This window comes from Balaenoptera acutorostrata, chromosome 1, assembly GCF_949987535.1.
Source record: "Balaenoptera acutorostrata chromosome 1, mBalAcu1.1, whole genome shotgun sequence".
Classification (NCBI taxonomy): domain Eukaryota; kingdom Metazoa; phylum Chordata; class Mammalia; order Artiodactyla; family Balaenopteridae; genus Balaenoptera; species Balaenoptera acutorostrata.
The window spans coordinates 121025569-121097657 of NC_080064.1; the positions used below are offsets into that span (position 1 = coordinate 121025569).

The 72089-nt window shown below is 39.3% G+C and overlaps 1 non-coding gene and 1 pseudogene across 1 annotated transcript; both read right to left on the reverse strand.

Moving 5' to 3' along the window:
* Nucleotides 1-3071: 3071 nt before the first annotated feature.
* LOC103018448 (eukaryotic translation initiation factor 3 subunit J-like) lies at nucleotides 3072-3585 on the reverse strand (annotated as a pseudogene).
* A 24742-nt stretch (nucleotides 3586-28327) lies between these two features.
* On the reverse strand, nucleotides 28328-28400 carry TRNAK-UUU (transfer RNA lysine (anticodon UUU)). Its single transcript has one exon. It is a non-coding gene; the product is annotated as a tRNA-Lys (tRNA).
* Between the last annotated feature and the right edge of the window lie 43689 nt (nucleotides 28401-72089).

The following is a 72089-nucleotide window of genomic DNA, read 5'->3' on the forward strand; positions in this document are numbered from 1 at the left end:
TCCTCTGTAGGACTGAGCTTGGGACTTGCAAGTCCTCAGCATGGAGTAGTTGTAAAACCAAAACCAAAAGCCAAGAACAAAACTTTCTTCTGCTAATATTACTATCTCTGAGGGTATAACTTGCTACCAGAGGTAAGAGGGGAAAAGGAGTGAGGGGGCTAATAGGTCTTGCTTGGAGCACATTATTTGCTTTATTGTATACATGAGAAAGTACATTTCAAAATAGTTAAACTGGGGACTCATAAGTGGGGGAAATGTGTTTTGAATTTGGAGCTATTGGACTTAAAAGTTCAGAGATCATATGCCATGTACTTTCTCTTGGCTTCTATTTCCATTTTTCATCTCAGAGGTCTTTCAAAATTCTGTATGAATGAACCAGTCTGACCCTTCTACTACCAGTGTCTCTGCAGGTCCCAGATGCTTAAGTTGCTAAATGGATGTGGGAGGGGGGGTGAGGAAAGGCAGCTCTGTACGGGGTGAGGGGAACCACACTGAGCACAAGAGCCACAAGTCTATCTGTAACGTGGCGGGAAGACAAACAAGACCTATAAACTGAGAAGGTGACTGCATCAGCTCTTTCTAGCTAGAGCTAGGTTAGGTTTTCCCAGCAGAGACCTTAGGTCCCATTTCATGATTCCCAGCACCGCCCCAGCAAAGCATGTGGTTAGGCCACCACCTGGAGAAGACAGCAGACCTTGTCTCAGGCAATGGGCTGTCCTATGGGACCTGGGCTGTGTCCTCCTCTTCTTTGATCCTGGGAGACTGGGTGGCTGTCCTTACGGTAATGATCTTCTCACACCCACATCCCCTCCCTTCCAACTCATCCTCCCTTCCCTTCATTTGCCTCCAAATCCCCCTGCGCTGGAGTGGGAATTAATAAAAGACCCCAAACTTCTGGGCAAAGATACCTCACTCCACTCTTCTTCTGCTCCGCCACTAACATTCCATTACTGTGAACAGAAGGAAACCATCTGCATCTCACCACTCTATGGAATGAGGATTGGAGGCCAATTTTGAGATGATGTTGGAGCCCACAGGGAAAATATCCGTAAGCCTCAGGGCAATTGTGCATCAATTGTGTTCTTTTCATTGGGAACACATACATTCTTTATCCTCACTTGTGCTCCAGTTTTCCTCTTAAGTTGTCTTTTAATGAATGAAATTGCCATGACAAGGATACAGAGTGCATTGGATACTTCCAGGTCGGCTCTTTGGACAACTAACAGCTGATGCAAAGGCACAACTTATCAGTTACTAGGCTGCCTCAAGTTTGTAAAGGAAGGATATGAAACGAAGACACAAAACCAACCGAGACCCTTGAGAATTGTCAGGAGACAGAGGAAGAGGAGGAACTGAGTGCTTATAGTAAAAAATAAACTACGTACTGAAGAACTCAAATGAAAAATCAGTATCCAGCTGGTGATGTGGATAATGTGCGGGCTGCTTTTGTATTCACAGCCTTTTATAACAGAGTCCATATTAACTTATATTTACAGTCTAAGATCTATTGTGCTAATCAGGACAGTGGGTCAAAGGAAGAATCTTTAAAAGCCTGGAGGTTAAAATTCTTTACCTTATAAAACACTAAATCAGAGAAAAGAAAGAGGGAAGAAAATAGAATTAGTAAGGGAGGGCTGGAATAGTGCGAGGAAGTTTGGGGGGAAATTTAAGAGAAAAATTAGAGGGTGGGTAACAGTAGCAGAACAAGTTGCCCTAGATAACAGCCCTGCTGGATGCAAAGAAGAGAAAAGTGAGTGAAGAGAATCTTCAGGATGCTGGTCCAGAAGCACATAGTGGAATTGTCCCTTTGGGGCTTCATTAAGAATCTTAAAACCATTGCTTTTCAAGGTCCTTTTATTATTATTATTATCATCGTCGTTGTTGTTGTTATGTGACACTATGTGAAGATTGGCATGAGGGAATCGACTTTATTTGGCTATCTACAGTTAAGTAACTTCACAAGTGATAGACGGCTCATGTGATATTCAAAACCACAAATCCCTTTGGTTTCATTACCACGTATCTAGTTTTTAGAAAAAAAAAATCAAACATATATATTTTAAACTTTTTGTTTCAAAGTGTTCTTTGTAAGTCTTCACAATAGTGATTTCATTAAGATAGTTACTTTATAAAGCATTGCAGATGTCATAATTGTTAACATAATTCACCAGACTCCAGTTAATGGGTACAGTTCACTGAGCTCATTTTATATGGGAAAGGAAATGCCCAAACTGAGTAAAGTAATCCCATCACAGCCTAGCAGAACAAAGGAGATGCTGTTTTCCAGACACTTCAATCAGGCAAAAAAAGAGATACAGAGTTTCTCTCCTCCAGCTGAAGTGCTCCATCAGTAGAAATATTCTGATAAATAAAAATGAGACAGTCAAGACCTAGTGACACTCAAAAGATTCCACAACTGGTAATACAGTAATGCTTCACCTTCTTTAGCTTCGAAGTCAGAGGATTTTTGTTATCTAATTTTTAAGTATCAAACTTGTGTTTTTTCAGCAGCAGCATCTTCACTCTGAAATAAGCTGTCTTCTTCACAATGTGATTTTTTACGTCCTCAAGCTCAATTTTAATACTAGGTGCACACCACATGACCTTTCTGAAAACTGCTTTTCTTCACAAGTTATGAAGAAGTTCAAGGAGGCATGGTTAAGGCAGAACGGTGGTAGTAAATACTACACATTCTTTGGTCATATTGCAACCTTTGTTTCCAATTTAGTGATGTTCCTGCTATGGAATCAGATAGCGACAATGACAACTACCTTAGGATTTATTTTTAAACTGGGATTTAGAAACAACTGAGCTTCCAGATTTTAACTCCTTGGCAGCAAGATCCAACTTCCTCATTCTCACACTGGCCCCTACTTGTCAAAGGGTTAAAGAGTCAGCACAAATGGTACTGTACCATACTGCCCTTCTGATTGCAGCATTTGGCAGAACGGAGAGGAAAGGAAGTTGTGTTACACATTGAAGGGATTGCGCAAAACACAAGAAGTCACCAGGAGAAGATGAAAACGTCATGTGAGGGCTTCAGAGCTCTGTACGCATCTTCCGTCACATCATCATGGTACTCGCCAGGCTGGCTTGAATCCAGCTCCAGGAACCACATTTTGCTTCTTTCTCCTCCTCTTGCTTCTGTTTGTCATTGCAAGGCACAGTCAATGAATTGGTCATCTTTGTCAAGTCATCAATTTCCAAAGAAAAACACACCTCTCTATCTAAGGATTCCCCAAACCTGCATGATATAGTGGCTTTTCATATTGTGTAATTTTATCTTTTAGTAACTTTTCAAAACAATTGAAGTCATCTCTTGAAAATGGACTCAGAGCATGGATTCTATAAGCTCTATTTATTAACACCAAATGTTTCTTTGGCTAATTTGAGGTCTGACTCTTCCTGTCATTTGTTTAGCATAGCCCCGGTTTATCTTTTAATTGTTCTCTGGTGTTAGAGCTTTAGGTTCTTCTGAACTCTTTTAATTTTTTCCTGTTGCTGTCCTTTCTTTTTGATTTTTTCCTCTTTTTTCTTTTCTGAAAAGTTTATTTCTGGTTTTATTTCTTTTTCTTTCCTTTCCCATCGTCACTGTCACCCCGTTTATCCTTGATAGCCATACACCTGCCTTCCAAGCTGTCCCCACCAGGGTACTGCCGGCCCCCACCATCCACATAGGGCTCCACGTCAAGCATGTCTGCATCCAAATTGGAGGTTCCAACGACCCCCTCCAACGCAGGATGCCAACTGCGAGCCCATGTTTTTACCTGTACTTCTGATGGACTGGCTATAAATCAGAGGTTCCCATGACCCCTTCCCTGGGTTCGATTAATTTGCTAGAGTGACTCACAGAACTCAGAAGACTTGTTTACTCACTAAATTACCAATTTATTACAAAGGGTTTTTATAGTGGCTTCATTATGTAGGCACAACGGATGAAATCATTGGCCAGTGGTGATAGAACTTCATCTCCAGCCCCTCTCCCCTCCTCAGAGGTTGGGGTGTGGGTTGGGTGGATGGAATGGGTCTGAAAGTTCCAAACCTCTAATCACAAGTTTTGCTCCACTGGTGACCAGGCTGAATCCTCAGGCGCAGTCCAAAAGTCACCTCATTAACGTAACAAAAGACACCTTTAGCTCTCAACATTTAGGAGACTGCAGGTGTTTTAGGAGCTCTGTGCCAGAAATGAGGATGAAAACCAAATGCATATTTCTTATTATAAATCTATATCACAGGCTGAAACTGAAGAGGGTCTTGGCCAGCCAGGCCTCTTGGCACCTGTACCAATGGCAGGTCATGCTCAGGATCATTCATGTAGCAAAGTAGCTGGTAGAAAAGCAAGCAGGAGAGATAAGGCTGAACTATGCAATATATCTAATGTCACAGCGGGGTTTACATTTGGCAGAGCTCTAAGAGACATAAATCCCAAGGGAGAAGGAAAGAAGGTAGATGAAAGGATAGTCAGGAACAGAAGGGAGACTTGGGCAATAGAACATTCTGAGTGCCAGTACAGCAAGGCCTCTTGTTGAAGCAGAAACCCATCCCAGAGCCTGAAGATCCCTGGGTCCCTGGGAAAGAATAAGAATTTTTGATAAAGGATACCTGGTGATAAGATGAATGAGGGGGTGACTCATTTGAACTCCAATCAGCAGGCACTTATTGAGTTCTTCCCTGTTTGAAGACCACATTTAGGACTTTTGCATAACAAAATGACTCCTGTATGAGCCATGTTCTTAAAGAGGTTATAATATAGGAGGAGAACCAGAAACCCTGCAAGAATTAAGTCAGACTGCAATCAGTGTTGAAACAAAAGTGACACACATGACAAAGTACTAGGTGATAACAAAGAAATGTGTTATTTCTTAGGAAAGCACAGACTTCTGGTTGACAGGTAAAGATCAAATGACTATGCTTTCACAATAGCCATCACTCTGGCAAACCCCATTTTGAAGGAAAGGTCAAGACTTAAGAAAAGGCAGTATTCACTGATCGTGGAAACAGATGTAATTCCTTCCCAATGGCTGCTACCCTTGCTGGTTGCCTCTGCCACACACACACACACACACACACACACACACACACACACACACACACACACGCAGCTCTCTTAATCTATCATACGGGTTTACAAAATCTGCCAGGCAATTTTCTGAGTGCCTAGTACGTGTAGGCATATGATGGGGAGGAAGAGCAGTGGAAGGAGGGCAAAGAATAAATGCCCCCGAGTCTGACCACAATCCAAAAGAAGCAGATGCCTGAGAGATAGAGAGAGACAGAGACCAGGTCGAGGGGTCTAAGCTACAGAGGCAGCATAGATAGAGAGAGACAGAGACCAGGTCGAGGGGTCTAAGCTACAGAGGCAGCATATGTGCTGTGACTGACTGCGTACGCCTGTAAAATGTGCCACGACCACCCTTCTGGGTTTAGAGCTGAATGTCTTGTTTGAAAATGGGAAGAAGGGTGAAGAGAGGACTGATAATAGTCTGCTCTCCTACTTGGAAGATCTGTGGGTTCCTGAAGCTAAGAGGGAATTAAAAATGTAAATTAGACTACAGAGTCATTTATCTCAAGCTGTGAGGAGTGCAACTCTGGGCAAAAACGTTGAGAAAGTATCCTCCACTGAAAAAGAAAGCCCCAGCCAATGCATCTTCAATGCTAGCCTGAAAGAAGGAACAAATGAGATGGTCCTGTGTTTAAAGCCTTTACAAGGAGGTTTAGGCTTCCAGACAGCTGATAGGGGTGAGGGGTGGGAGGTGGGGCAGGCAGAAAATGACTGTAATCCCGACCCCCATTTAGAGGTGTTTAGACCAGTGATTGGTGGTTGTGACCAGAACCTTCCTGATAAGGAAGAGGGGTGTCCCTGGGACTTGGGGCTCTGAATATGTATGGCCCAGGTTTCTCTGTGTGACTGATATCTGGCTGGATATTTATTCTTCTAGATTACACATTCTGACTCTGAGGAACAAAGGACTGGTAAGAGCTGCTCTCTGTTGTTTAATAATTTGAAGGAATTTACATTTCAATGCAGCCTTGTGCTACATTTCTCATACAACCTCTCCCCCTTCTCCCTACTTGCCGTTCCCTCCCCCTAATTTCTTCTGATGGAAAGAATGGACCACTCTCCCAGTCTGGGAAAGGAGGTGGGGAGAAAGGAAGAAGGAGAAAACCATGGAGACATCATTGGAGGGAGATTTATTGATATTCCACTTAGAATTTATTCCCTCAGAATCCTATTTATTTTATTTATGTTTATAAATCATACATTACCAAGTGCAATGAAATTGCCTAAAAACCCAGAAGGTTACTTGGTGTTCTTTGTAATTTGACAGTGGGAACAGAGGGAGAAAATGAGTAAGAAGTGAAGGCATGGGAGGGGGTGGGGACAGGACTGGGTAGCTCTGGAGAAAACATTTCCCAAGGAATAGCACATGTCTGTTCAGCTTGCTCTGTGACGGAGTGTGATCCAAATGGTCTCCTCTGTCCTTCCACTACGGAAGCACTGTTCCTCCTCCTCCTCTCAGGAGAGGGGATTCATTGTCAGGTAATTAACCATCAGCATTACAGAAAGTACTTCACCAGGCAGAAGTGTGAAAACACATTTACACCTCATGTAAATGGGATAGATTTTACCGTTTGAGTGACACCCGAGGAGTCATCGAGTGACAAAGATAAAGTCATCCATGGTTAGGATTCCAAGATCCTAAGAGCTTACATTCTGCTTCTGCAATGAATCACCCTCTCTCCCTTCATGTGGCTGCCACAGATTATATAGTGACTTGTGGGCCACAGGGAGCTTGGGGTATAGCTCAGTGGACATGGCAGCCCAGCTAAGACCTTACACAGGTAAATTAAGGGTTTTGTTCTCCTCTTGTTAGTGTGGTTATTCAACAATCTTGAAGACATGCCTAATCTCCACTGTAAGGCACTGTTTCTGCCTTCAGGGTACTGATCTATGGCTGTAATACAGGGTGATTATAGCAACAGAGGGGGCATGTCCAGGAGGCCACGGGAGCCAGAAAGAGACCATCCCAGACACTTCATGGAGGAAGTAAAATGACAAAGGTCTAGAGAATGAAGAGAGGCTTGTTAGGCGGAGAGGACTGGCAAATGCAAGTGCACTGAGGGCTGAGGGTAGTTTTGCTTTGCACGCTGTATGGTTTGGTAGGTAGAAGAGAGTGGCTAGATGAGGTTATCTTAGTAGGACGGGTTTGTGAATGTATCACAAAAATAACTGGATTTTCTTTAGTAAATGATAAGATTTTATAAGAATGAAAAAGTGGCAATCTATGGATGGGGTGGGTAGAAAAAAAGAATGGAGAAAAGGAGAAATGATCCCTATACTCACCAGGATGAAAGTATGGAAATGGTTAATGGAAGCCCTCTTTTTTTTTTTTAATTTAATTTTATTTATTTTTTTATTCAGCAGGTTCTTACTGGTTATCCATTTTATACATATTAGTGTATATATGTCAATCCTAATCTCCCAGTTCATCACACACACACACACACCCGCCACCCCGCCACTCTTTAATCACAGGACGAGTAGGTCTAGGTTCCTCTCCACTGAAGGAGGAGGAGGGAAATAAGTGACTATAATTTTCATACCCATGAAGATATTCTGTTCAATTATTGTTTTCTCTAACCAGAACCTTCTCCATTAGGGGAAGGGCATCTGTGAACTTGAGGCAGAGCCTTGAGGGTCCCCCGCTGTGGTGTTTAATGTCAGTTGCTATTAGAAAAGCAAAGCTTCAAACTGAACTGCCTCTCCTCCAGCTCCAGATTAACTCACCTAAATCCTCACTGTAGGAGAAGTGGTTCACGTCTGAGGGTCCATCCCATCTCCTGGAAGTTATAGCCATGATTCCAACAAGTCTTGGGGTTCCATAAAAATATGAGATTCCCAGGGTGTATGAGAACATGTCTGGAGCCAATGGACAAAGATGCGGGCCTTTTACTAAATGTTATTTGATGTCACAGAATTTCAACATAAGCAATGGAGTTTTGGGTCTACATATTTTATCAATTATTAAGAGAGGAGTGTTAAAAATCTCTATTATAATTGTGAATTTGGCTCCCTCTCTTTTAAATCAGTTTTTGCAAAGGAGTGCAGAATGGGCTTCTAGTGAGTAGTTCATAGGAAAGGTTTAGGTGGTAGGGTTGAAAAATGTGAGCACACTAGTCTTTTCCTTCTAGTCTTATGTTCTTACTTTAGATTCTGGAAAGTTCACAGGAAGTTTTTCATTTCAGATGAAACTCCATCCCAAATTTTAGTTTACCTAATTATAGATCCCCTTAGTCAAGCAACGCTTGATTAGTAAGTTCCTCATTGGCTTAACAACATTAGCCTATATTTAGAAGTAAAACCAATTTCATTTATTTAGCAAGTTAAGGGTAGGTGCGGTTGGCCCCTGTGATTGCTAAACAATTGTTATAAGCCAAAAGATGAATCTGAAGTTTCCTGTTTTCCTGTTATACATGAGTGTTTTTAATCTTTAAGAAAAAGGCACACATATATATATACAAATTCATAAAGAAATATATTAATAATATGTATTTGACTTTCTTTAATTTTCTTATCTTTCTGTCTTCCTGGGGTTAAAATATCCTTACTACCAAGAAAACTGTTACTTCACTCCAAACACTATTAGGCTTATCTTCCCATGCAAACTTTTTGGTTGTCTTCTCAGCTGGCTGAAGTTTTGTAAACTGGAGAGGCTTCTGGCCTGAAGGAGTACTAGTTTCTTGTTTGTATATTGATGGGTCCTGTTGAACCCTATAAATAGTCACAAATCAATGACTACAAAATTCGAAGGAGGTGGTCACATTGTTTGCAGTTCCTAGATTCATGTCAAAAATTACGTATTTCTCAAGTCATTTTGCAGATTCACTTATGCATTCATTCACATAAACAAACATTTCCTGAATTCTTGCTGTGTATATGGCATATGCTAGCCCAAGGTTCTCAGAGTGTGGTACCTGGACCTGCAACATTAGAATTACTTGAAAATTTGTTAGAACAGTCTTGGACCTTACACCAGACCCACTGAATCAGAAACTCTGGGGGTGGACCCAGCAATCTGTGTTTCAACAAACCCTCCAGGTGACTCTGATGCAGCTCCCATTTGAGAACCACAGTGTTAGACAATGGAGTAAAGACAGTGATGAATTAGATACATTGTAAAGTTCTCATGTCTAAAAAGCTCAGAATTTATTCTGTAAAATGAGAAATCTCAGGTTCCTCAAGATGAAATATCTCACTTGCCAGTGGTCTCACTACTAGTGAGTAGGAGAGTTAAGACAGTCTTCTGAAGGCCCATCCAGGGGTCTTTAAATAACATCATATTGATTAGCCATCTCTTGCCCTCTCTTCTACTCCTAGTTCCTAATTTAAAAATTGTATGTACTTGGGTAAATGCAGAATTGACTTCAAAGAACTGACTCTGGGCAGCTGATAGGGAGCAAAGGCACATTGTGGTGACCGGGGCTTATGAGGAATCCTGTCCCCTCCTCCAGCAAGGTACTTGGACTCTTAGTAAGACAGTTAGTCGGTCAGCAAGTGCTTATCACCAATCACCACTAAGTGCAGGGTACAAAGTGCATATTGCCTTTTGGATGGCCTAGGACTGGGGGCATGAGAAGAGGAGGAAACAGTTCCTGCCCTTGAAAAATTCACACACACACACACACACACACACACACATTTTGAAAACATGGAGGAACAAGTCTGCTGCATGACAATAGCAAGGGCAAGATAATAGGTACAGATAAATTGAGCATTGCTGGGGGATTTCACATCCTAATGCCAGCGCCGGGAGGGCGGGGAGTTCATCACCCCCACTAACTCACTGGGCAATTTCTGCCTCATTTCGTTAGACAGAGGAGATTGTTACCAGAAAGCCAGAAAGGAAGCGCCATCTGGGACTGTGTGCACTTCCAGACAGATGGCTGACTCTTCTAGTCTGTTTTATTTCTGGCTGTGGATCACACAGCCTACAGTTATACTGTAAAAATGGGATGTGATGGGACACGGGATGTTTTCAGAATGTGTTTTTCTTTTTTCTCATTTTTTTCCCCCTGGAAACTTGTGGTAAAAATAAAACTTAATGACAATCTTCCTGTTTTTCCTGTTGTTGTTCGAATGAAGCCCTTGGTTGGCAAAGGACTGATGGGTTCCCTGGAATTGGAGATGATGTGCAGGGATGTGGCAGAAGGCCAGGCTCACCTTGAAGAGGCTGCTGCATGGAAACCCTTTGTTAGAGTATGTGTGTGTGTTGTCAACCTTGAGATGGTTGAGAACTGCGACACACTTTAAAAGTACAGAGTGGTCCAGCCAGACTGGAATGTTTCTCTCTCAACCACTTTTTCCCTACCTACTTCCCACTCTGAGGTTTCCCCCGACCCGCCACTAACTCCCTTCATGCTGGACAGGGGAGAGATGCTGACACAAGCAGAGTAGTTGCAGTCTGTCTGCTTTTGGCCTACTCAAGGCCCTGGGTTTTAAAGTCTGGGATGTGAGGGATGGACTGGGAGATTCATATAAATGAAGAGTCCCCACTGCCAAGAGTTGTGAAGGTTAGAGCAATTACTCAAGCTACTTCCAGAGTATAAGCTATCAGCTTGTTCAATACATATTTCTTGAGTGACTATTGATAAAGTATTACATCGTAGGGATGTAAAGAAGTAAAAGATGATCCCCAAAGTCAATAATGTACTAGAAAGAGCCTTGATCCCAAATTCTGACTTAACTGGCTTTGTGATTTGGGACAAGTGACTAAACTCGCCTGGTCCTCAATTCTTCTATAAAAGCATTTACTACTGCTGTTGCCCTTCCTCCACCTCTTTTCCAAGTTTTGTCTCCATCTCTAACCCTTCACTGATTCTCAAACTTTGGAGGTACATACCAACCACCTGGGAAGTGCATTAAAATACACATTCCTAGGCTTAGAAAATGTAATGTGGTACATCTGTGGTAGGATCCAGGAACCTGAATTTTTAGGGTGCCCTGGTATAATTCTGAAACAACTCACCAGTGGGCCATACTTTGATAAACGCTGTTTTAACACTTTTCCAGATTTCTGCACCCAGGTTTAGTCAATATTTTGAACTCTTTCTCTGAGCTCCCATAGCATTTTATTTAAGCTTATGAGTACTCTTTATTATGAACTGACTCACATTACAATAGGATCAAATGAAAGAGTTAAGCCTTCAGAACCATCTAATAACTAATTTATTCAACAACTATTTATTAAACACTTATTATGTGCAGTCAATGAACAAAACAGAATCATCACGGCATTTACATTCCAGTAGACTGAAACAGAAAATTTAAGAAACCCACTAAAATAATACGTAAACAATAAAATACATTAGAGAGTGATAAGAGACGTGGAGAAAACAAGCAGACAAGCAAAAAACAAAAAGCAGAGCAGGGTAAGAGGATCAGGAATGCTGAGGTGGGAGGCAGGTTGCAGTATTAAATAAGGTTTAAATATTAATTGTATCCCTTAAAGGTTTTATTTGGCCTTGAGCAAGTCTCTTAACCACTTCAATTATCAGTTCCTCATCTGTAAATTGTGAATAAGAAATCCCAACATGCAGAATTGTGAGGTTTAAAGAGAGTGTAACACCCGGCTTTATGATACAATTAAGAAGCACAATTTTCTTATCTGTCTCCTTGTTCAGCTTATAAATTACTTGAGGGCATTTTCACCTTTGTATCCCAAGCACCTAACAGTTCTTGGCATGTGGTGGGCACTCAGTAAATGTCAATGTTTGAGGCAACCAACTACTAAATACTGAGGAAAGAATACACAAGAAGCGTACTTACTCTTCAGGGCTCTGAGACTCACAGCATGGGACTTTACATGTGGGGTTCACTCTCTGAAAGTAGGTTAGATATTGGTGTAGTCATTATCACATTGTGATTTTGTATCATGGCCAGGGTCAGATCTAAATGAGAAATTCTCATAATGCCATGAGGTTCCTAGGGAGGTTTCCAGGTACACCAGCAGGCCTGGACCCTTTCCCTTCATTTCCTAACAGAATAATACTTAAATACTAGGGCTTAGATGACAATGGCCAGCTGCCCTCTTGGCTATTCTACACCAGACTGGTACTTGGTGCACAGAGTAGGGCTGACAAGCCATCCTCCCTGCTGAAATTGTCTGGATTCTAAAGATGTCACCAATTCTAGGAGGTAGTATCCAAAGAGTATTTTCCTTATGAGAAAAAAAGGCTTTGGTATTAAATATACATAATAACTGAAAATACATCTCAATTTCAGGAATGTTAGAATGTAGAAAAAGTGTCCAGCTCAGAATGGAGAGACTTGAGTAATAGGAGCCATATATCCTGAGTCCTTGGGTCCCTGTCATGCTAGAGGCAGTGGCAGTGGTGCTCAGCTTCTCCTGTTCTGCCCAGTCCTTCTCCCCCTCCTCTTCTTTCTCTTCCTTTACTGCTACCACTGGGCTGCCGCTGTCTCAGCCCTTCCCTTGTTGAAGTAGGACCTGGAATCTCTTCTCAAAGAAAAGGAGGTGAGGGATGCAAGAAGGGCTGGCATGTGCTTTGATATTTTCAAAATGACTAAGAAGTCATCATAATCATAATGGTGCACAATTATTGAGCCCTTATGAGCCAGGTCCCGTTCCACGAGCTTTACATGTATGACTCTACAATCCTGTGAGGTGGGCACAGTCATTCTACCTACTTTAGTGATAGAGACATTGAGGGATGGAAATGTTAAATAACTCCCACAAATACAAATAAGGAGTACAGCTGGGGATACCCAGCTTTGTCTGACTCAGAAGTCCAGAGCTTCTCTGTTAAAGTATGCTGCTACTCTATGAAATCTCATCTTGATTAAAAGAGCAGTTGGAATCAAATCAGGGAGATGATATGGAATAGGGTTGGTGGAGGTCTAGAAGAGCTATCTCTGCAGTAAATTACCTCCGTGACATTACAGAAAGGTAGAAGAAGCAAGGGGTACACTTTAGAGGCAGTTGGCATCTTGGGGTTTCTTCATTCAGGGCCACTGAGCTGGCATCTGCACCCCAGGTGTTGCCCTTGAGATGTGGTCAGTGGCCCTAATAGGCTATGCCAGACCTGGCATCAAGGACCAGCTGATTTCTGTGTCCTCTGATGAGGGTTCACCTACTGATAAGGCAAGCTGGAGGGAATCAGAAAACTCAGTCGGGAAAAGATCAAGGCCTGCATTAAGGAGGAAAGAAATGTCAATCACTCTGATAGGGAAATAGATTTTTGTGTTTCATCGCACCGGCATGCACATATGCACTCAAAGACTGCCACATTTCAAAGCAGCCTTCAATGCCCTGGTGTTCGCTTGGAGGGAGAGAGATCTGAAACCCCTCAAAGGCTGCAAGTACAGAGCAATTCATACAGGATACAGCCAATAGCCCTCTCCCACCTCCTTTTTCCACCTCCCTCCCTCCCACCAGCCTGCGGTTTACTGGTGGTACTGAGGAGGTACGTGTGAGTGTCATGTGTGCACATTTAAATCCAAACTTAAAAGGAAGGGAAAAAAGAAAAAAAAAAAGTGACAGCTTTGGACCAAAGCAGCAAGTATTCATAATGAATGGTGGAGTCATCATGAAAGAGCCGGGGCACTTTAAGAAAAACAAACCTCCCTGAGGAAGGCAGCTCTGTGGATGCTGTTGAGGTAGGCAGCTTAAAAGACCCTTCATTTCAGAGCCAGCGAGAGGCGAAGCAAGGATTTGATATACAACACAAGCTTTTTTCTTTTTTTCCCCCCTTCCCTTCTTCTTCTTCCTCTGAATCCCATCTTGGCTGAGCCATGGCAAAACTAAATTAGAAAAACCTGCAGAGCATTGAGAGTCCAAATGAAGCACACAGCCAATTTATCACAACAGAGCCCAGTCATCTAATAAGCCCCGTATGTAATAAATGTGCTAAGTGCCCACCTTTAACTTTGGCACACACAGCAGCGGTCACTGTTGGGCGATGGCAGAATCCCTGACAAGGGGATGATGTCAGACTCAGCCTGGAGCTCTCAGCATCTGGCTTACATCACTGGCTTTTAAGGGTGCTGAGCCAAGGTGATAATGTCGAGGTCTCTGAAGGCAAGGCAAACCATTGCTGAACATTTAGAATCCGAAGAGATACCTGTTTACAGATAGTTTTGTAGGCTGAGCCATCACCATGAGAGCAGAGTTGGGGAAACTGGGATGGGAACAGGTTCCTTTCTGCTTTGAAAAAATGAGTGTTTTGTGGAAGAAGAGGCTTCATCAGCATACAGTGTTTCCTAACCAGAGGTGGAGAGAGTTCTTAGAGATTTTGTCTTGTAATAGACTATTTTTGTGTTTGGCCAATTAGTAAAGGGAAAAGTTGTGATCTGATAATGCCAAAGGGGGTGGAGAGGTAGGGCATGGCATTCTTAGTTTATCCCTAGGTAACCTTGTGACAACAGGCTTGGGAGTCTAAACGAGAGAATCAGGTTGTAGGTCAATCTTTCATTCTATAAGGACAGCTGGGTCTATAAGGGTGTCTCTGGGGTCCTCTTCATAATTGGATGATCTTGGCAGAGCTGAGCAGGATGTATTCCCAGATCCTTAGATGGCAGTGTGTTTGACACATAAAGAGTAGTTTCTATAGAACAGTGGCTCTCAGTTACAGTAGTATAGTAGAATCTCATGGACAGCTTTAAAAAATATTGATACCTGTGTCCAATCCTAAATGTATATATATATATATATATATATATAGAGAGAGAGAGAGAGAGAGAGAGAGAGAGAGAGAGATTGGTTTAATTGGTTTGGGGGAAGGTCCAGGGTCAAGATATTTAAAAGCTCCAGAAATGATTCCAATATTTAGCTGAGCTTGAAAACCACTGTGGCAGAGTGAAAAGTAGGTCATAGTCCGCAAAACAGGGAAGTACTGGAAATCCCCAAATTTTTGAAATTAACCTGGGCAGCAGGAATTAGTCTAAAAAACATTGCCATTTGTGTAGGTCAAAATTATAGAATGTTGGCAATTTCATATGGTTCAAACCAATAGATTAAATTTGTGTGGGTCCTCAGTCTTATAAGATCCCCTGAGTTGGAACTTTGTTCCCAGTTGACAATTATTCTTCTGTATTTCTTTTTATCTAATATATGATTTATAATCTGCCTATATGCTAAATAGATTTAAGATAGCTACAATACAAATACACATGCATACACATGTGTATATAGGGTAGCTAAAATAAATATTAGGAAATGGTCAGAAAATACGTGGAAAAAGGAAATTGTTATTAAAGTTAGTAATTAAGGATAAGATATTAATATAACTGAACACTCGGTATAATTTTGAGCTACTGGAAGTACAAGAAAAAGTGGAATTTATTTTCACTGTCTCTAAAGGCAATGCATATTCATTTTTAAGGACAGCACCAAATTCTGGATAGACTCTATTGTGTAGATTCTAATAAGAAGAGCCTTGAGTGCAAAGTAGATAAATGTTGTTTTTGTTGAAGATGCAGTGATGATTTCAAGGCTATTATATGGAGTCACGGTTCAGTGAAATAATTTTTATGCCAAATAGACTCCCAGAATTCAATAGGGACCTGTCCTCCAGTGAAAAACAGTAGAAGGTATAGTGCCCTGAGAAATGGGTGTACCTTAAGCTGCTAAATCTCAAATCAGCATGCTTTCCCCTTCCTGCATGTATGAAACTGAATCACTGCTAATATTTCATCATGAGTAGTTCTTGTGTCTCCAGTTTTTGTTTTAAGGGTGAGAATGGGTTTGTGGTTGTTTTCTCTTTGTCTTCTTTACTATCAAGTGTGAATATTTGTGCAACTGATTAGTGGAGTTTGGACATAGTTTGCGTCATGGAAAGCCTCACCCTACCACCCACTTTGATTTAAATCCATTGAAGATTACTTATTCATTCATCAAACTTCCTTCAAGAACAGATTACATGCCCATCACTGTGCTAATCACTGAAATCTCAACCCTTGCCAGATGGAACTCAGTGTGGTCAGTGAAGACAGCTGAAATGTGGACAGATACTTGGCAAGACACTGTGCTAAGTGTAATGGAAGCGTGGAGAAGATACAGACCAGGCAGAAGGAGAGAAACTCCCCATCAGCCTTCCTAGCCTCCATGGTACCAGAGCAAAGTTTGCAAAGATGCGTGGAGTTTTCAGATGGACAATGGAGAAAGGTACTGAGTGAGCAGATGCCCGGTGGCTTTGTGGAGTAACAGACAACTTACTGTCAGGGGAGCTTAAAGCGCGAGGGTGGGTAGGAAAGAGAAGAGGACACAGTCAGCCAAGGGCAGGGAAAATACAGACAACATTGCATTCTAGTACAATTTTGCATATAATCTTTATTCATTCCACCAATATTTGAGTGCCAAGTATGTGCCAAACCCGGTGGGGGGAGGGAATAAGTAAAGCCCGATGTCTATTTTTATAAGTTTAAACATTTGCAATGCTGTTGTCATTTTGTTCCACTCTGAGCTAAGTATAACCCAATTCCATTCTTCTGGGTGTTTCAAGCAGAGCCAACATGCACAAGGCAGCTCTCTGCTATCAGAAATCCTCCCCACCCCATCCCCTGTTCCTATAAAGAAAGGAGAGGCAGCATTGATTATTTTTCATTTAAGTCCTCCTTCTGAGTTTTCGTTTTGTTTTTAGAGGTCCTCCAGGACGTGGGCTAATTTGTATGGTGTGTTTGGGTCAGTTACATCCTTACAAATCTATGTATTTTTGAAACAGGTGAGACCATTGTTTGTCACTCAGATTCAGGCAGAGTGATAGAAAAAAGCAAAGAGGGAAGGAGATGGGTCTGACATTGCATTCACACTGGAAAAACTGAAAATAGACGTGAAGCAAGCCTTGGAGCAGTAACCACTAGTCCTACCCTAGCTGGCTGTTTCAATGCTCCCAAAGTGGCCGAGTTCCAGTATCACCTCACTGGGGCTCTGCCTGAAATCCGGTGTGAGGCTGGGATAGTGTGAATATTCCTTGCATCCCACAGGATCTGGTTCCTATTGTCTGCTGCCTATGCTTCTCTCTCCACAGCACCTCGAGTAGATGGTACTGTGATCATGGTCGTAAGTATTATTAATGATAGCAGCCATGACAACAAGTCAAGGCCCGGTCACTGGCTTTGATGTCAACAAGAGAAAAGGGAGGTTTTCATTTGTTTCAAATGAAAACAGATGCATATGGGTAGGGCTAGCATTAAGCAGAACAGTAGAATGGTGGTTTTTGTTTTGGGGGTTCCCTCATTCCCCACAAGTTTCTCTATTAGGCAACCCTTCCCTCAGTAATTCTCCCCATGTGATGAGCAGGGAGGTGGCCCTCCTCCAGCGTCTGTTCATCTTTCCTTACCATCCAGGCTCTTCCTGCTTTTTCCTGAGAATGGTTTTGTGAATGAGAGAACCCAAAGGGAAGATGTCCCCTCAGCTTGAAAGCCTGCTTTCTCACAGAGTGTCACTGTCATTATCTAAGCCGGGGGTGATTTTAGAAGTAGAGAAAAATCTGCTCACTCACCAATATCTCTACCTTATGCCTGAAACTTCCAGCAAGTGAGTCGCCAATCAACTCGGCTCAATCCTATTCAGTTCATAATGATACCGAGGGTTCGTCGCTAGCATGTGTAAAACACTGTTAGATGGACAACTCTATGTCCAGCCGGGATTGTACTCATTTTAAATACTCCGTGTAGTTTACTTTTTGCTCTGCTTGGATCTTGAAAAAATGTAGTGTACATGAAGGATTCGAGATACACTAGACGTAGCCATTGCCTTTAAGAAGACTGTCAAGGTGGAGGAATTGTGAATGAGGTCGTTTGTGCTCTTTGGGGGGCAGGAGTATAAATAAAGGTGCCGCCACCCACCCCAGGCTCACCTGGCTCCCATTCCTTACGTCTCATGCTCTGCCTCTCCCTGGCCCAGTTGGGCTTATTCTCGGCTGGCTCCACTGTCCACCTCCACGGCCCTCTCTCACCTTTCTCACAGCTGCTTCTTTCAATTCCACAGTGCTTGGGTCTCTCCTCCTTCCCAAGCTTCCCCCAGTTCCAGGTCCGCCCCCCAGATAGTCTCAATTGTTCCTTCCTCCCTACACTTGGACTCCTTTGGCTTCTTTGGTTCTGGAATCTGTTCTTAGATTAGAATGTGGATCGACAGATTGGAGCATCTTGATCTATGGCACTGACCCTGCCCCCACCTCTTCTGCCCTCATCTCTCCTTCCTGATTCCTTTTGGGAAGGTCAAACCTTCCCCAAAGGAAAGGCCCATGCCCTTCCATTTTGGGGCTCTATCTAATGCAGTCCTTATTACAGTGACTATTTTTGCTTTCTTAGGTCTGATTTCTGAGTCCCTCAACTAGACTACAACTGCATGGCCTCTCGAGGGGTCGCACTTTCTGGGCTCTGGAGTAGGGGTTCCTGGGTTGAATCCTTCCTGACTGCGGGCAAAGTATTTTTTTCTTCGTGCTTTTATTTCTTCTTGTTTAAGAAGTGTCCACTGCATAGTGTCCTTGTGAGCATTCAGTGAGATGATACATGTAAAGCACTTTAACAATGCTGGACATAAAAGAATATATATATTTATTATTATTATCATTATTTTTTATTATCTATAGAAGGAGATCTTGCTAGGCCAGAAGGGATACTGGGACCCTGTGTGTCTCCTTGCTCCAGATCTTAATCTTTTAGGTCTGTGACTAAGAGCATAAAACCTGAGGTGGTAAATGCAGTGTTGGGCTCCTGGAGTTTTAGACTTTTTTCTGGAGGTTTATAGCAGAACCAGAGTTGGTTGGGAAGAGATTAGAGCTCTATTGTTGCTTTAACACTTCTATGTAAATTCTTGCAGGATAAAAATACTTGGTAATTATATGTGGTTGGTTTAAGAGAACACTTTTCCTCATAAAAAAATAATACCTTGACCTTGAAGAAAGAAGTTATTTGGCATTTACTTTCAGAAATGGCAGGCAGATTTATCGGCAGAGGCAGTAACAGATTAAAGTCCAGGAGGACAGAGGGATAGAGGATTCAAACACGGTTTAAAATATTACTTAAACTTAATGTTGTATTTATACATTTAATTCATTTCTATTAGCTACCAAGATATTTAACATAAAATAATTAGAATCTCAAGATGGAAATCAAAGTGGCCACAATTTTAATTAAACCATCTCCTAGGGAATTAGGCTGCATAATGAGAGGTAGCCTGGTGTAGTGATGAGAGTCAGGGGGCTAGAGGTACTGCCACCAACTTGTGGATGCTTGGGCAAGTCACCTTATTTTGAGTCCAAGACCAAAGAGTTTATTTGTTGGTTGACTCCCTCCCCAACACTTTTTTTTTTTAACAAAATAGAATTCTTTTTTTTTTTTTCCTCTAAAGGAAATCTTGCATAGAATCCTAATATAGAAAGGAAAGTAAAATTAGCCTCTCCTATTCCCTCTCCCCTGTACCAGCCAAGCCCCTCACTGGTATCCCCCCCGGCCACTAAAGCCCCGAGGTATCCTAGAACAGGAACTCCACAGAACATACTGTGAAAAATTGCCTAGGGGATCTTGATCTTTCCTTCCAGCTATAACATTCTATGATTCTGGTTCTAATATGTCCCTATCCTACATTTCACAATCTTCTGCCCCTTTTGTATTTTATTCAAGGATATTAAAAAAAAAATCAGTGGAGATGGACTTAGTAAGCAGAAGAAAAGAGAATAAGAAGGAACCTTTTGCATCACACATCCCTATCCCTCCCCTCTCATCTCCTTTCTGTTCTTCATGTCCAAGGCTCTAGCTGGATTTGTGACTCCAGACTTGCCTGGGGCTACTATGCATTGTGATAAGTTTGACTTAGAAAAATTGATAAAACTCTCCTTCCTTCACTGTCCTACTCAGTCTCTGCTTCCCAGGTCCAGATTTCTAGTCCTTGGTGAGCAGCCTGGCAGGTCTTGGGCCACTCACATCCTGGTTCCTATGGGCAACTGGCCAAGGTTACAAGGCCAGGGGAATGTGATAACTTCTTTCTTACTTTCTTGAATGCTGAGCCTGGCCAAGATCTAATGTTGGCATTATATGTTGAAGAATAATCAATTATCAATTAATGAGATTGTGAATAAATGAGATATTATATGAAAAGGACTTGGCAAGCTGCTTCACCTCAGTAATGTTGCCTTTCTCTTGTCTTCCAAATTTCTCTTCCCTTTGGGCCTATCCAAGGGAACTATAACCATAGATAAGGCCTACAGGATGTCAGTCAAGTTGCTGGGTGACTCTAGTCCCTTTTAAGACTATGTTTAGCCACTGGCTAGACATATATTATAACCTTTGTAAATCCTTGTTAAAAGCAAGGTGAGATGTACCCATCACGGGCATTCATGCAAACAAGATTGCCAAATGGTTAAATATACTTATACTTCTTTCTCAATTGTCACTTTTTCCACAGTTAGTAGCAAATCTGCTCTTTCTTTAAAACCATCTTTTAAGGTAGTAATTCCTTCTTTAGTTCATATAAAGGAGGGAACATTCTTAGTGTCAAATAATAGAATTGCTTCAAAATTGTATCTCATTATAAACTCTTATTTCAATTGCCTTTAACAATTTGCAAATTTGTGCCTTGGGACTGCTTAACTACTGTGCTCAATTGCCCAAATGTGGATTTGGCAGAGGAAGAGATGGGGCATCAGAAGGGATGCCTCCATGAAAATATCCTCATGACTACGTTCAGCTGTATTTAAATACTAAGAATGTTGATAGAAAACCAGGTCTGGGTTTTAAAATACCTAATCTTATAATGGACCTCACTAGTTCACATTGTACTGACCTGTCCAATGCTGTTCAGTGATTACGAAAAGGTGATTATTTCTCTGGGAGGTTCTGCCCCATGCCAGGAAATTAGACATGGCAAGCGGAGTGGGCTGGATTTCAGCTCCCACATACTCCATTGCAGACTTTTGTGCAGGGTACAGTCCAAACATATATGCTGGCTCTTGGGCGAGGCTGGCCTGATCACTAATCTGCAACAGTTCCATAGGAAGGGAGGAGGTAACAACAGACTGAATCCTTAATTGTTTAATGGTTTCATTTTTCCTGCTAAGTCCAAGGCTGCAGCTCTCCTCTGTCCCCTCTCCAGACCAGGACATTTCAGGTAATTTTTTCCAGTTTTGCTGTCTCTTGACCTTGACCTTCACACTTTTTGTTGGATTCCACTGAGTTCTGTCCTTTGCGTCACCTTCCTTTTGTCTGTTTCATTGGTATTAAAAACATCTCCAATTTCATTGGAGATGTTTGTGTATTTGTTTTCATTTTTATTTTACAAGTAATTTGTAGAAATCACAGAAAAATCAGAAAATATATACAATAGACATTAAAAAAGAAAAAAATCACCTCTAATCTTAATTATAGGAGATGACCTATCACTGTCAATATTTTGGCATATACTCTTCTCAACTTTCTTATATTTAAATCTGTGTATAGAAATAATCTTTAAAATATTTTCTAACAGAAATACCTGTCTTTTAAAATTCAGTTTTGTCTCAGAAGGTTTCTCCCAGATAAAAAGGAAACCCAGAATAGTTTTCAACATGGAACATGATAAAAGAACAAACTATTCTTCTTCATAAGTATTTTCAGCAAATTGTACTATAATTTCAGACCTGTGATCTATATCCACCATACTGAATCCAAAGTATGGTCCATGCTTTAAAAAAATGGCACAGTAATCCCTCCAACTTCATGAACCAAGATCTGTTATCTCCAAGCTGGACTGGATCCCTGGGGCTAGGGCGCAAATAGGGAAGCATAACCCACTCACGCAAATAAAAATAAGATCCTTGTTAATCTTCCTCCAGGTGTGCTGTGGCTACCCAGTGCACTCATGGACTTTTATTTCACAACAGCTGGATCAATACCCAACTTTTGCCTGCATCATATTAATCGAGTCTTATGATTAGAATCCTACATTATTGATTTCAACAGCTGCTTCAGTGAAAATTTGGGAAGCACTTATTTGAAGTCTAAAAAGTAAGAAAGCAGGACATTGCATCACTGAAGTGACTTCATTTCTAGAAGTTTACGTTTTAATAATTACATATGTGCAGTCTGCTCTCATTACTTGTAGCTCTTAAAAAGGTAGTACTAGGAAATCTGTTGGATTACTGTAGTATCTTTGGAGAGTAACCACAGAATCCTTTATATTAGGGATTTTATCTTAACAACTGCAATGTGGTTTTCTAGTTTAAATTTTAAACTGAATAAATAAATTGTGAAAAAATGCAAAAAAACAAAAATGCCAATTGCTTCAGAGAACATGCAATTTTCATTGTGCTTCAATAATTCTTATTAAATCCTGCTGCTAAATAAAAGAACAAGCATTTGTGTACAAGTACACACACACACACACACACACACATGCACACATATTTACAATATGGTTTCCTAAAAATTAAAGACAGAGAGACAGAAGGACAGAGAAATAATGGAGATATAGGAACAAAATGTGCCATGGTGATAATTTAAGGTTACAATTTTTTTTTTTTTTGTAAATCAGTTTCTTAGGACACGTGATTACACTAGAAAAATATATTTTGTCAACTGTCTTTACAGTTCCTAGAGAAGACTGTGTGTGTGTGTGTGTGTGCGTGTGTATAAGAAATGGGAGAATGTTGGTCTTCTCAACCCAATTAAAATTTAACACTTGTCTCTTTTTAGCTGACATCCTCATTTTAGGGGAAAGAGTGAGGAAATACAATGCAAAGATGCTCTTTACAAAATAAAGATATTTCCTTCCTTCTCTAACTTGGTTTTGGCACAGCTGATAGCTCACACAAAGACACTTGGGATACACTTTTAGGCTATAGTGTTCTGAAATCCCCATGAAAAAACTCCTTACCAGTTTATTTATATTTATTTTTTGCTAAGGAAATGTTCTTGATGCTGGCAAATTGGTCTGCTTCTTAAGATTCATGTTGGTGCTTCTCTGATGGCCTCTATTACCCAATTTAAATACACAATAGTGAGACGGTTTGAACACACCATGTTAATCCAGCATCAGAGACCTCTGCGAGGCTGTTTGTTAAAAGAAAATTGTACCTGTTAAGAACTGGAAAGAGGCACACAGTTGCTGTTAACTACTTTACCAAATTGATTCTGACTCACTCGTTTCAAAATGAAAATTGAAATGCTTTTGCCTTTTTTTTTTTTTTTTTTGGTGAGAATTTGCTTTACTTAGCACTTAAGTGGGTATCATTTCTTGTGATTACAGAAAAATGCATCATAACTTTTGATTATGCTGCTATTAAGGATGCACAGTAGCAATTGCTAGCACCCGTAAAGTACTGCTGGTGGGTTCTGTGTAACTCGTTTTTATTTGGAATTGAGTGGAGGAGGAGGGCATGGATGAAATCACTCAAAGCTTGACTTACATAATGAACTCATTATGAACTCAGTCACCTGGGAGTGGAAGGAGCTAGAAGGGAAGAGGTTTTGTTAATGGATATTTTCTCCACTTCAACCCCTGTCCCAACTGCCACCCAATTATACAAAAAACTCCCATCAGCCATTCCTACACTTACTCGTTTCTTTAATAAATATATACAGAGGTCTACTATGTACAGGATGCTGACTAGATATGGTGGGGTCAAAATAAAGGAATATCATTTGAGGGGATATAAATTCTGAGGGAGCTTATATACAGGGTAAAAGATATCTGCATAATAATTTATGCACATAAATTATAAAAATAATAATTTATATGGCATACATTAAAAGTAAATTAGATTAAAGGTGGAAAAGATGACAGAAGCCTGGATTTCTGGAGAATTAGCTTTAGTCCTCCCATTAGGTTGTAAATGTCATGAGAGCAGGGATTACGTCTATCTTGTTTCCTGCATTATCTAGATCACACAACCTAGGATGTAGTAAGCACTTAATAAAGATCCGTTCAGTAATGAATAGCACACAGTAGTGTGCTTGCAAGGGCTAATTGTGTGCGTGTCTTCTCAACTCTGTGTTCAGTGGTATCATGTTGGTAGCTTGAAACTGGTCATGGTGGGGGTATTTACACTATAGAAACTGGCAAACATAACAAGGAAAGGTTTTCTTTCCTAATAGCTGATTGTTAAACATTGACCAGGACACCATGGCCACAAAGCCTTTCTTTACTTTATGCACATCTTGAGATAAATAGATAGATAGATAGATGATAGATAGATAGATAGATAGATATAGCAAAATCTATATCTTGCTATATCTATCTATCTATCTATATCTAGGTATAGCAAAATATTAACAGTGATAGGTTATTGGAAATGTCCAGTTCCAAAGTAACCATCTTGTGAACTGGGCTGGCCACCAGAAGGCCTCCTTTTACCTTGGCTCAAGGCAAGCTGAAACAACTTTTCTTTTGTCCTAGACCTGCAATGCTTACCTCATCAATGAGAGAAAGCAAGTCAATAAAATTGTTCTCTAAAGAAGAGTAAGTTGGCAGTATTTCTCTATTCAGTGCTTGCCTATCCTATGTGTCTCATGTCTTTCAAAGCAACAGCCTCAGTCTGCTTCCCAATCTGAGAGAATAAAACCTGAATGAACACAGCCCTTGGTGGGCTGAATGTTGAAACATGCTGAGTTATCACAGTGAGTTCCTTGACTTCAGCATTGTGGCTCAGTAAAAAATCCTTGCCCTAGATCCTGATGTAACCATCACATCGGGAGAAACTGGTAAAGGTGGAGAAAGGAAAGAGAAAAAGCAGGCATACTGAACAGATAGTAGGATGTGAGTGACAGCACAGAGGTGGAAAGGCCTGGGATATATCCAGTGAGCAGCCCAATCTGCAGGAGTAGGCAGTAAAGGGCTTTGAGGTCAAGGCCTAGGAGTCTGGCCTTTATTTGGCAACAGGGCCCATGAAAGGCTTCTGATTTCCTTGGTAAGACCACTCTTGGTGGTGGTGTGCAGGATGGCTTGGGCAGAGTACAGAGAGACTAAAGGCAAGGTGGCAATTGTCCTGTCCAGGACAAACATACAAGGGGTCTGAGATAGGATGATGGCAATAGAGTTAGAAAGGCATAAATTTATTTTAGCATTAAAAGCTCATGTGGAAGCGTATTGAATGTGGGAGGTGAGAGAAAGATGAGGGTGACACCAGGTTTTTAAAACTGGTTGACTAGGAAAACAATTACTCAATTAACAACAAACAAACAAATTAAAAAAAAAAGATACAACCCCCCCCCCCAAAAACCCAAAAAAACAATAAAAAAGAAAACTTCTGAGACAAATTTCATGGCAGATACTACACTCAGCATCTATTTCCATCCCTTTTCCTCTTTTCTTTGTCATCATAGATAGAAAGCTAGAATCTCACCTCCTCAGATTCCTGTGCTATGTGAGAGAGTGGTCATGTGATGAGGTGGCCACGTGACAGGGCACTGAATAATGAAACATAAGTGGAAGTCTGTTACTGAGAGAGGTGCCACCATTTCCAGCATCTGTCCTTTCTTCTTCTACCTGAAAAGCAGATATGATTGCTAGAACTATAGTTAGTGTCCCTGGAACATAGAGGAAAATCCAAGAGTATTTCAGAGATCACAGCCCTGGTATCCTTGATTTGCCAAACTAAAGCCAGTGCTTTCCTACCTCTGGACTTCTTGTTGCTGAAAAAGAAAAAAGAGAAAAGAAATTGAACTCAATGCTGTCTAATTAATACAACTGGTACCAATGTTGAATTCAGATTTAGACATGTTAAATTTGAGAGTAACAATAGAATGCCCAGGTAAAACGTTTCAACAGAGGTTTGAAAATTATAAGCTAGCTTCACATTAAAATTACCTAGAGAGTTAAAAAAGAAAAACCATACCTGGGTCCACCCAGGCTAATTGAATCAGAAACTGAGAGTGGGTCACTTAACCTCTCAGAGGTGGGGATGATCTGACAGTAGAGCAAGAAGTCAAGAGTCCTAGCCTGGTTACCTCTATTTCCACATAGAATTAGGAGGTAAAATCATAAGCAGAAATACTGGGCTGGGAAACTTGAGGACTGTTTGAAATCGCTCTTGTTTTAAAAGTTTATTTTTTAATTGAAGTATAGTTGGTTTACAATGTTGTGTTAGTTTCAGATATACAGCAAAGTGATTCATATATATATATATTCATATATAGAACATATATATTATATATATTCATATTCTTTTCCATTATGGTTTTTTACAGGATATTGAATATAGTTCTCCATGCATACAGTAGGACCTTGTTGTTTATCTATTTTATATATAGTAGTTTGTATATGCTAATCCCAAACTCCTAATTCATCCCTCCCGACTCCGTTTCCCCTTTGGTAACCATAAGTTTGTTTTCTAAGTCTGTGAGTCTGTTTCTGTTTTGTAAATAAGTTCATTTGTATCATTTTTTTAGATTCCACATATAAGTGATGTGTGATATTTGTCTTTCTCTGTCTGACCTACTTCACGTAGTATGATCATCTCTAGGTCCATCTATGAAATAGTTCTTGAAGGGGATGGGAGAGATTACTATCCAGGGACCTATGGAAAAATTTCCAGGAACCATGGAGGGAGGTTGGGAAGATGAAGTCAGAAACGAAGAATCTGTAGAACCAATTCAAGTGATTTGGAATTTTCTCCAGTAGAGGTTGAAGGTCTAGGTTTAAGATCAGAGAAGGAAAATAGTTGCATTGATTTCAGCGTTGGCCGATTGAGTACAGAGGAAAGACAAAAGGCAAGTTGGTTGAGGATGTTAACAAGAAGAGAGGCTGATGATGTAAACCATGTTTTATGGGCCAGATAAGTAAGGAAATAAAATCAACAGGAGGCAAATAAATTTGGGAGAAAATCAGGATCAAAAAAAATGGTTCTCTGGGTGAAATTTGAACAACAGATATTATACACATTGGGGAATGGGGGAGTTAGAAGATTAAGAGTTCTTGATTGAGGCAAGTGTAGTGTGCTGGCATTCTTTAAATTAAGGGTTACAAAGTAGACTAGTTCCCTGTGACATCGAGGTCCAGGGTGTGGCCCTTTGTCTGAATGATTCCAAAGGAGTTAACAACGACTGAAATTGAAGAAGGAGGGAACTGAGAGGAAGTTGCTGGATCATCCTCTTTACAGGAAAACTGAAGCCACCACGGATGATTATGAAATCTCAATTAGAGCAGTTGACTCAACCAAGACCAAAGTCTTCAGTCAATATGAGGGGCTGACTGGGAAGTGGGCAGGTGATAACGAGGTGAAGAGTAGAAGAACCAGCCAGATGTCTTAAGGCTCTACAGGGAAGATATTCACACAAGGGTAGGGAGAAAATGTTTGGAAAAGAGGGACACCTTGTAACTCTGATGGGGAGGGAAGGAGAGCATGAGAATGAGAACATACAGAGGGATCTAAAAGGGGAAGCAGCTAAGTTAGACTTATTGTCAGAGGGGTTTTAGAGATGGAAGGACACTAGGGATCACCTAATCCAAACGTCTTGTTTCAAATGGTGAAACAGAAACTCAGAGGGGGCCAGCAGTTCTCAAAGTCACACCACTAGTTAGCAGAATCTGGGTTTATTCATCTGCTGGTTATTGGTTATTAATTAATCAAATATTTATTGAGCAATCAGGGCCAAGATTCAGGGTTACCAAAATGAATAAGCTCAGAACTTGTCCTCAAGGAACTCATAGCATTGTGGGACAAGTGGATAAAGTCTGAAAATAATTCAAATATAGTGTTATACAGGGCAGGAGAGGGCCTTACAAAGGTTGATGTGGAAGTACAGGGATGAGCCTCTTGCCTGGGGGAGGGAGTAGAGCTGTGTGATTGTGATAGGGGTCTTGGTGGCATCAGAGCAACGTAGATAGAACACAGTATGTGACTGAGAAAATTAGACAAAGGTGCTTTTTCTTTCAGGCCAATGCAACACTCAGTCAAGGCACAGAGCTTGTCACATTGACTCTGACCTAGATTTCCTCCAGCTGCCACCCTCCTCCTCTCAACCTTCACAATTATGAGTGGCAGTCATGCGTAAGAGGTAGGGAGAATACTGGTATCAAGGGAGATGTCCCAAAGGAGATGGGGAACATTTGAACAATCTCTGCCTCCAAGTCCAAAGCTCCATCTGACTTCGACTTCTGATAGTTAAAGGAGCTAAACATCATCTTTTCTACAGAGGAGGCTGAGCCATCTACTTGGAGTAAGGACATTAGGTAGTGGAGGAGAATTGGAAACTGACAATTGTGGGAAACACTAGAAACAGGTGTCATGGAGTTTTAAAATAAGAAAACCAAGGATGGAATGTACTGTTATTAAGTTTACATCAAAGCAATTTTTTAATTTTTGCCCGCACCACGAGGCTTTTGTGTGATCTTAGTTTCCTGGCCAGGGATTGAACCCGGGTCCTCGGTGGTAAAAGCACAGAGTCCTAACCAATGGACCACCAGGGAATTCCCCAAAAGCAATTTTTAGTCTTTCAGTTCATCCATCCTGTGGTCAAGTCCATGCAGCTCTTCCACACCCAAAAGGGAGGGTGATAGGATGATGATTTGGAGACCTTGCTTATTGTAAATGGTAAAGTGCTTTAGACCCAAACAAGACGTACTTTTCCTGGCTATGCAGGTATGGCTACAGAGTGATTTTTCTTACAGAAAAAAAAGATAAAATGTAACAAGAGACATGAGAAAAAAGTGTTAACTGGTCAAAGTGAAACTCTATTAGAGGCAAGTTATCAGTGAGAATAGGTTAGGTAATGTGTTTGCAAGCTTCAAATCTCAGTGACCCCAAATAATAAAGGCTTATTTCTCTTGTTGCTACATTGGCAACATAGGGATTCTGTTTCACATCATCCCCAGTTAGAGATGCAGACTGAAGAAGCTCCTGTCATCTAGAGATTACTGGATACTGAGGGAAACAAAAGGAGACAGTGTGCAGGGTTTGCACTGGGAATAAAATGATTCTGTCCTGAAGCAACACGTGTCTCTTCTGTTCAGTTTTATTGGTCAAAGCAAGCCATGTGGCCATGCTCAACTTCATGGTAGTAGGGAAGTACAATCCTACATGTGCTAGAAGGGAGAAGAACTGGAATATATAGTGAATAGAATGAAGATTACCAGATACACTTCTTATAGCACCTCTGAGAGCCCACTGGTTTCCTGTTTCTCCCTTCATCAACCTACTCTACATACTTCTACCATAGTAACCTTCCTAAAATGGAAAATTCCTCTTCCTATAAACTTCCACAGCTTCTCCTTACCTTCTGAATCAAGTCCCAAATCTTTAGATCTACTTTGCAGGACCATTACCATCTATTCCAGGTCTACTTTTCCAGAGTAATCTGGGATGTCTTCTTTCACTCTCCACGCACTACTCATCTACCCCCACCTCCATCTTTACCATTTAGGTTTTCATTCATTTTTTTCAAATGTTAGCTTAAATGCCACAATCACCACAAAACAAAGTATTTTGCAATTCTTCCAGTTGGCATCTTGTCAGTGTTTTGTCAGTGCTTCCCAATAAACATTGCTTATATCCCTGTTTTCATAATAGAAGTTTGCATCCATGCCTCTTCCCCATTAGATAATAAGTAATTTGAGGATAGAAACAATAACTTGTTCATCATTATGTGATTCCCTTCCTACCTTTGTCAAAGTGTCAAGCACAGATCTTGATGCATGACAGGCATTCATTTTATGTTGCCCTCCTTGATTTGATCTGGTTGAGCCTTAATCTATCATGTCCTTCCTGATCCTCTGCTTGTAGTTCCAAGGACTTTCATAGTTAAAGTAGAGTTTCCCTGTTTGTGCTCACTATTAATATCCTGGGTTGGATGTTAGATATTCAGAACTCAATCGTTTTTAACTGTTGTGAAAAAAATGGTGCTCTGAAAATGGATAGGGAATGTAATTGGTTGGGAAATCTTTCAGGAAAAAGCGAGAAAGAGAGAGAGAAGACTATGTACATACTCTTTTTAAAGAAAACCAGAATGATAGCTACCATCAGACTACTTTTTATAGATAATTTCAGTTTAAATTTTGTTTTTCTCATTAGAATGTGAATGTTTGGAGAAGGTAGAGTATATTGAGACATCTTTATACCTATCATACCTGCACTGTCATGCTCAATACAACTGAGTTTCTTGTCAATTCTGTTAAATCTTGGCTTCTCCCCCATTGTGTGTATAGGTTGTGTTCACGTGGGGCTAAATCAGAATGATCATTGTATAATACTGGAAATGTTCGAGACCTAAGACATTATCGATTTGACTTTTTTTTTTTACATTATAGATAAAGAAACTGAGTTATAGGGAGAAGAAACGACATTATTTTCTTCCAAGCGTGCTATGCAGACATTCAAAGATTCCATCAAGTCTTTTCCTTTTGGGAAGTCTAAAATGCAAAATGATAATACTGACTAATGATCAGACATATTAGTGAAATCAGAGTAATTACTTGCATGAAATTATTGAGTAGATATTAAACGTCAGCTACCTTGCTAACTGCTGGAAATTCAAAGAGAAAGGACATGATTTCGTGTATATAACAGCTCTGAGTCTAGTCTACAATGTGTAAGGTCCCTTGCTGGGTGCTTTGGGAGACTGTTTACCACTTAGTGTCTCATGGAGATGTTTTAAATGCAATTATGCACTCATGTTGCTGAAGTATTTTTCAGTTAAGTACTTTTAAGTTCAGATTATTCATTGAATTCTCTAATTGTTGGTTTAAAAGTTTCAAGATAAATTAGTTCTTTAAGATTAATGAGGGGCCATAATGATGACAAAATGTATATCTAGACTGGATATTCATTTTAACCATAATTTCAAAACAAAATGAACTGACCATGGGCGATGCTTTCCTGGATTGAAAGTCTAGGTTTAAGAACACAAAACTCTATTGCTGAGTTTCAGGACAGAAGCAGCAGTAGCAAAAGTAACAACAGTAACGTCAACAAGATCTCAGAAAATTAAAAACAAATTCTTTAAATAGTTCTATGTTTTATATTGGATGTGAAAAGAGGAAGGGCTGAATGATAATCAGTATATTTATTTAGAATCAGAGAAGGGCAGAGGACTCAAAAAACATTCGAAGAAATCTCACCTTAGCATTGATCTCAATCACAGAGAAAACGCAAATGTGATTCTGAGGATTATGTTTCACCGAGAGCAAAGGGGAGCAACTAAAAAGAGAGATGGTGAAGGTGACAATGAGATGGTGGAACTACTCAGGAAATTAAAACCATAATAAGGCACCAGTGGGTTGTGTTTCTGTCCCTTTGCAATAACAGAATGTGAACAAAAGGGTCAGAGGGCAAAGGTTGAAGTTCAGCTTAGAAAATGAGGGCTGTCATGGGGCTTCAGGCTGTGCATATGGCAGGTGGAACAAGGCTGACAAATTAAACAGCTCTGGACAACATTCATGGTTGAAAATCGGGTCTCTTCACTTTGCTACAAAAGACTGAGTCTAGTGTAGGTAAGAAAGAGGAGTAGCATCATTTCATGAAGCTTTTAAAATGGGCAATATGCCATCTCAGCTTAGAGGAAGGCAGAAAAAGAGACTGAACAGGGAAAGTGGGTGTTGGGTGTGAGACTGAAAGTGTGAAAGTCAAAAAAGAAAACTAAAGAGAAAAAAAAGAGATGTGAGAGAGAAAAAGAAAGTGCAAGAAGGTAGAGATAAAAATGATGTGAGAGCCAATATGAGCAAGTTAGACTGTAAGAGGAAAAATAAATTGAAAGAGCAAGAAAAAATGTGTTGGGAGGAGATCAATAGACAAAGATGAGAGCTAAAGAGAAAGGGTCAGAGGAAAGAAGACAGGCGAAATCCAAAAAAGAACAACAAATGCAGACACTCCACTGTAAATTCAGGCCTGTTTCAGTGTGCAATTTCAAGGGGACTGCTCAGAGCTCTCTGCTGTCAGCCAGGAAGTAAGGAAGGGAGAGTGAGAAGGCAGAGGTGAGAACGGGGTTCAGGCACACAGGTAGGTCCGGTGGATTGAGCTGAGCCCTTAGAATGACAGAGGTGGAAGCTCTCCTTTCCTTATCTACTGCATGCTAAAACCAGAAGATTGGTCTTTATTTTTTCCCTTTTTTCTTTATCTACTGTATGCTAAAACTGGGAGATTGCTCTTTATTTTTTTCCTTTTTTCCTTATAAGCTATCTTTGTTTCACATGCTCTCCAAAGCCATTAAAATGTTTGCAACAAAGCTTTTCAGTTGGTCTATGTACAGGTCATAATATTCAGACCAAGAGGTTATTATAAGGAAGGGAGATTACCGGTTTTCCCAAGTGGAGATTTAAGTAATACTTAACAGTCTGGGCCATCTGGTGAATACCATGGAAAACAAATTGCCTTTCATAAGCAGTTTTACTATTGCTACACCATGTTAATTTGGGTGGACAAACTATTCCTTAAGGGGTTTCATACAGACAAAGAATAGACAGCGGCTTCTCTGTCCTTTCTCTGGCTTCTCAAGACTACAAAATGTCTTTGTTTTTCAGCCTGTCAGGGCCACAATGGTTGGGAATATTTATTTGCCTTCTTTTAAGAGTCCAGGTGACACCCACTAATAGATTAAAAGGTATTGGTTGAGCACCTACTATGTGATCAGATGTTATGAAACAGGCACAGAATTATAATTGTCTTATGGACTGTCAGTAAGTATAAATTTACACCCATGAATGTTCTATATACTCATAAGTGCTTGGCATACACACAGGTGCATTTGTCAAAATCAGTAAATATACACTTAAGATTGTGTATTTCATTGCATTTAACTTTTACTTCGTAAGAAAAACACTGTACATAAATATTGAAACCTATTCACCACTATGCATACTTGCATGCTGAAATATTTGGGGTGAAGAGTGCTGATGTCTGCAATTTGCTTAGAAATACATCAAAAATAGGATAGACTGATGGATGGATAGGGATAGATAGATGAAAAAGTAAGAGCAGCAAATATTAAAATTTAGGTGGTGGTATATAGGTATTCACTATAAAATTCACTTTTGCTATGTTTGAAATTTTTGTATTTATTTCATGAAATAATCAGTAAACAATTAAAAACTATTGATGTAGTACTAACTCTAAGAGTTAAGAGAGTGATGGGGTAAAGAAGGAAAAAAGGGATGTGGACAGAAGGAAGGTAACAAGGTATAATTGTATTAGTTATTTATTGCTGCATAAAAAATTACTGGAAAAATTACGGGTTTAAAACACCACACAGAGATTGGCTCAAAATGGCAGAGTAGAAGGATGTGTACTCCTTCTTGCAAGAGCACCAGAATCACAACTAACTGCTGAACAATCATCGACAGGAAGACACTAGAACTCACCAAAAAAGATACCCCACATCCAAAGACACAGGAGAAGCTGCAATGAGATGGAAAGAGGAGCGCAATCACAATAAAATCAAATCCCATAACCACTGGGTGGGTGACTCACAAACTGGAGAACAATAATACCACAGAAGTCCACCCACTGGGGTGAAGGTTCTGAGTCCCATGTCAGGCTTCCCAACCTGGGGGTCTGGCAGAAGGAGGAGGAATTCCCAGAGAATTAGACTTTGAAGGTTAGCGGGATTTGACTGCAGGACTTTGACAGGACAGAGGGAAACAGAGGCTCCACTCTTGGAGGACACACACAAAGTAGTGTGTGCATCAGGACCCAGGGGGAAGGAGCAGTGTCACAATAGGATACTGAACCAGACCTACCTGCTAGTGTTGGAGGGTCTCCTGCAGAGGCAGGGGGTGGCTGTGTGTCACCATGGGGACAAGGACACTGGCAGCAGAAGTTCTGGGAAGTACTCCTTGACATGAGCCCTCCCAGAGTCTGGCATTAACCCCACCAAAGAGCCTGTAGCCTCCAATGCTGGGTTGCCGCAAGCCAAACAACCAACAGGGAAGGAACTCAGCCCCACTCATCAGCAGACAAGCACATTAAAGTTTTACTGAGCTCTGCCCACCAGAGCAACACCCAGCTCTACCCACTACCAGTCCCTCTCATCAGGAAGCTTGCACAAGCCTCTTAGTTAGGCTCATCCATCAGCAGGCAGAGAACAGAAGCAAGAACTACAATTCTGCAGCCTGTGGAACGAAAACTACATTCACAGAAAGATAGACAAAATGAAAAGGCAGAGGACTATGTACCAGATGAAGGAACAAGATAAAACCCCAGAAAAACAATTAAATGAAGTGGAGCTAGTCAACCTTCCAGAAAAAGATTTCAGAATAATGATAGTGAAGATGTTCCAGGACCTTGGAAAAAGAATGGAGGCAAAGATCTAGAAGATGCAAGAAATGTTTAACAAAGACCTAGAAGAATTGAAGAACAAACACCTAGAAGAATTAAAGAACAAGCAAACAGAGATGAACAGTACAATAACTGAAATGAAAAATACACTAGAAGGAATCAATAGCAGAATAACTGAGGCAGAAGAATGGATAAGACAGAATGGTGGAAGACATTGGAAGACACTGGAAGACAGAATGGTGGAATTCACTGCTACAGAACAGAATAAAAGAAAAGAAAAGAAAAGAAAAGAAATGAAGATAGCCTAAGAGACTTCTGGGACAACATTAAATGAACCAACATTCACATTATAGGGGTCCAAGAAGAAGAGAGAGAGAAAGGACCCAAGAAAATATTTGAAGAGATTATAGCCAAAAACTCCTCTAAAATGGGAAAAGAAGTAGCCAACCAAGTCCAGGAAGCACAGAGAGCTGAAGGCAGGATAAACCCAAAGAGAAACCTGACAAGACGCATAGTAATCAAATTGACAAAAATTAAAGACAAAGAAAAATTATTAAAAGCAACTAGGGAAAAATGACAAATAACATACAAGGGAACTCCCATAAGGTTAACAGCTGATTTCTCAGCAGAAACTCTACAAACCAGAAGGGAGTGACACAATATATTTAAAGTGATGAAAGGGAAGAACCTACAACCAAGATTACTCTACCCAGCATGGATCTCACTCAGTTTCGACAGAGAAATCAAAAGCTTTACAGACAAGCAAAAGCTAAGAGAATTCAGCACCACCAAACCAGCTCTACAACAAATGCTAAAGGAACTTCTCCAAGTGGGAAACACAAGAGAAGAAAAGGACTTACAAAAACCCAAAACAATTAAGAAAATGGTAATAGGAACATACATATAGATAATTACCTTAAATGTGAATGGATTAAATGCTCCAACCAAGAGAAACAAGCTCGCCGAATGGATACAAAAACAAGATCCACATATATACTGTCTACAAGAGACCCACTTGAGACTACGGACACATACAAACAGAAAGTGAGGGGATGGAAAAAGATATTCCATGCAAGTGGAAATTAAAAGCAAGTTGGAGTAGCAATATTCATATCAGATAAAATAGATTTAAAATAAAGAATGTTACAAGAGACAAGGAAGGACACTACATAATGATCAAGGGATCAATCCAAGGAGATATAACAATTATAAATATATATGCACCCAACAGAGGAGCACCTCAATACATAAGGCAAATGCTAACAGCTATAAAAGAGGAAATCAACAGTAACACAATACTGGGGAACTTTAACACCTCACTTACCCCAAAGGACAGATCATTCAGACAGAAAATTAATAAGGAAACACAAGCTTTAAATGACACAATAGGCCAGATAGATTTAATTGATATATATAGGACATTTCATCCGAAAACAGCAGGTTACACTTTCTTCTCAAGTGCACATGGAACATTCTCCAGGATAGATCACATCTTGTGTCATAAATCAAGCCTCGGTAAATTTAAGAAAATTGAAATCATATCAAGCACCTTTTCTGACAACAACACTATGAGGTTAGAAATCAATTACAGGGAAAAAACGTAAAAAGCACAAACACATGGAGGCTAAACAATACGTAACTAAATAACCAAGAGATCACTGAAGAAATCAAAGAGGAAATCAAAAAATACCTAGAGACAAATGACAACAAAAACACTGTGATCCAAAACCTACAGGATGTAGCAAAAGCAGTTCTAAGAGGGAAGTTTATAGCAATACAAGCCTACCTCAAGAAACAAGAAAAATCTCAAATAAACAATCTAACTTTACATCTAAAAGAACTAGAGAAAGAAGAACAAACAAAACCCAAATTTAGTAGAAGGAAAGAAATCATAAAGATCAGAGCAGAAATAAATGAAATAGAAACAAAGAACACAAGAGCAAAGATCAGTAAAACTAAAAGGTGGTTCTTTGAGAAGATAAACAAAATTGATAAACCATTAGCCAGACTCATCAAGAAAAAGAGGGAGAGGACTCAAATCAATAAAATTAGAAATGAAAAAGGAGAAGTTACAATGGACTCCACAGAAATACAAAGCATTATAAGACACTACTAGAAGCAACTCTATGCCAAAGAAAATGGACAACCTGGAAGAAATGGACAAATTCTTAGAAAGGTATAACCTTCCAAGACTGAACCAGGAAGAAATAGAACAGAACAGACCAATCACAAGTAATGAAATTGAAACTGTGATGAAAATCTTCCAGCAAACAAAAGTCCAGGACCAGGTGGCTTCACAGGTGAATTCTATCAAACATTTAGAGACGAGCTAACACCCATCCTTCTCAAACTCTTCCAAAAAATTGCAGAGGAAGTAACCCTTCCAAACACATTCTATAAGGCAAGGGTGTCACCCTGACACCAAAACCAGAAAAAGATACTACAAAAAAAGAATATTACAGACCAGTATCACTGATGAATATAGATGCAAAAATCCTCAACAAAATACTAACAGACAGAATCCAATTAAAAGGATCATACAACATGAGCAAGTGGGATTTATCCCAGGGATGCAAGGATTCTTCAATATACACAAATCAGTTAATGTGATACACCATATTAACAAATTGAAGAATAAAAACTATTTGATCATCTCAATAGATGCAGAAAAAGCTTTTGACAAAATTCAACAATGATTTATGATAAAAACTCTCCAGAAAGTAGGCACAGAGGGAACATACCTCAACATAATATAGGCCATATATGACAAACCCACAGCAAACATCATTCTCAATGGTGAAAAATTGAAAGCATTTCCTCTAAGATCAGGAACAAGACAAGGATGTTCACTCTCGCCACTATTATTCAACACAGTTTTGGAAGTCCTAGCCATGGCAATCAGAGACGAAAAAGAAATAAAAGAATACAAATTGGAAAAGGAGTAAAACTGTCACTGTTTGCAGATGACATGATACTATACATAGATAATCCAGAAAACTACTAGAGCTGATCATTGAATTTGGCAAAGTTGTAGGATACAAAATTAATGCACAGAAATCTCTTGCATTCCTATACACTAACAATGAAAGATCAGAAAGAGAAATTAAGGAAACAATCCCATTCACCATTGCAACAAAAAGAATAAAATACCTAGGAATAAACCTTCCTAAGGAGGTAAAAGACCTGTACTCAGAAAACTATAAGACACTGATGAAGGAAATCAAAGATGACACAAACAGTTGGAGAGACATACCATGTTCTTGGATTGGAAGCATCCATATTGTGAAAATGATTATATTACCCAAAGCAGTCTACAGATTCAATGTAATCCATACCAAATTACCAATGGCATTTTTTACAGAACTAGAACAAAAACTCTTAACATTTATATGGAGACACAAAAGACCCCAAATAGCCAAAGCAATTTTGAGGGAAATAAATGTAACTGGAGGAATCAGGCTCCTTGACTTCAGATTATACTACAAAGCTACAGTAATCAAGACAATATGGTACTGGCATAAAAACAGGAATATAGATCAATGGAACAAGATAGAAAGCACAGAGATAAACTCATGCACCTAAGTTCAACTAATGTATGACAAAGGAGGCAAGGATATACAGTGGAGAAAAGATAGTCTCTTCAATAAGTGGTGCTGGGAAAACTGGACAGCTACATGTAAAAGAAAGAAATTAGAACACTCCCTAACACCATGCACAAAAATAAACTTAAAATTGGTTAAAGGCCTAAATGTAAGGCCGGACACTATAAAACTTTTAGAGGAAAACATAGGAAGAACACACTTTGACATAAATCACAGCAAGATCTTTTTTGACCCACCTCCTAGAGTAATGGAAATAAAAACAAAAATAAACAAATGGGACCTAGTGAAACTTAAAAGCTTTTGCACAGCAAAGGAAACTATAAACACGATGAAAAGATATCCCTCAGAATGGGAGAAAATATTTGCAAACAAATCAATGGACAAAGGATTAATCTCCAAAATATATAAACAGCTCATGCAGCTCAACATTAAAAAAACAAACAACCCAATCCAAAAATGGGCAGAAGACCTAAATAGACAATTCTCCAGAGAAGACATACAGATGGCCAACAAACACATGAAAGGATGCTCAACATCACTCATCATTAGAGAAATCTAAATCAAAGCTACAGTGAGGTATCACCTCACACTGGTTAGAATGGGCATCATCAGAAAATTTACAAACAACAAACGCTGGAGAGGGTGTGGAGAAAAGGGAACCCTCTTGCACTGTTGGTGGGAATGTAAATTGATACAGCCACTATGGAGAACAATATGGAGGTTCCTTAAAAAACTAAAAATAGAATTACCATATGATCCAGCAATCTCACTACTGGGCATATACCCAGAGAAAACTGTAATTCCAAACGACACATGCGCGCCAATGTTCATTGCAGCACTATTTACAATAACCAGGTCATGGAAGCAGCCTAAATGCCCATCAACAGACGAATGGATAAAGAAGGTGTGGTACATATATACAATGGAATATTACTCAGCCATAAAAAGGAATGGAATTGGGTCATTTGTAGAGATGTGGATGGACCTAGAGACTGCCATACAGAGTGAAGTAAGTGAGAAAGAGAAAAACAAATATCGTAAATTAACGCATATATGTGGAACCTAGAAAAATGGTACAGATGAACCAGTTTGCAGGGCAGAAATTGAGACACAGATGTAGAGAACAAACGTATGGACACCAAGGGGGGAAAGCGGCGGGGCAGGGGTGGTGGTGTGATGAATTGGGAGATTGGGATTGACATGTATACACTAATATGTATAAAATAGATAACTAATAAGAAGCTGCTGTATAAAAATATAAATTAAAAATAAATAAATAAAAATAAAACAATTAAAAAAAAAAAAAGAAACACCACACATTTACTATCCCATTTTTTCTGTGTCAGAAATACAGGAATGGCTTAGCTGGGTGGTTCTGGCCCAAGGTTTTTCATGAGGTTGCAGATAGGATGTGTTCAGGGATGCAGTAATTTCTTTCTGTCTTTTTTTAAGATTTTTTTAATGTGGACCATTTCTTTAAAGTCTTTATTGAATTTGTTACAATATTGCTTCTGTTTTATGTTTTGATTTTTGGCCTTGAGGCATATGGGATCCTAGCTCCCCAACCAGGGATTGAACCCTCACACCCTGCCTTGGAAGGTGAAATCTTAACCACTGGACCATTAGGGAAGGCCCAGGGATGCAGTCATTTGAAGTCTTGCCTGGGGCCAGAGAATCTGCTTCCAAAATGGCTCACCTCACATGGATGCCGGCAGGAGGTCTCAGTTCCCCACGAAGCAGACCTCTCCATTTGCTGCTTGAGTGTCCTCACCACATGGCAGCTGGCTTCCCCCAGAGTGAGTGATCCAAGACAGAGAACGGGAAAGAGATGCTGTGCCTTTTATAACCTAGTTACACACCATAACTTCTGCCATATTCTATTCATTATACTCGAATCACTAAGTCCAGCCCACGCTTAGGAAGAGGGGAATTAGTTTCCATCTTCTGCGGGGAGGAATGTCGAAAAATTTGTCTACATGTTTTAAAACCACGATAAAAGCTTATGTGGTATTTTAGTAGAATGGCTTGCTTTCATAAGCAGATGGTTAAGGAGTCCTCAGTCTCAGGGTTGCTGAGACCCTTGTCGGAAGAAAACACAATACAGAATAAGGCAAAACAATAGCAAAGCACAGACTTGACCTCTGTGAAGCCTGGGAGGAAGGCAAGGCTGAAAAATCTTTATTCTAGCAAAACCTTCTCATCTAGATGACTATAGAATACCCACTGGGGCCTACGGATTCAGGGCTGGGTGAGATTGTGAACAAGGCTAGCCTTGGTTTTCTTTGTTTGTTTTAACTGAGGTAAAATTCACATTACACAAAATTCAGCTTTTTAACCATTTTAAAGTGTATAGTTCAGTGGCTTTTAGTATATTCCCAATGGTGTGAAGTCATCACCACTCTCTAATCCCAGATAGTCCCTCCCAAAGAAACCCTGTACCCATTAATCATCGCTCCCAATTTTCTCCCTCTTCCCTCCCAACCACCAATCTATTTTTTTCTATATGGCTTTGCCATGACTTTATGGTTCTGAGTCAAGAACTAAAGAGGGACCAAGGTCAGACTACCTGCAAAGGAGAGTCTAACATGTGTGGGAAAGTGGGAATTGACAAGTCCAAGAGAGCTAGTGGAAAGATGATACAATCCCAAGTAACAGAAAAGAGAGAATAATGTGAATATACTTACATAAGTAGTTTAGGGCCATCTTATAAACTTAGACACACTAAAAAGGAGTGGTCATTTGAATGCGTATTACCTGAAAATTAAGGGTGATTCTAGAGCATCATTGGATTCTAAAATTTACTTTAGAAGAACATCCACACATTATCCTTGGCACATGATGAAAGATGTAGCGATTCAACCCCAAACTGGCTGTGTTCCAATAAGAAATGTCATCTAGTTATTTTAGAAGCATAGATAAGAATCTGGTAGAGAACAACTGACTAGCAAAAGAATAAAAATCTAGATGTCATTTTGAGGGACAGTTTGGGGAATCAGTACAGTGTATTGGTTAACTGTATCTTTTTGAGCTGGACATCCTATGTTTGAATTCCCACTCTGTGACCTTGGACAAGTGACTTAAACTTTCTGCCTCTTTTGTAACCTAGGAGACTAAGTAATAGTAAAGTAAAATAACGCCCATTACATTTTAGGATTGTTAAGTGGAATAAATGAACCAACACACTGAAGACTTATGACCAGTTCCCAGCACACTACTATAAGCATCCACAGATGTTTGCACTGATCACCTCACCATTGAAGGAAGCACACTCTTTAGGGGAAACTAAAGAGATGTAATGTTTCTTTCATCCAATTATTTTAACATATAAAATCCTACGTATTTTATACTAGGCCCTGGGCAGATGGAGTTTTAACTGTTCACAGCGTAAGACTGTGAACGAAGATACTGCAAATTCAGTCGCAGCGTCAATCTGCTGACAGTAACTGTTTCCCTTTGACATTTCTCAAAACCAGGACACCGTCTTGAATGCTCCAAGTGTGTGAAAGAACTCCTCAAAGAGACTCTAAGCTTTAAAAATATGAATCTGCATCTGGAATCACTCCTGTGAACAACACATTTTATGATACAAATATCTCCTGGGATCTCTGCGTCACCAACTCTTTTTAAAATAATGGAATTCTATAATGGAGAAAACATTGCTCTATAAAACATAAAGTTTGGCTGTCAAAAAAAAAGGGAGAAAAAAAGGAATGGGTGAAAGATTTAGTAACTGAGTCCTACGGTTAGAAGTGGGTTGGTAAGAGTACTGCCAATAGGTCAAATGGCCAGAGTACCACAGGTAAGCTGTGCTATCAAATCAGATAGAATATGTGGGAGACCAGGCTCCTTTATGCCTAGCTTTTAGGATACTGTGGTTCAGCTGAAACCTGCCAACATGTGCTAAGGATCAAAGTCATTAAAATAAAAAAAAGGATCAAAAAAAAAAAAGGATCAAAATTATTATTTAAAAAGTACCATGAGAACTGAAGATAACCATTTGGTAATACCACTTGCCAAACAGGTTGTGCATAAAATCAGCCTATCAACTGACTGTCAGTCTTTCTCCAGGATATGTGAAGTTTCAACCCAGTCCACTTTTCTAGTCATCTAGAGATGACTGCTAATTTAGTAAGCAAATTTGTAAAGGATTTTCTAATGAAATAAGGTGCAAGAGAGAAAAAGGGGTAGGGGAGAGACAGAGAGAGAGAGAGAGAGAGAGAATGAGTGTATTCATAAAACCCCAAATCTTCCTTTATGACTTATTCCTACAATCAGGTCAGTGGGTATAGGTGATGCTTGATGACCTGTCAGATGAGTCCTGTGTATATATGTCATGATGCCTTTGTAGATGGGTGTCAAAATCTCAACACTGTTGTTTAAAATTTCTGGCTGTTAGGCAATAGCTAACCTGCTTCTGGTCTATAAACAAGCCTGCCCCATCTACAAACTTATTGTAACAGTAAGCTGCATTAGCCAGCCAGGGCTCTCTGTTTCTACTCAGGCCACCTGACCACTGTCTTATGCACTGCTTGTTTTTGACCTGTGTTACACTGAATTCATTTCTGAAAGACTGAACTTCTGGACTTCTGATGCATAACCATTCCATAATGCCCCCTCCTCTTCTGATAACATATCCTCTATTTGCACTCTGCCTCTATGTGTTTAGGGTTCATATGCAATTTTTCTGACATTTGGACTTCAGTGTTTTTCTTTAGATTTCAGCTGAGTTTAACCCTTTGACTTTCAGTTTTCAATGTAGTTTAATATAGTTATCCCTGCACTGTCCCAGCCCACTAAAATCCAGTGTCCAATGGGTGTCTAGGCCAATATTGACCTCTTAAGGGAGGAATTAAAAAATGGGTCACTATTCAGACAGACATCTGGAAAATCCTCTCTGTCTTGTACAAATATAAGCAATACTAAATTGGACTTTGGCAGAGTTTTGAGACAAGGGAAAGAATAGAAACAGTCTGTTTAGTGCCCCCTCCCCAACTTTCTGGGATATATGATGGCTTAGGTACCCATTTATTTGATTGTCTAGTTTACTGATTGAGTTGAAGTAACTGCAGTCAGAAATAACAAGACTTTTATCACAGCACAATGATGAAGGAATAGAGAGATTTATTCTGATCAGTGTTAATATTTAGATATCAGAAGCATGAAATATCTACCTAAATTACTGGGAATTAATCATCGATGTAATACAGCCCACCTGAGTCAGGGCAAATTGACAAATTGATATCTGAAAACAATATTTAGATATTACGTTGAAAAGGCTTGGGTTCAAACTCTGTTTGATGCTGATGCTAAAAAAGACCTTAGATGAGGGCCATGGAAATGTATCTATATGAGGTGGTGTCTGAAGAAGCCAGACTGCTTTTTGGAACTCTTACTGAGTACATTAAAAACAAGTTTTACTAATGAGAAGTGACGTTGCTCTGTGGTTAATCATGTTAAAGAAATGTTCCACATAATCACTGTGAAATTGAATGTTGGTAAATAAGCTGCTTAATATTTATTTAAATGATTTTGTAAATGAAGAGGAATAAGAAATAAGATGTTGGGTCATGATAAAAAGATTTGCCCTGAGAAGCCACTCACTTCAGAGAGCCAAAATATAATTGCAGATGTTCCAGGAGCTGTTGTAAATCCAAGGTATGGTTTCAGTTATCTAGATTGTATTAGGAATTTTATGTGGATAAATCAGGGCATGCAATTCATGTATAAATGCTGGTCATTTTGCTGGAAAAATGTAAAGGGAAGATCAGAGTTCAGACATTTGCATTCTCTCTGAGGTGTTTCTGAAGATCCTGAGGCCTCATAAAGCACAGCATTCTTGAGGGTGGGGAGCTGCTTTCCCTCTTTTCTTTAAAGTGACCCCTTTGACTTTTGGAGAGGAATCAGAAGCATCACACAACTTTCTCTATCTAGAAATCAAAGGCCTGGATGATGACTTTGAAGGCACTAGCTAAGGAAAAATTTATTACTCACCCTGATCATGAGCGAAGAATTGTGACACCCATTACCAATTGGGAAAAGTCTCCTGGCAAAGTATCTGTTAAGTAGCTAAAACTTTTAGGAAATTATATCCCACTATCACTTTCTGTCAGTTGGATGCATAGATGATAAATATAGATAACATATCATTTTTGTGACTATATGTGCTTCATAGAAATCTATAATGGAAAATGTATTTTATATATTCCATAATGTAAAATTTATTATATATAAGAAAGCACAATGTATATAAGCATGGAATCACCAAGAGACTTTTAAGTACTGTTATTGAAAATATGATATTTAAGGAGTTGCCATAGAGAAAAGGCCTATAGATTTATTAAACAGTCTTTGAAAATCATGGAGACTGGAAGGGCTTCTCTTTTGGGCAAAAAGACATTAAGAAGAGGTGATGCTGAGGTCACCATTTTTACAGTTGATTGGGAGACTGCTATGTACCTGTAGCTTTACTTACATTATATTAGTCCTTCAAATTACCCTATAAAGAGGTTCTTATTTCATTTTATACATGAGGAAACTAGGAAATAGGAAGGTTAGGTAATTTGTCTACGTTTACAGAGCCAGTAAGTGGCAGAGTTGAGATTTAAATCCAGATCTATCTGACCCATAGCCCATAATCTGTCCAGTATGCAAAACAAAATGATGTTGATTAGATAAATGAATAGTGCTATTCCTGTTTCCTTCTGCTGACATGTGTGAATGGTGGGTTCCTAAAGATATGTCAGAGATTGCTGAGTTGCCAGTGGGCCTCTTCAGGAAGAAGGTGTGCTGGACCTGAGTATTATTAAAAAAGTATTAATTCATCACATATGTTTTGAGGGCTCTCCATGTTCATGACATACTATAAAGTTTGACAGGTGATACAAAGGTGACCGCATGTGCCACTCGAATAGCGCATGCAGGGCTAATCTTTAAAATGTAAAAATGACCTAAGAACAAAGATTCGTGAAAGACTAGCATGATGAACAAGAGCAATGAGGGTGGGGCTTGTGTTACATGCACATCGGAGTGAAGATGATGATATTTTAATCTGAAAAAGCAAAGGCTGAGAGAGACATGAGGGCATCAGATCAGGACTCAGTTGACCCTTTGGCTTCATAACCCTGAGTAAATAATTTAAAACATTTGAGGTTTCAACTTGCTCTTTTGTAGGGATCCTAGGAAAGCCTTTTTGGTGCCTTGGTTTCCTTATTTGTGATATAGGATTAGTAGTATCGACTTTACCTATCTCAGATCATTGTTTTAAGAATCAATTTGAGGAACTCACAGAGTTTTAAGTTCTAACTAGGCGAAAGGAATCATCAACTTTATGAAAATAAAATTAATCCCTAGGAAGCTTCAAATATGATTGACAGATATGAGAAGCACACAAATTCAACATATGATCCAACAGCCCCCGGTCAGAGGGATACAAATGAGGGGCCATGTTCAAGTGGGAACTCAGCTGGAAACTGAGGGTGGTCATTTGTTTAGAATTAGATATAACAATACTCTCTAAACCTCAAAAGGGTTGGTAGCGTGGTATAGGTAAGTGTTCATTAAATTTGAAATGTCTGTGAAATGATCATAACATTGTAGGCTACTGACTGATGCTGAGTCATTTAATCTGGATGTAAAGTGGCAAATATATTATGACGTTTTCTGAAAAGGAAAACCAGGGTTTAAATGATTACCTGATTTTTAGCCTTTTTTTCTATGCAAGGAGAAAAGTGTGGGAAGTGAGCTATCACCTGTTTTAGGAAGGAGGTAGTATATGGTGAAGGAGGATCAGTGCTGCACTTTGACATTTAAAAAAAAATTGATTGGGATATAGTTGCTTTATAATATTGTGCTAGTTTATACTGTACAGCAAAGTGAATCAGCTGTACGTATACATATATCCCCTCTTTTTGGGATTTCCTTCTCATTTAAATCCCAATGAGACCTATGGCAACCACAAATGGATGGAGCACTCTGATTATTATCTTGTCACTGCTTTCTGGAGGATAGTTATCTTGCAGTGCCTCCCATACCCTTTACTATTCAGCACCCCATTACCTGGACAACGTCTGTTGACAAACACTCCCCACTCACAGAAATAACTCCATGTTAACTGAGGCTCATATAGATGACGCATTGGCCTCATAATATGATTCTAAAGCCACTTCTGAATCATCAAGGTGTGATGAATTATGTTCAGAATAAATTTCATGCCCCAAATATTTTGTTATGTTCTATATATCTTATAATAGGTAGATTATTTCAATTGTGAGTTTCTGATTGTCAGAACATCTGATTAATGAGAACACTTTCTTTCCCTATGCTGAATAGAAGTTACTATCTTACTGATCTAGTGATGTCATGGATTGGTGAAAATTCAAATTGGATCACATTCCTGGGGTTACAAAATTTGAGTTCAATGCCTTCCACAAGGTGAGACTTGGGATATGAAGGGAGAAGAGAGATGCTGAAAGGAGTTGGAATAGATAATGGACAATTCACATTTATCCATCTATTACCTATCTATCATTATCCATGCAGCCTCATTTTTAAGCATCTTGAGAACTCAGTGACACTGGAAGGAGAAGAATGTAAGCTAGTAACTTAAGGGGCCAGGACCAGGAGAACAGATTTGGCTGAGGTGGTCATTAATCCAAATCTCAATATCCAAGTGGCCATAACACTGCTCCATAAAGAGGTCCAATTGTTTAAATGGCAGCAGAAATCTCACTTCAAAGACTGTTTGGGGTGGTTAGCAGTATTGTGATTATGTGGAGAAGAATGTCAGCCAAAATTTGTGGTGTGGACAGCTGGGACTCAGAGTTCAGCAGAGGTCCAGAGCCCCCAGGAAGATGCACAGGAATTCAGGGCCAGGTGTCTGCCTCAAAGGGGAACTGTGGCTCAATCAGTACATCAGAACAGAAGCCTGACTCTAAAAGGGGGTCAAGACGGGAGAAGTTAGAGGAAAAGGCTGAAGCTTAGAAGACATGAGGGTGTCCAGGTTATCTTTGGACACCAGAGATGCCAATCTTCAGGAAGCTATGCTGACTTCACTTACTAGGAAATATTAGATTTCCTCCTACATTTGGGGGATGAGTCTACAGGCTGAAGATCTTTATACCTACAGGCAAGCAGGGCTTTGGTTGTAAGGATGACACTGACATGTTTCCATTGCTATTCTGCCGCCTACCAACTTTCTGTTCTGATAAAGTTCTCTCAAAGAGAAAGGATGTGAGGTAGGCAGGCAGCCAGGTCATTATAGACACTGTCACATTTTGAGGTTCTTCAAAAGAACTTTTACTAATTATAAGTTTTGACTGAATGAATCCATTCTGAACCTTTAGAGATGTTACAGAAGGGATGGATGGATATGAGATAATGCTGTAGTTAGAGCAGCTCATGAAGGATTTTGTTGTTGCAAATGTAAAAACAGAATACATTTAATCAAATCAGATGGGTAAAATGAAACATAAATCAGTGCCTCATAGCTGCTCATATTTTTGTTTCTATTTTACAACTAACATTTTAGGTCTAGTCCCACGATAGGCTGACTTTTAAAATTTTCATTTAAGAATTTGCAAGGATAGGGGTTTAATCTGAACATTGATCTTCATTAAGACAGGCAGTTTAAAACTTTCAATTTTGTCATGGTTTTAAAGCTGTACCTGAAGCCTTTATCTCTTCCCGTTGAACGTGGGAGAGAAGGGAAATCTGTAACTGTGTTGGTGATCAGATTGTGGCAGAAGTCACACCTCTTGGCTTCTGAGGCTTGGTTAGAAAAGGCCACACAACTCCTGCTGGTTTCTTTTGGGAAATTCTCTCTAAGAGCCTTTGGCTGCCATGTAAGAGGCCCAGCCACTCTGAGACCAGCATGTAGACAGAGAACATGGAATGGTCACATGCACAGAGAGATGCCCAATGAGCCCCAGCTGTTCCAGTCGCAACTGTTTGGAGTCTTCCCAGTCCAAGCACCAGAGAAGTGAATAAAGAAATATTTGTATCCACTTAAGTCACTATTCCACTGCAACCTCTTTAAAGATGTTGAGCAAGAACTGCCTCACTGTCTTAGTGCATTTGAGCTGCTTTAACAAAAGTACCATCAACCGGGTAGCCTACAAACAACACAAATTTATTTGTCACAGTTCTAGAGGCTGAAAAGTCCAAGATTATGGTGGCAGCAGATTCAGTGTCTGGTGAGAACCCTGCTTCCTCATAGATAGGCATCTTCTCACTGTAACCTCACATAACATGATGGAAGGAGCAAAGGAACTTTCTTGGACCTCTTTTATAAGGGCATTAATTCCATTTATGGGGGCTCCACCCTCATAACCCAATCACCTTCCAAACGTCCCACCTCCTCATAGTGTCACATTGGGCACTAGATTTTCTTTTTTTCTTTTTCTTTTTGGCCTCACCATGTGGCTTGCAGGATCTTAGTTCCCCAACCAAGGATTGAACCCAGACCCCAGGCAGTGGAAGCGTGGAGTCCTAACCACTGAATGGCCAGGGAGTTCCCAGGTTTTCAACATATGAATTTTCTGGGGGATAAAAACATTCAATCTATGACACTCACTGAGCCCAGTCAATTCCTAGATTCATTAACAAAATTAATAGTTGTACTTCTTTAAGCCATTCTTTTGGGGAAGTCATCACTTGGCAATAGATAACCAAAACACAATTTAATGACCATTTCTATGGAGTCTCTGCTTCCTGTTGGAGGGGAGGGGGTACAGGCGATGGTGGTAGTGAGAAGTATCGTCACTGAGTTTGATGGGATGGTGAAACGGGATCAGGTGGAAGTTGCTTCCTACTGCAGCAATAGTTCCTGTCTTTCTACTTGCTAATTTTACACTGTCCCTTCTACCATCCCCTTCCCTTCCTGCCCTGCTTCTATGACAAAAAAGGGACACATGTGTTCATTGCACTTCTTTTCAGAGCACATAGGTAGACTCCTAGAAGACTCCCTGCCTCTCTTGAAGTTAGGTTGAGGCCAGAGTGATATAAGCATGCCCCCTTCATGCATGCCTAGCCCTAAAACCTTCCTATGTGACACTTGGATACTCTCTCTTTTCTTTCAGCAGTGATCTTGGAGGCCATGTTTCCGAAGGTGTAGGAGGGCAATGCAACCCACGTCAGCTGTGACGTGAGGAAGAAATAAACTTCTACTCTGTTAAGCCACTGAGATGCTGAGTATTGAGGCTATTTGCTCAGCAGCCAGTGAGCATTACCCTAACTTATACAGAACCCTTTGATCTGACTCACTTTTTGCTGACATGGAAGGCACCTAGGGGGAGCAGTCCTTTCTGTGAATATCTCACAAAACCTCAGCCCATCCTTTCACTCATTTTTTTTCTTTCAGTTTTATCAAGATATAATTAGCATACAGCACTGTATAAGTTTAAGGTGTAGAGTATAATGATTTGACTGCCTCTCATTTCCAACCCTCCTGTGGGGTACCTAGAAGATGATCAAAGAGGCAGAACCCCCTTGGGACTCTGAGACCTACTCCCTTGTTATACCCACCTCAATCTTATAAAATCACATGTTTCTAACGTGTGCTAAAGAAACTTAGCCATCATGTTCCTCTGCCATTGCGACCTATGATTTACACAGAAGAGATCAAAATTCTGTATTTCATAACTGAATTTTCTCTCCTAAAATCACAGTAATAAACTTCAAAGCAGATGACACAAGAGTAGGGGGAAGAAATGTAGAGAAAACTATCAACTCACCCCCACCCCCAAAAGAAGACTGATCTTTCTTAAAGATACTGTTTTTTGTCAGTCAAATTAAAATATGTTTTTCCACAGATAAGTCAACCTCTCAATTGATAGTCAATTCAAGGAAGATTGAGTCAGTTCAGAAAATAAAACAGTGGTGTAGAAAAGTTAAGCTATAATCTGGTTTTTCAGTTGAAGTGTTCTCAAGAGTTGTGTATTTTCCAACTGTCCCCCTCTTCCCAGTGAAAAGGGAAAGAGATAAAATAATACCCTCAAATGCTCTTCTAATTGTCATAGTCATTATCTCTTTCCCGATTGTTCTGTATTTTTCTCTCCCACACACAAACACATATGCATTCGGGTTTCTAATCATCCACCAGCACACACACGAGAATCATGGCCATCTTAGACATTTGGAGATGCTCAAATGTGAAGGGGGGAGGGGAAGAGGGACCAACTACCCTTTGCCCCAGGAGGGAGCTCTTCCTGCCCAGAAGCTAATAGCGCAACATCACCCCACAGGTCATTCGACCCCACAGTTAAAAAAAAAAATGCTGGCACCGGAGATAAAAGGGATATAATGAAAATGTAAACGAAAAACTTTATACCAGGCATGGCCTGACAGAGGGAAGATTGATATCCCATGATGCTTTGTCTTGATGAGACAATGAAAAATAACCACCACAGCAGCTGTGTCAATATCAGACTTGGTAATGCACCACTGGCTGTGGGTTTTTATTTAATCCGCTTTGCTTTAAGATGATAACGGTTGTTACTTTTCAGTGCCTGTCTGTCAGCGCCCAGCATTGCAATATTCCTCCGCAGCTCTGCGAGCGGGTTTCATTTATTTTAAAATACCATTTCACACACTGCTGACTTTTAACAGTGTTCTGTGTGAGTTTGTGAGATTGAATAGTGACAGAAACAACACTTTTTATGAGAATACAGAATATTAAAAACGGGGCACAATATACAGATGGCAGTTTTCACTACAGCTTGTTTTTTTCCCCCTTGCTTCTGCTACTGAGCTTTCCCACTGAATGCATTTGTAGTAACACCATAAATGTCACTTTCACTGACTGCCTTTTGGCATTTTATTTAAATGGAATTCAACTCCGGCTTGCTGCTGCCACTGTTGCCGCTGCTGTTACCAACTTGTTTTAGGGTGGCTCTGTTTTACAGAATCGTCCCCTTGGCTTCATTCTTTGGGGCCCCAGATCGGGAAATATAGGAATAACTGCTCAAACCCTAATGGCAAGGAGTCAAGGTCCAAGGATTCCAAAAGAAAAACTTGACCAGCGGAGGTTACTGTAGACATATGTATTTGACCTTCACAGCCACCACTTAGTGGAAAATACTTCTCAACTCTGAGAATACTTCTGACTGGGACATAAGTTACTTCCTTGTTGTGGGGAAAAACCAACATATACAAACTGTCTTCGGTTGAAAGCCACAGGAAAACAGAGAGACAGGGCTCTGAGTGACGTATCTGGGCCTTGGGTCTATTATTACTGACTAACAGTACTTTGGTTGGGACGTTTACCTGGGACCTGGCTTCTCTCCATCGATTCTTATCTTGGCAGATACATGCTTATGCTGCTGGGCCTCTAGACACGTACAAGGGGTGGCATCTTGCTGCCAATGTGATGTTGATGTGTGCAAATTCCCCTTTCTCTCTTGCACGAAACATCTGTTGTTCCATCAATTCCAGAGACAAAGTAGAATAGACAGGGGTGGTGAAGCCTTTTCCTGGGAGAACCTGCAATTTGGGGAAAACTGGATTCTTGTCTAGGCCAAATGAGGCTAGAAATGATGTGCTTAATGCAGCCATATAAATGTGTTCACATCTCACAGGCTCAGGCCTGAATCAGAGGCCTAAGAGATTTCTAGCTGAGAGCTCAAATTTTCAGAAAATTGGAACTCTTTATAGAAAAAAAAATTAAACAGAAAATGCAATTCAAAACCTCAGTCCTGGCCTGTATACTGTGGCCTTCATGGTCCTCTTGTACAATACCCCTTAGAAACAAGTAAAGATGGGAATATTGGGTAAGTCCAAAAACATTTTTACAAACCTGACTAATTTGTGGAGACATCTGAAAGTCTGTCTCAATCTCTTTTTATCCTTTTAATTAGAAAGGTTGAGAGAGGTAGGAATGGGAGACTAGAGAGAGCCCCATAAAATAAACTTTGGAATCTCTTTGTTTTGGACTGTTTATACTTCAGATTAACTTCCATAAGCCTTTCAGAAGTGCTGAAGCAAAGTTAACAGGACAAAAAATTAGGCCACAAAAATATTTAAATAAATTTGGGAAATGAAGCTATTCAAGACCCCTGAAATAAAGGAGGAAAGAAAGAGAAAAGAGAAGTAGGATCCAGGCAAGGACAACGTTTTATACTATTTATGCATTTCAGATAACACCTAGCACAGAAATCTGTCTCTTCAAATGCACTCCCATCTCAGTGAATGGGAAAAACATCTAAGCAGTTTCTTTAGACAAAAATCTTGGGTGTCATTCTAGACTCCTCTTGTTTGGCAACCTTCTCCTCCAATCAATCACTAAGTTCTGACAAGAGATCTACTTAATATGATTTAAATGCATCTATAATTCTCTCCATCCTCACTTCCACCAACATTAAATTGTATCACTGTTGATGTATCAGTAGTCTCCTTGTCCTCTTTTTTCCTCAAATCCATCCTTAATAATGTTGCTAGAGTATTATTCTAAACAAACATCTGGCAGTGACACTTCACCCTTCAAAATCTATGCACTGTTCCTCTCTGATGTGGTCTCATGAAAGAAGTTTTCTCTGAGTGCTTGAGCTCACTGCCATCTTTATCCTCCTTTACTTACTGTAAGCATCTCTCATGTGACTTGGCCTGTGTTTGTTGCCCTTTCTTAATCTTCTCATTTACATATGTCTTTTCTCCTGTCTTAGAATGTAAGGGATCACATTTATGTTCTTTGGTATCATCAACAGTAGCTAGTTGGCTGTTGGGTGCAGTGCCATACCCCCAATAAATTATGGGTAAAAATTCAGAGAGTTTGCTGAATGTTTGTGTCTGTGTAACATGCAACACAGTGCCTGACTCAGTTATCAATGATGGAGCTTTCTGAAACTTAAGGCACTAGTTACGGTGCAGAAGAAAAGCAACTCTCTATTGTGTGTGGTGGTCACCAGCATGATCTTCAGCCAAGCTTATAAGTGAGGGAAAATCCCCTGTGTGAGGACAGAGATCTCAGGGTTTGCCTAGAAAATCTTGGGTTGGAGATGGTATTTCTACTCCCAAACCCTTCTGCTCAACTGCACTGACTTTTTTTTTGGTATGATTAGAATTGAGATCAGTAACTCTTCTCTTGGGCTGTTGAGAAGAACTAGATGCATCTCTCCCACCATCTTAACTAGAGAGTCAGCAAAGGAGTGATGGGGCCTCCCTTTCAAGGGTGTGTGAATCATCTGTCTCTCTCTGGAAGGGAAAATTACTATTGGAAAGGTGGGCAAATCTCATCTCTAAGTTTCTTCTTCCACTGGTTCTTTATATTTTAGGCTTTGTCACTGAATGTGTATAATTAATTTGGACTGACAATTTCATTTTTTAAATGGGAATAGCTGTTATTTTAAAATTTCTGTGGATTTTTGGGAGAACATTTTTGAATTTTATGATTTCTAGACGCTCTCTTTGTAGTCTTTCTCTCCCTCTCTCTCTGCCTTTTGTTTTTTCTCTATATTTTGCAGCCACTACTCACCTCACAAACATATATGCCTTTTATTTATTTATTTATTTATTTATTTTTTAGTTTCATAGTGATAGTCCTTAAAGGTACTATCTCTTTCCATGACCTCCACTTAGGATCAAAAGGAAAAAAAATATTGGGTAGAGTAAAACTCAGCTAAAACAAGTTTACCCAAAGATGCAGCCCAAATGCCTTTTCCTTTAGCTTCCATAAGAAATCTAAAACTAAAAGCTGAAAAAGGTGACAAAAACAGTGTCTTCTAGGAGAAGCCAAAGGATCTTTCAGGATGGGACACTAATTGTATTCTTCTCCAGGCAACTTTGACCTGTGTGACTGTCAGGAAATCCAAGCCCTCTGTGACCCAAGAAGCATCACCACGGTAGGGTTGTCACAAGTGGAGCTGTGAGTCAGCTGTTTCTCCAGAGGCTTCCTACCAAGAAGTATTTCATTTTCAAGAGAAAGAGAAAAAGTATCCTCCCTCCCTATTCCTCCATCCTCCATGAGTAAAACAGTTTCTAAATTTCCAGGGCTTAAAATCAGAACTAATTTGAAAAAAATATTTAGAGGCCTTTCAATGCCTAAGTACACAGATACAAACCTTTTTTTTTTTTTTTTTTCTTTTTAACCCTAGAGTTTTTCCTTCCATTAATTCAAGGCAACAAGAACTGGTATAGTTTCATCCTACCCCATCCCCCCATCCCCTTTCCCAGCCCAGACTCCAGAGCAAAGTTTCTGGGCCTCTAGTCACATCGGATTTCCTAAAAATTATAATTCATTTAAACTAACATTCTTTGCTTTTTCTCAAGGTATTATGGGTGACTGTAGACTTCCTGTCATTTTGTCATCTTCAAAGAGGACTTTGATATATGGCTAAAGCCTTCTTGGTCTCTCCAAAAGACATCTAAAATATTGGGGAGATTTAGTGTCTTTGTTGACATCACATCCAATGCCCCCAAATTACAGTTCCTTGCTATGTTTGATTCTAATCTTTCTTCCATCTCCTCCCCTCCAGCACCCCTGTAATATTCTATTTTCTGACCTAACCTTTGTCTTCCTTATGTTTGTCTCTGTTATTTACACTACACATCTGTGCTCTGCTCTAACTGTGATCTCCAATTCTTTGACTCCTCTTGTTCTCCAAGTCTGTCAGGACGCCCACCCCTGCCTGACTTCTCCTCACTCACAATCCAGGATAGTCACCATCCTAGTACATCATGGAATCTTTTGGTGGGGACCGTGGACATCCCTCACTCCCTTGTTTTCCTGACCCATTCTCTCAGGGCTGCTCAAGAACCATGCCACGCATTCCTTGTCCACTTCTCTTCTCACCTTCCAAAGCAGTTCTTTCAAGGCTTCACTTTTCCTTGCAAATTTCCTGCCTCCACAGCCAGCCTTCTTCCCAGAAGGAAATAGAGGGCATTAGGCTTCTAACTAGCCCACTGCTGGATGCTCATACCCTTGTGAAATTAACTACCACTTATATTCTAAGCACTCCCAAATCTGTACTTTCATCTCCAGCTTGTTCTCTTCACTGATATTGGAGCTCATGAATCCCACTCCCCAATGAAAATTTCTTGTTGATTACTGCTCATTTGTCTTAAATATCAACAGGCCCCACACTGAATTTATTATATTCCTATTCTTAAACCTGGGATGTCAATATAAACTTCATCATATATTCATATTATTTTGAATTAAGTCAGAAAAGAGAACAACTAAATGATTTTAAAACTATTGAGAAATAGAGCCAGAAGGACTTAATGATCAATTGAATATGCAGGGGTAGCCACAAGTCTAGGATAATCTCTAGATTTAGCTTTAAGTGACCTGGTTTGTGTGGTTTCCTAACAGGAGAGGGAATATAAAAGGAAGAATACATTCGGCAGTTAAAAAAATGAGGTCATTTCTGGACAAGTATAATTTGAATGAATTTGATATTCAGAATGCAGGTAAGTAAATGAGTTTTGGATTCAGGTAAAAGAACTGAAAGTAAAAGATATATTTTGAAGTTATCAGTATAGAGGTGGTAGAAGTTGTTGGGCTGGAAAGTGTTGCCCAGGAAGATTTTCAGTGAGAAAAGATCAAGAGTAAAAGCCTAGGGAACATCATTGTTTAAAGGTAAGTTGAAAAAGGAACCTGAATATGAAACTAAGGGGAAGGTGATAACACACAAGTAAGTTGGATAATTTGAGGGAAAAGAAGTGCTCAAAAGCATCAGATGTCAAGAAGAAATTAACTATGATAAGCACTGTTCAGTGGCTGTTGGACTTGGCAATTAGTGGGTAATTACTGACGTTAGCAATAATCATTTCAGAGGAAGGGTTCACGGGGAAGACAGATTTCAATGGGATAAGGAGGGAATGTAAACTCAAAGGGGAGAGAGGGGCACACGCATCATCATCTGTAGCGTAAAGCAGACCTGCGGAGAGCTATAATACAGGTATTGATGGGCTGTGGGCGGAGCAGGGAGAAGCATTTCCTGTGAGTTTGGAGATTGGTGAAGCCTTCTTTGAAAAGGTAGTATTTCAGCATGGCTTTTTAAGGATAGGCAGAATTTTTAATCCATGTTATTGAAACATAGTTTACATATAATAAAATGTGTCCATTTTTAAAATGTGCCCATTTTAAGTCTGCAGTTCAAGAAGTTTGACAAATATTTGTACCCATGACAACCTCAGTCAATATATAGAACATTTCCATCATCCCAAAATATCCTGTCATGCCCAAATGCAGTCAATACTTACTCTACTCCTAGCGCCAGTCAACTCCTGCTTTTCTTTCAGTCACTGCAAATTATTTTTTTCTGGTCTGTAATTCCATATAAATGAGATTGTAGATATGCATTCTTATGTGCAGCATAATTTTTTTTTTTTTTTTTGCTATTCATGCATGTGGTTGCATATTTAAGCAGTTGTTTCTTTTAATGGTGAGTAGTATTCCATTGTATACCACAATTTGTTTATCCATTCGCCTGTTGATGGACATTTGGGTTGTTTCCAGTTTGTAGCTACTGTGAATAAAGCAGCTTATAAATATTCATGATCAAGTCTTTCTGTGGACACATATTTTTACTTTTCTTGGCTATATACCTAACAGAGGAATTTCTGTGTCATATGGTAAGTGTAACTTCATAAGAAACTGACACATTGTTTCACAAAGTAGTTGTAAATTTTTACATCCCAATCAGCAATATAGGAAAATTCCAGTTGCTCTACATCTTCATCCACAGTTGATATGTCAGGTTTTAAACTTTAGCCACTATAGAGGGTGTGTAGTGATATCTCATTATGGTGGTCAAGTGCTTTTTCTGCATGAGACACAATCTTGTAGTTTTTCTTTGGTTTATTTTATTGTAATGTCTTTTTGGAATCAGTTTAATATTGGCCTCAAACAGTGCGTTGGGAAGCATATCCCCTTCTCTATTTCCTGAAATTGTTTGCATAAGTTTAGTAATATTTATTTCTTAATTGTTTGATGGAAGTCAGAATGAAGCCACCTGGACTTGGAGTTTTCTTTGTGGGAATGTTTCTAATAAAAAATTTAATTCCTTTAATAGATTCAAGACTATTCAGCTTTTGTATTTAAGGAAATTTCAGAAATGTTTTTCAAGGAATTCATACATTTTATATAAATTGTCAACTTTATAGGCAGGAAGTTGTTTTTAATATTCCTCTGTAAGAGTATTTGGAAATGTTTTATTTGGAAATGTTTTCAAATTTACAAAAAGAATTGCAAAAGAAATTCCAGAAAAACTCATGTCTTTTACTCAAATTTACCTCTTGTTAGCATTTTACCTCATTTGCATAATTATTTGTTCTGTCGTCTCTCTCTCTCTCTCTCTCTCATAATTTTTCTGGATCTGTTGAGGGTAAGTTATATACATCATGATTATTTGCCACTAAATACTTCAGTGTGTGTTTTCTAAAAATAAGGACATTATTTTACATAATCATAGTCCAGTTATCAACTTCATATATTTACATTGATTCAATGTTTTTATCTAATCTATCATTCATATTCTAATTTTGTCAGTTGATCTAATATTGTCCTTTTTCACAAATTTTTCTCTGTTCCCTAGAGGATTCAGTCTGGTATCAGGCACTGTATTTATTGGGTTGGCCAAAAAGTTTGTTGGGGTTTTTCCGTAAGATGTTACGAACTTTATGGCCAACCCAATAGTTGTCATGTATCTTTAGCTTCCATTAATCTGGATCATTTCTATAGTCATTCTTTGACTTTTATGATATTTTGGAGGAATACAGTCCCCTCCCTTTAAAAATAGTTTTTCCTTTTTTAACTTTTGTATTTCTTATTCAAGCTGTTTGTTAATATCCTCGTGTGCTTGCTTAAAATGCTGTGTTACTGTTATCTTCAACTTTGTGGTTCATTGCATTTTTTTTCAGAAACTCATCAGTAGAAAAATCTTCTGTTTACAAATTCTGACATTTTGCAGTAGTTTTGTGTGGTTGTGGTTTGGTTTTTCTCTACTTGTATTCACTTTGTAGATAGAATTCCAAATTTGACAACACCCTATACTGGCCTTTTTGGCCTTCTCTGCTCATAAGCTGTTTTTCTTTATTATTGATATATAGCAATTTGATTACGATGTTCTTGGTGTAATTTTCTATATGTTTATTCAGCTTGGGCTTTGTTGAGAGTAATGGATCAATGGGTTTATGACCATCATCAAATTAGACAATTTTCAACCATTATGTTTTCAAATATTTTTTCCATTCTCCTTTCTGTGGCTAAAATTTATACTTATTTTCCCACAAGCCACTGAGTCATTGATCATTTTGTTTTTACATCTTTTTTCTGTCTTTCAGTTTGTATATTATCTATTACTATGACTTTAATTTCAATGATCTTTTCTTCTTCAGTATTTAATCTGTTTTAAGTCCTAACTATGTAATTTTCAGTTCAGATACATTTTCATCTCTAGAAATTCTATTTTTTTTAACACCTTTTATTTCTTTCCACATTAAGTCTATGTGTTCATTTTAATCTTTGAGCATATTTTAATATTTAAAATAGCTGTTCTAAAGTCTTACTAATTTAAGGTTTTCTTTCCTTTCTGAGTATGTTTCTATTGAATGATTTTTTTTTTCACCTGATTATAGGACACATTTTCTTGCTTTCTCATATCAGTAATTTTTTATTTAATACTGGACATTTTGAATATTACATAATTCTTTGCTGGATTCTGTTGTATTCTTTTAAATAGTATTAGGATTTGTTCTATCAGGCAGTGTAATTTCTTGTGGATCAGGTGATTCTTCTGAGGTATGTATTTAAACTTTTGTTAAGGCAGAAGTACAGTAGCCTTTACTCTTCACATGAGTAAAGTATGAACCTCATAGTGTTCTAATGAATGTCCTGTGTATTTGACACAGTCTTTCCTCTCTGGCTGGTAGGAACCTAAAGGATTTACAACCTGTGTGAAGCTCTGGGAATTGTTTGGCTTATAGTTCCTCATTATTTGCTCTTTCCTGGGCATGACCTAGGGAGTTTACTTATGTATGCACAGATCACCAAAGACCTTAGGGACCCATGTTGATTTCTGGAGAACTTTCCCTACATAGTTCCCTCTTCTTTGGTACTCTACCCTACAAAGGCTAGCCACATTCGTATTTCTGAACTCCACTCTCTGTCTCCTTAATTCTCTGACTGCCAGGCTTTGTCTAGATTCCTTCTTCCTACATTATACAGTCCAGAAATTTCTTCCTGGTAGAAATCCAGGGTAATTATAGGGTTCACTTCAGTTGTTTCTCTTCTCTTAAGAAACAAAGCCCTCTGCTGCCTTTTTTTTTTTTCATTGCCTGAAGATAATAGTTTCAGACATATTATCCAGTTTATGGAGGGAGGTAATGTCCCATAGAAATTACTTTTTTATTGGCAGAAGTAGAAATGAAGTATGATTTTTTAAATAGTGGAAATGGAGTGAATGAGCAACCCAGGAAAAAAGCAAATAATAAGCAAAGGCAGTGAGGGGCAAAATTCTGTGTTCAAACAATAATGGACGGCTTGGGTCACTGGAGAGAACTATCTGAAGAGTAGGAAAGAATTGGAGATATGGCCTAAAAAGCCTGATTCACTGTAGCTTTCAAATGTTTCTCTAGGTACTGTTTGTGAAGGGACTTTTCAGATGTAACACCAGTCTCAAATCAGTGGACAACAAAATACAGAGATAAATCAGGTGACCTAATCACATGAGCCCTTTAAAAGCAGAGAGTTTTCTCTAAGTGGTTACAGAAGAAGAACTCAGAGAGATTAAAAAAAAAAAAATGTGAAAGGGATTTTCCATGAGGGAGGTTCTCTGTTGCTGGTTTTATAATGGAGCTGGACCTGGGCAAGGGGCAGCTCTTAGAGCTGAGATCTGTTCTTGGCTGACACCAGCAAGTTCATGCGGACCTCAGTCCTATAACTACAAGAATGTGACTCATTCTCTGCCTGCCGACATCTTGACTTCAACCTTAGCTGGGAACCCAGCCATGTTCTGTCAAACTTCTGACCTACAGACTTATGAACTAGTAAATAAGTGTTCTTTTAAGCTTTTAAATTTGTAGTGACTTTTTTTAAACACAGCAATAGAAAACTAATACAGAGGCTAGTAAGATGTTTTATAGTGCAGTTTATCAAGATTAATTATAAAAGCCCTGATTTTAGAGATTTAATTGTATTACTTTAAGGCTACTTGCTAAAGATTTTTGTGTGTTGAAAATTTGCTCACAAGGAGATGGAACAATCTTGAACCCATCCATTGGAACATTAGGTGTGTATATCAATATACATAGGGTAAAGGGAGTAATTTTCTAAGATTGGACCAGGAGAGATGCATACTTGGCTCTTGTCCTTTAGATCAACATACCCCACTTCTGCAACATACACTTGTCACCTAAAGGTTTGCCACAACTGGTGTTTATGACATTCAACTAGTACCAAACTTGCCCACTCCCTACCTTGATGATGCTTGTTCAGTTTGCAATCTGGATGCACGTGAATTCTTGGTTCTTTCACCCACTTTGATCCTTATCTTCTAACTCCTAAGACTTGGTATCTGAATGTGTTTTTCCTTGTAAATGTATCTTGGATTTTCTTTATAGACCTGGAGTTGGTCACTCATCCACTTCCTGGAATCATCATTACATATAATTTGAAATATTAAATATAGTACGATCCTTACAACATACATGCCTAGTACCCATTCAGGCCAGCCTGGTCTCTCTGGTAATGGTGTGACTCATACATTCTATATAAAATCCTGAGTTCTGGGCATCCTTCTTTTCCATCCAGGAACTAGAGATGAAATTACCAGTAGGCATTTGTGGAAGAGATCACAGACCTCTGTATACAGGTGATCATGTGGGATATCCAATGAAAACATGAGAAGAAAGTTAGTCTGTACAATAAATATGGCAACAGCTTTTATTTACATCTTTACATCTGTTGCTATTGCTGTACATGAAAACTATTGCAACCCATCCAGAAAACTGGGTACTCATTGCTGAATATGCCCACTTGCTAATCTTCATGCTGTTGCTGAAATGTCCTCCCCTGTCTTCTGTAACTGGAGAAATACTACTGACCCTTCACTGTTTCTCTACTAAGCTGTAGGTCCATTGGAGCTGGTTCTGATTGGGTCTTGGTCATATATGAATCCTTGACCAAAGAGCTCTCCTCCTCTAGCTTTGAGAAAGACAAACGTGGGGAATTTAGTAAAGGAAGAAACACTTTCCTCTTCCCAACAGACTAGAGAATGAAGTCAAATCTGCTAATCAATATTATGACAGATGTTCTGCCAGAACCCCCTCACAGTGTCTTGAATTTTGGTAGTGCAGAGGAAGGTCGAAAATTTCTATATAGGTGGGATCATTGAGACAAAGTGAGATGGGGTGGGAGAGTGCTAAGGAGACTTGGTTTGGAGCTGGATTTGTGTAGAAAGCATGCTTAACACTTAGATTAAGTAATTTTAAGACTAGGTTTGGTAGTTACTGATGGATATCATAAGGTAGAAGAGGTATAAAGCTTTTTTGCTAGCCCTGAGATACTCTTTGTGCCTACTACTGAAATGATTTTAATAGAGTTGAAAAGAGAGAGTTTGATTAATCTCATCCCATGCAGCCAAACGTGCTTGCCTAAGCAGTTCCTATAAGTTACAGGAATCAATAAAAAATATCCCTTGTGCAAAAATTAGACTTGAAGTCTTAAGTGATCTTATGTGATTCAAAACATAGGGAGGACAAAAATGCAGTAATATTCATACCTCATATAATTGCCCATAGCTCGTATCCCAGAAATGAGATATACAAAAATCTATTTCCCCTTTTGAAATCAAGGGAAGTCTCAGAGTCAAGGAAAACCAAGTACACTAATTTTTCTTTTCTTTTTATGAACTTAAGTAATGGAAGGAGGATTGTGCATACGTAAGAGAAGGCAAAGTTTGGTTCTGAATGCAGACTTTTCTATTTGACTTATTCCTGGGTGAAATCCCTCTGGGGAACAGGCACTATGCATTATACAGTATATTTTGCCTGATATCATAACCCAAAAGTCAGTGAGCACATAAAATTAAAACATCTCTCTCTTAAAGCATAGCCAAAAACTGTGCATTAACAGTACGTAAGAGGAATTACAATCTAAAAGAAGTTTATATTATTTTTCTTTTATCTAAAAGTTCTTAAGAAAATGAGGACAAGATGTTATACTAGGTGTCTGGGGATCTTGAACCACATTCATGCGTTAAATGTGAGAACTTCAGAAATATCATTCACCAAACTTATATTCATAATTTGGTAGTGGATGAATGGATAAAAAAGAGGTAAGATACACACACACACACACACTGGAATATTATTCAGCCACAAGAAAGAAGGAAATCCTGCCACTTGTGAAAACAAGGGTGGAACTTAAGGGCATTATGCTGAGTGAAATAAGACAGAGAAAGACAAATATGTATAATATCGATATCACTTATATGTGGAATCTAAAGAAGCTGAACTCATAGAAACAGAAACTAGATTTATGGTACCTGGGGCTGAGCAGTGGGGGAAAAGGGGAGATGTTGGTCAAAGAATACAAACTTCCAGTTATAAGATGAATAAGTTCTGGGGAATAATACTGCATTATATAATACTTGAAAGTTTCTAAGAAAGTAGACCTTAGATGTTCTTATCACAAAAAAGAATTGGCAATTATGTGACATGGTAGAGGTGTTAGCAAACTTTATGGTGGTAACCATTTTGCAATATGTAAGTGTATCAAATTAACATGTTGTACATCTTAAACTTACACAATGTCATATGTCAATTATATCTCAATAAAGCTGGAAGAAACAAACCAGGGTTGCTTGGAAGTAGGAATGCTAAGGCTTGAACTATCCGTGCAGGTGTGCTCTGGGCATTTCCAGAGGAGATTAATTTATTAATAACCTATATTTTTTCTTTTCATCACTGATTTAGGTAATATCCTTTGTCATATAGGGAGATGAGGTATTAGATTTAACTTTTAATGGGCATCTCCATATATTGTAATATGTGAATAACTGATGTAACAAGGTAGAGAAATTCACCTTATGCTTGTGGATAAGTATTTTCCTAGTCATTTGGCTTTGTTTTCGGTTGTTTTGTTCAATTTTGTCTTTTAGAAAGGAGTGCAGTTTTTTCCTTTAACTGCTGGACCTTGGAATTAGGTCATATTCTTTCAAGTATTCGGCTTTATAAAAAAACTCCTAAGGAGGGTAAAGTAGTCTATTTTGTAAGGGTCTGTTTGTGAATTGTTTTCACTGTTTCATCTAATACTATTCTAGGTTTATAAAAGCCAAAGGGGTCTTTTGTGTCTGAGGGCCTAACAAGAGCAGAGACAGGGAACTGGATAGATAAGGGGCTAGAGGCAAGATATAGACAGACAGACAGACAAGAAATGGGCCTGGCATTCAGATCCCTGAGCCCTTTGCCTGAGTGTGGCCCTTTCACTGACCCACAGTCTGAAAGTTCCAGGGCCTGCAAACCTGGAGAAGTCCTACCCTCAGTGCCCGGGAAGTGCCCAGGACCAGAAGATGGACCTCAGACACGGCTGGGGAAATTTGCTCAGGGAGCCTATGATGGGTCAGTGAGACTTACTTTGGCTGGTACCTTAACTAAGCACTGGAATCTTAACCATCAACTATTGCTGTGGGTGGGAACATTTTCTGTGCCTGGAAATGCTGGCCACTCTCTTTCTCTGGAGTGGGATCCTTAAAATGTAGTTAGTGTGACTGAGGAACTAAATTTTAAATTTTATTTAATTTGAATTACTTTTATTTTAATGGGCACGTGTAGCTAGTGGCTACCATATTGGATATAGAACTTTCCCATCATCACAGAAAGTTTAATAGGACAGCACTGCTCTAGTCTTTTACCCAGACAAGCCTAAGCCTAACTGCAAGTGTTCTAGCAGGTTCCTCAACATTAAACTCCAAGGGGACTCTTAGGAGTCAGGATCTGGCGTACCTGTACCTCAGAAACAGGCTGGGACATGGTTAGCCCCCTAGCCTAGGCCAGAGAGGAATGAAAACTACCATAATATGCATATTCAACACCTTGAGAAATGAAAAGCTTAATTTATAAGGTCATTGAAGAATAGGTTATCACAAAATTGAAGTTGAGGGTAGAAGATGGTTAAAAAGAAAATGTTAAAGATGTTGCCATTAGAAGGAAGCATCTGACATTAATTTAGAGAAACTCTAGTTGAGACAACTTTTTCTGAATGAGAAAAATTTTTCAGTTTGGACTTATTCTGATAGTTGCTTTTTCCTCATCAAAACTTGGAAAGGCTAAATTCTTAGGGAAATTGCTTAAGTTCTGTGCAGTAAAAACTAAAATTGTGATAACTATAAAACGGCAGTAGATGAAGCTCAGTATTTATGTACTGAATTTGAGCAGTTTCAGAGATCAGCATTCCTTGATGGTGTTTCAAATGCTCTAATGTAAGGAAACAACATTTCCACTGCAGACCAGTGTGGGATAAAGCATGAGCCTCTGTTTCTTTGATCTCATCTCTGTTGACCTCTTCCTCCACTGCCCTTAAGCCACCCTCTCCCAGGGTCACAACCCAAGTCTTGCCATCACCAGAAACTATCAATTTCAGACACTTCACCTTCCAACCAACATTTCCTATATTCTATGTTCCTCCAAATTTTCTTCTGTGGGTATACTAACATTTGAAAATTATTTATTTACTTTTATAGAAATTAAATCATACTGTGTAATACTGTTCTTCCACTCTTTCTTTTCATTTAGCAATATATTATCAACAATTGTTCTATACCAGATTCTTCTAACTTTTGGAATATATTACTAGTTCCTTGATTTTAAACTCTTTTCTTTATACATATATACATATACACATATATATGTGTATATATATATATATATATATATATATATATATATATATATACACACACATATATATATATACAAAGCCTTAGCCATATCTTGCAAATTGTTATATGATATATTTTCATTATCATTCAGTTTAATACAATCTCCAATTTCCATTGAGATTTCTTCTTTGATTCATGTTATTTAAAAGTATATTGATTGTATGCTTGAAAGCCAAGCATCACTGGTTTCTTTAATGAGAAATGATATTTAGAGACCATAACATGGACTCTAGTGGTGCTTATTCCTTTTTGGTTGGTCAGTGTTTCTGGGCCTCTTCAATGAATAGAATTAAGAAATATGTACTAACTTTTAAAATATATGATACATTCAAATGTAAAATTAAAATTCAGAAAAACAAAAAATAGTATATTGATTAATTTACAAACACTTGGAATATGGGGATTTTATAGTCATCTTTTCATTATTGATTTCTAGCTTTAGGTATTACAATAGAAAACAAATGACATGGTTTAAATATTTTTGAGTTTGCTGATATTTACTTTATGGTCAATTTTGGTAAATATCTCTGTGTGGTTGAAAATTTGTATTCTGAAGTGATTGGTCCAGTACTCTATGTATGTCAATTAGATAAAGTCAATTAGGTAAAACTAATTGTTTTTTTTCGAACATGTTTATTCGAACATGTTCGAATCTTCTATAGCCTTCTGATTTTTTTTTAAAATACTTGTTTGCCCTATTAGTTGTTGAGAAAAAACATTGAATCTTGAATAATGATTGGGAATTTTATATAATTCTTCAGTCTGTCAATATTTCAAAATTTTGTATTTATTTTGGGTTATTATTACTAGCCGTAAAGAGGTTTAAATTGTTTTATCTTCCTGGTGAAGTTACACTTTCATTGTCTTAAAACGTCCTCAATTTGCAGTATTGCTTCTTGCCCTAAAGTATACTGTTGTTTATTACTTATTTTTGCTTTCCATCATATGGCCCTGAATATTTTTTTAAGTGCCAGACAGGCATTATTTTGTCACAATTTATAGAAATAATTTGAGAATAGAGTGACATTTTTCTTTCAGGGGATTTAGTTTGCATCATAGTCTACTAGGGACATAGCAATTGCAGATTTGAACAAAAACCTACTGAATTCTGAATCACTGTTACTCCTACTTTGTAGCTTTTTGATGTTTGAGCCCAGAGGGAGAGACAGTGATTAGGGTACTCCTTATTGGTAGTCCCAGGACTCCAATTTTGTCTTCCTGTCCTCTTTCAGCTGCCTCTTCTGGGAACAGGAGATGCTGCTAAGGGAAAATGTCCTCAAATGTTTTGCTCAACTCTTTGGCTTGCCTTCTTCTGGATCTTGACCCCATAATTAGCTGGAACCTTGTTATGTTTATAATGACTCAAGCAGATAAATATGTGTATCTGTGTGAGTGTATTTCAGTTATTCTAGTTGCTTTTAGTGAGAGGGTTTATCAGAATTGTTTTGGCATTTCCTCTGCTTCACTCTTCAACTGATTCAATCTGGTTTCCTTATCTACCATTCAGCTGCTTTGTTAACATCATATTGGCCACCATGTTTCCATATTGATTAATATTTTCTTGAGTCTCATCTTACTTGAATCCTCAGTAGCATTTGGCACCACTGACTATTCTTTCTACCTTGAAACCTTCTCTCTTGAGTTCTGTAACCCCACACTCCTTTTTTCTCTTACCTCTCAGATACCTCTATCTCAGTTTTCACTGATGGCTTTTTCTTTTGTACTTTACCTCCAAATGTTAGAGTTTTGCATAACTCTTTTCTCCTTTTCTTTTCTTTTTTCACATTCTCAACTAAAGTGGTTTTATCCATTACTGTAGTTTTAAATAACAGATGAAAAAAAAAAAAACCCTGAGATTTATTGGTAATACCTGCTTCTTTCTCACCTCTCATCAAGTCTTTCATTACCCCCTATAGTTCCAACCTTCAAAATGTTTATTCTCCCCATTTCTATTGGCACCACAAAACTCAAAGCTGTATTGATTTCTCACTTGAACTAAAGCCAAACATTTCTAACTGACCCCTTTGTTTTTCCTTGTTTCTTCCCCTTCAATTCATTCTCCACATAACAGTCAATTTGCTTTTTAAATATGTGAATTGGATTTTGTCATTCATGTGTTTAAAAATCCCTCTTGACTTCCCATTACAGTGAAAATAAAATAAAAGCCCCCTTTTTTTTTGATGTCTGTGTCTGTCAGGTATAGTGTTCAGCTTCTAAAATAGATATCCAACTAAGGTATTTAAACAAATCAAAGGTTTATTCTTTCACGTAGAAGAACTCTGAAAAACATTCATCTAGTGTTGGTTTGGTGGCTCCACAAAGTCATGAGGTACCCTGGGTCATTAGACGGTGTTAGTCTGCCATTCTTAGCCTTGGCTTCCATCCTCAATGTGGCCCCATGATCATAACATAACAGAACTTACTGCTATTTATTTTTCAAATGGGAAGAAACAAAAAGAAAAGATGCAAAAGTGCCCCCTCCAGTTCTTTATCCCCTCTTTGAAGGAACTTTTCTGGAGGTTCTCAGCCAAGTCCTGCTATGTCTCCTTGGGCAGAACCTAATCACATGTCTATATCTATAGTCAGAGGAGGCTAAGAAAGATGATATTTTATCTGAGTACATTTCCAACCTCCAAAATAAATAAATAAATAAATAAATAAATAAATAAATAAATAATAAAACAACCTAGCTTTTCCTATAAGGGAAGAGACTACTACCAGCCTCTACCACAAGTCCTAAATGATTTTAACCCTGGCTCCTTCTCCAACCCTATGATACAACCTCTTTCTCTGCTTATCACATCTTGGCTGCATGGTCTTTTGTGACCATTGTCTAAATTAAGATTTTCCTGTTAATCTCCATCATAGAAATCTTTGTGCCTTATAGTCTTTCATTAAAAGCTTTTGCTTTTAATGATTTGGCTGAACTGCTCACCATCCAGTAAACTGTATATTATTCTTCTCTCATGATATTAATTTATTCATTCTCAAATCTCATTCTCAAATTATACTTATGAATTACCAAGTTAAATAACTATTCTATATGTGATTCAAATAGCTATATGGAACAATTGAATACACAATGATAATCTCAGCCAAATTTCCAGTACCTACAATTAAAAGATGAGCAACATAACTATGTATTATACCTGTAAGCACCAAGTGTTTTCTAGAAAACAAAGCAAAAAATTACTTTTTTGTTTCATTTTCAGTACTTATGGCTCATATCATTGCTATTTGCAATTCAGAATGGTTATCCAGACTGTTCAGGATCATATATTTAGTGGCAAAGTTAAATTAGAGCTGAGGTCTGGACACTCAGACTGACATTAAAAGCAACAATAATGGGCTTCCCTGGTGGCGCAGTGGTTGAGAATCTGCCTGCCAATGCAGGGGACACAGGTTCGAGCCCTGGTCTGGGAGGATCCCACATGCCGTAGAGCAACTAGGCCCATGAGCCACAACTACTGAGCCTGCGCGTCTGGAGCCTGTGCTCCCAACAAGAGAGGCCGCGTTAGTGAGAGGCCCGCGCACCGCGATGAAGAGTGGCCCCTGCTTGCCGTGACTGGAGGAAGCCCTCACACAGAAACAAAGACCCAACACAGCCAAAAAAAAAAAATAATAATAATTAATTAATTAAAAAGAAAAAACAACAATAACAACGAAAACCTTAGATTAGCTTAGAGAAAACAAAATCCAAATTACTGTTCACTTCCTTCGATCTTTCTTGTGGATCTTCTCACTCCTACATTTTTGCAATCTGAACCCAGACACAGTACAGGGAAGAGGCCCAGACAGCAGGCACACATATCAAGAATCCCAGCGCTTATGTCGTCCCCTTAGAGTCAGGCATTTCCCAGAGTGTGACGGGAAGAGCTATATATTTCCTAGGTCGGGCCGGTAGTCTTTGTATCTTTAGGAAGAGTGAAAATGTGGGGTTGGCACAATCACCTCTGTGCTCTCAGAGTATTGTGGTGGGTCCCAATGCCCTTTGCATTTTGTCAAAGGGCATCAACAACCTCTCGTCCTCTGCAGAGGGGGACGGGATGATGGTGATGGGGGAACCAATTACGGCAGCTTCTCACTGCAGTGTGCAGAGTGGCTGGGTTGTCATTCATTACTACCTAATGTTTAGCTGCAGTATGCAAACCACCAAGGCTGGGAGGAATCACAGCTGAGAAGGGAACGCCTGACAGGGGCAATAAAGCACCTGCTTCTTCAAGAGGTGCCACTGCAGTGTCATAGAATTTGCATGCTGCTCCAGTGGCGCCTGGAGCTCAGGTTATTAATTATTATCCAAATCACCCCCCTTGTTACCTCCAAGCTCTCATTATGGCTGCAAACACAGGTATGTTCAACTCCCACCCCACTGCCCCCATATATTATGCCACGACTTTGTTACATAACTACTGAGAGCAGAAGCCCATCAGAGGGACTTTAAACAAAATAAAAGCTCTGCTGAGGAGTGCTTTCTCTTGGTTTGGCTTAAAGAGGATGGCGGTAATGTAAAATACCTTCACACTGAAGTTCAGTATTCATACTCATCAAGTGGACTTAGATTTTGAGATTATCTTCTGTCCTTTTGTCACAATGCATTTGCTTTGTAAAGGGCAGCATCAGCGCGGGATGCTGTTCACCACGCTCAGAATCAGGTCCTGCCATAAACAGAAAGTTAGGAGCATCTCCGAAGCAAGAGGTTAACCTGATCATTGTTGTTTATTGAGGCCCATGTAGTGCCTTTCACAAGCCTCAGAAGCTTTATGGAATTCAGACTGACCCCATAACTCTGCCTGCTGGTGAAACATGGCTGCCCTTGCTGCCCGGCTCATCTCTTTTGTAAAATCACCAGCAATTGAACAATAAATGATTTGCTTTAGAATAGTAGGCTGTCTCCTTGCCCTCACGACCTCTCTTGCTCCCCCTGGGATCTAACAGTCTCCACCGTGTTGGCCTGGCCTATTCCCCACTCCAGAGGATATGCCAAGAAATCCACACTACCTGCACATTTTTGGAAAGCTGATGTCTTTTACTTGCAAATTGATACCTCTGTATAATCTGTATTTACATCCGTAAAAATTCATTCTCAAATATGTGACTAGTGGATACTGACTTTTATACTAAACCAAAGCAACTGTGATAATGTGGCTATAGCATTTAGTACAGTGCTAAGCAGCTTCATAAATATTGCTATCATTATTTAAATCAGTTTTAATAATAAGTATACCCCGTTGCTGACAAAATTTCTCCAATAAAGGCCGTTACCATGGGAAACTGTGCTTCTATATATCTCTTCATTTTTTTTTTTTCTTTTTTTTATGACACCTTTATCCCAGCTCTGTCATGCCTGCCCCTGAGGCTGTGATTGGAAAAAAACACTCCAACTACACAAATTGTGCCTCCTGGTGTATTGCTAGGACCCTGGGTTTTGCCAGTTTGGGCTGCTATAACAGAACACCCTAGGCTGGGCAGCTTAAATAACAGACATTTTCTTCTCACAGTTCTGGAGTCTGGGAAGTTCAAGATCAAAGTGCCAACAGATCCAGTGTGTGGGGAGGTCTGCCTGGTTTACAAGCAGCTGTCTTCCTGCTGTGTCCTCCCCGTGGTGGAGACAGAGAGATCATCTCTCCTATTTCTTCTTATAAGGGCACTAATTCCATTCATGTGGGCTCCACCCTCATGACCTAATTTCCTCCTAAAAGCCCCACCTCCAAATACCCTCACATTGGGAAGTTAGGCTTGAATGTATGAATTTTGGAGGGACACAAACATTCAGTTCACAGCACTCAGCATTAGGATAAAGTCACTACTGAGTTTGAAATTCTGGTGGAAAATCATTTCAACTTGGGTCCAGAGGCCAGGCCAAGAACCAAAAGGATCAGAATTTTTGGTCAGATTCTGCCAATAAAAAGCTCTTTGTCCTTAGGTAAAGCTCTTTGTCCTTTGGCATCTTCTATGTGCCAGGCATACTGTAGCATCTCTCAGTTTAAAACAAAACAAGAGGCTCGGAGGCGGGAGCGGGAGCAGGGGCGTCAGCGTCGGGCCCAGCGGCTGGAGGCCAGACTCACCACACACACACTGCTCTCTTTTGAAAGAGTAAGAAAAAGAAGAGGAAGAGAGAGAAACTACAGGAATCTACATCAGTTTTATGATGGCAGACATCCAGCTTCATTTGATGACACATCCAGCACCAAGCAGTCTTTCTGTCACATGATACTGAACCCCCCACCAGGTGGAAGAGGTTAACTGTCTGCTGCTCACAAGCACGGAGACCCCAGACCGGTTGGAACCTAAAGTTTGATGATCTTGACTCCTGATTACCTCACCACCAGCCTATCAGAAGAATGTCCATGAGCGGATCTCACACCCCCAAACTCCCCTCCCTCACCCTGTCTTTAAAAAATTTTCCCTGAAAGCCTTCGGGGAATTTGGGTCTTTTAAGCACTAGCTGTCCTGGCCTCCTTGCTTGATGACCTTCAGTGAACGCTGAACTTTCCTTCACCAGAACCCACTGTCAGTAGATTGGCTTTACAGCGCATGGGCGGGCGGACCCAAGTTTGGTTCGGTAACATCTTCAGGTGAGAGCAGTTGACATTCCACGGTTTGGAATCATTAGCCTGGATCAGAATCACCTGAAGGGCTTGTTAAGTCCCAGAGTAATGGGCGTCACGTGCAGAGCCTTTGATTCAAAATAAATAGGTTGGGGGCGGAGCATTTGGTCTTCTAACAAGTTCCGCAGGGAGGACGGTGCTGCTGGTGCAAGGACCACGCTTAGAGAACAGCGGAACAAGAGAGGTTAGTGCTTGTAAAGATTTCTATATTATCCAACTTCAGCTACTAGCAACCTAGGACCAGTCTTGCTTTATGTATATCCCTACCGCATCCTCCTCAGCAAATTGTTTTGAAATGAATATCAGAAATTGTTATTTTGTTTGTAAATATTTCAGTACTTATCTCTAAAATATAAGAACGTTATTTTCTTCATTGTTTTATGTTAGTATATAGAAATGCGATAGATTTTTGTGTGTTTATCTTGTATTGTGTGACCTCACAGAGCTCACTTACTTGCTCTTGTTTTTTTCTTTTGGCGATTACTTGGGTTGGTCTACATAGATAATCATGGACACCTGCAAAGAGAGAGTTTTATTTTTTCCTTTGCTATCTTTGTGCCTTTTATGTCTTTTTCTTGCCTGTTGTAGTAGCTGGAACTTCCTGTAGTGAGGAGAATGAGTTGTGAGAGTGCGTCCTTGCCTTGTTTCCAGTTTTAGAGGGAAAGCTTTGCGTCTTTTGCTATTAAGTAGGATGTTGGTTTTAGTGGGTTTTTTTGTTTGTTTTTTGTAGATTTTCTTTATCAAGTTGAGGTAATTCCTCTGTAACTTTCTGAGAGTTTTTATCATGTTGGATTTTCTCAAATAATTTT